The sequence below is a fragment of the Macaca nemestrina genome, chromosome 20 (genome assembly GCF_043159975.1).
Source record: "Macaca nemestrina isolate mMacNem1 chromosome 20, mMacNem.hap1, whole genome shotgun sequence".
NCBI classification, from domain to species: domain Eukaryota; kingdom Metazoa; phylum Chordata; class Mammalia; order Primates; family Cercopithecidae; genus Macaca; species Macaca nemestrina.
Genome location: NC_092144.1, coordinates 6,108,357 through 6,179,011, shown reverse-complemented (window position 1 = coordinate 6,179,011; position 70,655 = coordinate 6,108,357). Strand labels below are relative to the sequence as shown.

The 70,655-nt window shown below is 50.2% G+C and overlaps 2 protein-coding genes, 1 long non-coding RNA gene and 1 pseudogene across 3 annotated transcripts in view; 2 read left to right on the top strand and 2 right to left on the bottom strand.

The window, feature by feature from the left end:
* Window positions 1-19,048: 19,048 nt before the first annotated feature.
* On the top strand, window positions 19,049-22,504 carry LOC105487071 (LON peptidase N-terminal domain and RING finger protein 1 pseudogene; annotated as a pseudogene).
* Window positions 22,505-33,138: 10,634 nt separating this feature from the next.
* Window positions 33,139-38,356, bottom strand: LOC105484635 (TNF superfamily member 9). Its single transcript, XM_011746458.2, has 3 exons — window positions 38,058-38,356; window positions 36,634-36,664; window positions 33,139-34,791 (listed from the first exon to the last, which is right to left on the bottom strand). Exons 1-3 carry the CDS (start codon window positions 38,313-38,315, stop codon window positions 34,325-34,327), a joined length of 756 nt encoding a protein of 251 aa, XP_011744760.2. The 5' UTR covers window positions 38,316-38,356; the 3' UTR covers window positions 33,139-34,324.
* Window positions 38,357-39,767: 1,411 nt separating this feature from the next.
* LOC139360355 (uncharacterized) lies at window positions 39,768-42,895 on the bottom strand. The gene is made up of 3 exons (XR_011617676.1): window positions 42,716-42,895; window positions 42,107-42,173; window positions 39,768-39,981 (listed from the first exon to the last, which is right to left on the bottom strand). It is a non-coding gene; the product is annotated as an uncharacterized lncRNA (long non-coding RNA).
* Window positions 42,896-67,437: 24,542 nt separating this feature from the next.
* Window positions 67,438-70,655, top strand: part of LOC105484639 (tubulin beta 4A class IVa) — a 7,477-nt gene continuing 4,259 nt past the window's right edge. The window contains exons 1-3 of the mRNA XM_011746467.2: window positions 67,438-67,615; window positions 68,148-68,256; window positions 68,374-68,484. Coding sequence (XP_011744769.1) covers window positions 67,559-67,615; window positions 68,148-68,256; window positions 68,374-68,484 — 277 coding nt within the window. The 5' untranslated portion in view covers window positions 67,438-67,558. The remainder of the gene's footprint in view (window positions 67,616-68,147; window positions 68,257-68,373; window positions 68,485-70,655) is intronic.

Below are 70,655 nucleotides of genomic sequence, written 5' to 3'. Positions count from 1 at the left end.
GGGGAGAAAATCAGAAGGAAGAAAGTGATGATGGGTCCCAAGCAAGTTCAAAATCTAGCAAGGCAAATTCCGTTCGATCTTAAGGCTGGAGAATAATCCTCTTTGCTCCCATGCTCTGCCTCCAGGCCCACTGCAGCGGCAGCATCACCATTTTGGGAGAGAGCGCATCAAATCCTAACCACTAGACCACCAGGGAAGCATCATCAATTCAGATCCTCAGGACAGATTCACCCCTCGGCTCAGGATCCCGAGGCTGTCTGTGGTGGTCCCTGATCCTTTGACAGTGAGGAAGAAATCCTGCCCTCTGAAAATGAAGAGGAGCCAGACTCCTTTTGTTGTGAAAGGGACAGCCCTGATGATCTCTGAATTGCCTTTGAAGTCATTCCTCCCTTTTCTTTTTTTTTTTTTTTTTTTTTTGGAGACAGAGTCTCGCTCTGTAGCCCAGGCTGGAGCGCAGTGGCCGGATCTCAGCTCACTGCAAGCTCCACCTCCCGGGTTCACGCCATTCTCCTGCCTCAGCCTCCCGAGTAGCTGGGACTACAGGCGCCCGCCACCTCGCCCGGCTAGTTTTTTTTGTATTTTTTAGTAGAGACGGGGTTTCACCGTGTTAGCCAGGATGGTCTCGATCTCCTGACCTCGTGATCCGCCCGCCTCGGTCTCCCAAAGTGCTGGGATTACAGGCTTCAGCCACTGCACCCGGCCCCCCATTCCTCCCTTTTCTTAAAGGCTAATGCATACTCACAGCCAAATAACTTCATCGCCCCATCCTGTTGAATCCTAGAAGTCTGAAATCCTTCCCTTAGGTTGATCTGTCTCTGTTCCTTTTAGTTTGAACCGGCAGTGTCTCTGCTGGTATAATCCCATCTGTATTCCTAGCTTCTAGGGAGATGGCTGATTAAATCCATGGCTCACATCTATGCTTGCGTTCTCTTCAGAACAAGCCTTGTCATTTTTTGCAATATGCATAGACCAAGAAGTTTCCAAATCTTCAAGTTCTAGTTCCTTTTTGCTTAACAATTCCTTCCACTTACCTTTCTCTTCTTGCATTTTGCTATAAATTATAAGAAGAAACCAAGCCACTCCTTCAACACCTTGCTTAGACATTTCCTCAGCTAAGTATCCAGTTTTGTCACTTCTAAGATCTGCCTTCTGCAAAACACTAGAACACAGTTCAGCCAAGTCCTTTGCTACTTTCTTAAATTTTTTTAGAGACAGGGTCTCATTCTGTTGCCCAGGCTCGAGTGCTGTGGCACAATCATAGCTCATGGCAACCTCAAATTCCTGTGCTCACGTGATCCTCCCACCTAAGCTTCCCTAGTAGCTGGGACTACAGGCACACATCACTATGCGTAGCTATTTTATTTTATTTTATTTTATTTATTATTTTTTTAGATGGAGTCTCGCTCTGTCGCCCAGGCTGGAGTGCAGTGGTGCCATCTCAGCTCACTGCAAGCTCTGCCTCTCAGGTTCACACCATTCTCCTGCCTCAGCCTCCCGAGTAGCTGGGACTACAAGAGCCTGCCACCACGCCCCGCTAATATTTCTTTCTTTTTTTTTTTTTTTTAAGTAGAGATGGGGTTTCACCATGTTAGCCAGGATGGTCTCGATCTCCTGACCTCGTGATCTGCCTGCCTTGGCCTCCCAAAGTGCTGGGACTACAGGCGTGAGCCACTGTACCCAGCAATCTGGTTAATACTCTTTTGTCTTTTTTTTTTTTTAATGGGGTCTCACTCTATCACCCAGGCTTGAGTGCAGTAACACAACTGCAGCTCACTGCAACCTCTGCCTCCCAGGCTCAATTGATCCTCCCACCTCAGCCTCCCAAGTAGCTGGGACTACAGGCACATACCACTACGCCCAGCTAATTTTTTTTTTTTAATATGGAGTCTTGCTCTGTTGCCCAGGCTGGAGTGCAGTGGTGTGATCTCAGCTCACTGCAACTTCTGCCTCCAGGATTCAAGCTATTTTTCTGCCTCAGCCTCCCAAGTAGCTGCGACCACAGGTGCACACCACCACACTCGGCTAGTTTTTGTATTTTTTAGTAGAGACAGAGTTTCACCATATTGGCCAGGCTGTTCTCGAACTCCTGACCTCATGATCCACCCACCTCAGCCTTCCAAAGCGCTGGGATTACAGGTGTCAGCCACCATACCTGGTCATGCCAGGCTGATTTTTATATTTTTTATAGAGATGAAGTTTCGCCATGTTGTCCAGGCTGGTCTCAAATTCCTGAGCTCAAGCAATCCTCCTGCCTTGGCCTCCCAAAGGGCTGGGATTACAGGCATGAGCCACTGCATCCAGCCTGGTCCATGGTTTTTCACTCCATACGTTAATAAAGACGACCAGAAACAGTTAGCATTCATCGGGCAAGGCCAGCAATATACCTTCACGGTCCTGCCATAGGAGAATATCAACACTCCAGCCTTACATCATAATTTACTTTGCAGAGATTTTTTTTTTATAATTTCAACTTTTATTTATTTGTGTATTTATTTAGAGGCAGAGTCTCCCTCTGTCGCCTAGGCTGGAATGCAGTGGTGCAATCTTGGCTCACTGCAACCTCCGCCTGCTGGGTTCAAACGATTCCCCTGTCTCAGCCTCTCTAGTTGCTGGGATTACAGGCATGCTCCACCACTCCCGGCTAATTTTTGTACTTTTAGTGGAGACGGGATTTCACCATGTTGCTCAGGCTGGTCTCAAACTCCTGACCTCAGGGGACCCACCCGCCTCAGCCTCCCAAAGTGCTGGGATTACAGCCACGGTGCCTGGCTTAGGGACTAACATTTAAATTAGTAGACTTTGAGTAAAGTCCCTGGGAGACCCTCCATAATGTGGGTGGGCCTCAACCAATCAGTTGATGGCTTTAAGAGAAGAAGACTGAAATCCACCACAGGAAGAAGGAGTCCTGCCTCTAGTCTCTGACTTCAGAGTCAACAACTCTCCCCAGGGTCTCCAGCCTACCCTGCAGATTTCAGACTTGATAGCCTCATCAATCATGTGAGACAATTTCTTAAAATCTCTCTCTCAACCTACAAAGAACTCAAACAAATTTACAAGAAAAAAACAAACAACCCCATCAAAAAGTGGGCAAAGGATATGAACAGACATTTCTCAAAAGAAGACATTCATACAGCCAACAGACACAGGAAAAAATGCTCATCATCACTGGCCATCAGAGAAATGCAAATCAAAACCACAATGAGATACTATCTCACACCAGTTAGAATGGCAATCATTAAAAAGTCAGGAAACAACAGGTGCTGGAGAGGATGTGGAGAAACAGGAACACTTTTACACTGTTGGTGGGATTGTAAACCAGTTCAACCATTAGGGAAAACAGTATGGCGATTCCTCAAGGATCTAGAACTAGAAGTACCATATGACCCAGCCATCCCATTACTGGGTATATACCCAAAGGATTATAAATCATGCTGCTATAAAGGCACAAGCACACGTATGTTTACTGCGGCACTATTCACAATAGCAAAGACTTGGAATCAACCCAAATGTCCATCAGTGACAGACTGGATTAAGAAAGTGTGGCACATATACACCATGGAATACTATGCAGCCATAAAAAAGGATGAGTTTGTGTCCTTTATAGGGACATGGATGCAGCTGGAAACCATCATTCTCAGCAAACTATCGCAAGAACAGAAAACCAAACACCACATGTTCTCACTCATAGGTGGGAACTGAACAATGAGATCACTTGGACTCGTGAAGGGGAACATCACACACCAGGGCCTATCATGGGGGTGGGGGGGGGAGGGATGGCATTGGGAGTTATACCTGATGTAAATGACGAGTTGATGGGTGCTGACGAGTTGATGGGTGCAGCACACCAGCATGGCACAAGTATACATAAGTAACAAACCTGCACATTATGCACATGTACCCTAGAACTTAAAGTATAATAATAATAAAAAAAATCTCTCTCTCTCTCTCTTCCCTTCTCTAACCCCCCCATATGTGCATATCCACAGAGGTTACACAGTCTCTGTTGCAGCTACTTAACTCTGCTACTGTAGCGTGAAGGCAATTATAGACATTACATAAACAAATGATCATGGCTGCATTCCAATCAAACTTAACTTACAAAAACTGGCAAGGAGGCCGGGAACAGTGGCCCACGCTTGTAATCCCGGCACATTGGGAAACCAAGGCAGGTGGATCACTTGAGCTCAGGAGTTCAAGACCAGCCTGGGCAACATGGCAAGACTCCATCTCTACAAAAAAATCAAAATCTAGCCGGGCGTAGTGACACATGCCTGTAGTCCCAGCTACTTGGGGGGCTCAGACAGGAGGACTGCTTGAGCCTGGGAGGTTGAGGCTGCAGCGAGCCATGATGGTGCCACTGCACTCCAGCCTGGGTGACACAGTGAGAGCATGTCTCAGAAACAAAACAGACCATGGACTAGATTTCACCTGATCTAGATTTGACTCATGATCTAAAATGTAAACTGCTTGAGAGCAGAAACTAGTCTCTCTTTCTTTTTATTCTGTATCATTGCACCTTGAAAAATGTGGGCACAGCTGGGGCAGTGGCTCACACCTGTAATCCCAACATTTTGGGAGGTCAAGGTGGGAGGACTGCTTGACCCCAGGAGTTTGAGACCAGCCTGGGCAACATGGAGAGACCCCTGTCTCTACCAAAAAGTTTAAAACAAAAAAATTACCTGGGCATGGTGGTGTGTGCTTTTAGTCCTGCTATTTGGAAGGCTGAGGTGGGAGGATTGCTTGAACCTAGGAAGGAGGTTGAGGCTGCAGTGAGCCATGATCACGCCACTGCACTCCAACCTGGAAGACACAGTAAGACTCTGTGTTTAAAAAAAAAAAAAAGAAAAGTAATAAAAATGTTAAAACAAAAAAAAAAGAGGACTGCTGATTAGCTGATATTTCATGCCCCCAGGGGCTAATGATATCATTTGATCTGCTTAAAACATGGGCCAAAGGACGGAGCAAAGCTCACCCAACCAGTTCTGTATTTCTTTCTAAGAAATCGCCTTCACAAATGCCCCAGGACTCCCTCCTGTTTTCTCAAATCCTCTCACACTGCATGGGAAATTTCCCAGAACTTCCCTGGCCTCTGAGGCTGTGGTTTCCTCTGGCTTTGATTCTTAACCCCGGTCTTGTCAGATATAGAGAGATCAAGAGATAGATTGAGATAAAGAGACAGATAGAGATAGAGATGGAGATGGAGAGATAGAGATAGAGACAGAGATAGAAAGATAGGTAGAGATACAGAGATAGGTAGAGACAAAAAGACAGAGATGAGATAGAGATGGAAAGAGAGCGATAGGTAGAGATAGAGAGATAGGCAGAGAAAGAGATAGATAGAGGTAGAGAGATAGAGATGGAGAGAGACAAAGACAGAGAGGAAAAGATTGAGAGATTGAGATAGAGAAGTACATGGAGATGAAGAGATAGAGAGATAGGGCCGAGCGCGGTGGCTCAAGCCTATAATCCCAGCACTTTGGGAGGCCGAGACGGGCAGATCACGAGGTCAGGAGATCGAGACCATCCTGGCTAACACAGTGAAACCCCGTCTCTACTAAAAAAAAATACAAAAAACTAGCCGGGCGAGGTGGCAGGCGCCTGTAGTCCCAGCTACTCGGGAGGCTGAGGCAGGAGAATGGTGTAAACCTGGGAGGCGGAGCTTGCAATGAGCTGAGATCTGGCCACTGCACTCCAGCCTGGGAGACAGAGCGAGACTCCGTCTCAAAAAAAAAAAAAAGAGAGATAGAGAGATAGGAAAAAGGAAGAAAAAAATAACAAAAATAGAAAAAATAAAAAACAAAATTTAAGCATATTTTAAAGAGATAGAGATAGAAAGATAGATATAGAGAAACAGAGAGAGACAGAGATGGAGACAGAAAAGGAACGAGACAGAGAGAGCGGAGGAGAGCAAATGATAATGCAAGCGGGCCTGAATATTAACTGGGGAACCTGGGTAAAAGACACGATGGGTGTTCCTTGTACACCTTTCATTCATGTAACTTTCTGTTTTGTTTTGTTTTAAGACCGTCTTTCTCTGTTGCCAGGCTGCAGTGCAAAGTCTCTATCCTGGGCTCACGCAGTCCTCCCACCTCAGCCTTCCAAAGTGCCAGCACTACAGGCAAGCACCACTACGTGTGGCTAATTTCTTCTAATTTTTGTAGAGGCAGGGTCTCACCCAGTTGCCCAGGCTGATCTCAAACTCCCAGGCTCAAGCAATCCGCCCGCCTCGGCCTCCCAAAGTGCTAACATGACAGGCATGCGCCACCATGCCCGGCCTACTTTGCTTTACATTTGAAGTTATTTTCCAAGAATAGTCTTCTAAAAGAAGCTCTTCCTATAGGCAATCTTAAATTCTTCCCTTGTCACTAATTTCTTAAGCCACTCATGCAACTAGAGTCATTCCCATCACTAAAAATTGCCCTTATAAAATCACCTTGTGACTCCAGTTGTTCAAACTCCAGTAAATGTTTTCAGTTATCTTTTAAATTTTTTTTTGAATGTGTGGGAATGTGTGGGTTCCACATGAGACCAAATATTAAGAGTGGAACAAAAACTGAACCACAGGGTCAGCCCAGATTTACCGGGCTGGGTTTACTTTTGTTTCCTTTTGTTTCATTTGAGACAGAGTCTCACTCTGTCATCCAGGCTAGAGTGCAGTGATGAAATCTCAGCTCACTGCAAACTCCACCTCCCAGGTTCAAGTGATTCTCCTGTCTCAGCCTACTGAGTAGCTAGGATTACAGGCACCCACCACCACGCCTGTCTAATTTTCTGTATTTTTAGTAGAAATGAGGTTTCACCATATTGGACAGGCTGGTCTCGAACTCCTGACCTCAAGTGATCTGTCCGCCTCAGCCTCCCAAAGTGCTGGGATTTCAGGCATGAGCCACCTCGCCCAGCCTGGGTTTACTTTAAACTCATAGCTAAGGTAGAAATGGCTAAGCAAAAGCGACTGAAGAGAGAATGAACCTCTCTATGATTCTTTTTTTTACAGAAGTTTATTCTTGAGGGGGAGAAGGAAGAGAAGCTGATTAATGGGTACAAACACACAGTTTGATAAAATAAGACCTAGTGTTTGTTAGCTCAATTGGGTGTCTAAAGTTTACCAGAATCTATTGTCTCACTGGGTGTGGTGGCTCACACCCATAATCCCAGCACTTTGGGAGGCCCAGGTGGGCAGATTACTTGAGGCCAGGAGTTCAAGACCAACCTGGCCAACATGGTGAAACCCCATCTCTACTAAAAATATGAAAGTTAGCCAGGCATGGTGGCAGGCACTTGTAAACCCAGCTACTCGGGAGACTGAGGCAGGAGAATCGCTTGAACCCAGGAGGCGGAGGTTGCAGTAAACCGAGATCGTGTCACTGCACTCCAGCCTGGGCGACAGAGTGAGACTGCCTCAAAAAAAAAAAAAAAAAATGTGTTTAAGATAAAAAATATAAATACATAAACTGGGTGTGTGACCACAATATGTTGCTGCAATCAGGACTATCGCAATAAAATAAAACACTCAACTACTATGAAGCCGTCGCCTGGCCCAGGTCTCATAGAACTAGCAGCTGCCATTGCCTCCTCCATATCTCACTCATGTTGATGATCTGTTTCTGCCACTCACCATCGAGTGCCAAATAAAGAGGACTCTTCATTAGATCATCCTTTTATTTCAGAGGGCACTACGTTAAAAGATTTAATTTACGATACGACATTATCAGGCTCTGGATCAGTTCTACCATTGCTTGTTCAGAGAACAATTGCGAAAACTCTTGTTGTTACAGGAAAGCACTGGCAAAGGTGGATGTGAAGAATTTTGGCGAGGCAAGTGGCGGGGAGAAGTTGCCATTAAGGTATTCCCTTCTTGCCTGGGCACGGTAGCTCACGCCTGTAATCCCAACACTTTGGGAGGCTGAGGCAGGCAGATCACTTGAGTTCAGGAGTTCGAGACCATGGTGGCCAACATGGTGAAATCCCATCTCTACTAAAAATACAAAAATTAGCCGGGCGTGGTGATGCAAGCCTGTAATTCCAGCTGCTTGGGAGGCTGAAACAGGGGAATTGCTTGAACCCAGGAGATGGAGGTTACAGTGAGCTGGGATCATGCCACTGCACTCCAGCCTGGGCAACAGAAGAAGACTCTGTCTCAAAAAAAAATAATAATAACTTTAAGGTCAGGGGTACATGTGCAGATTTGTTATATGGGTAAACCTGTGTCATGGGGGTTTGTTGTACAGATTATTTCACCCAGGTGTAGGGCCCAGCCCCCCAAGGCCGGTGGGTTTTTCTTCCCGTGTGTGGAGTTGAGAGATTGTAGAAATAAAGACACAAGACAAAAAGATAAAAGAAAATACAGCTGGGCCCAGGGGACCTCTACCACCAAGACGCGGAGACCGGTAGTGGCCCCGAATGCCAGGCTGTGCTGTTATTTATTAGATACAAGACAAGGGGGCAGGGTAAGGAGTGTGAGCCATCTCCAATGATAGGTAAGGTCATGTGGGTCACATGTCCACTGGACAGGGGGCCCTTCCCTCCCTGGCAGCCAAGGCAGAGAGAGAGGAGAGAGACCGTTTATGCCATTATTTCTGCATATCAGAGACTTTTGGTACTTTCACTAATTTTGCTACTGCTATCTAGAAGGCAGAGCCAGGTGTACAGGATGGAACATGAAGGCGGACTAGGAGCGTGACCACTGAAGCACAGCATCACATGGAGATGGTTAGGCCTCCGGATAACTGCGGGCAGGCCTGACTGATGTCAGGCCCTCCACAAGAGATGGAGGAGTAGAGTCTTCTCTGAACTCCTCCAGGGAAAGGGGGACTCCCTTTCCTGGTCTGCTAAGTAGTGGGTGCTTTTCCTTGGCACTGACGCTACCGCTAGACCATGGTCTGCTTGGCAACATGCGGCTTCTTCCCAGATGCTGGCATTACCGCTAGACCAAGGAGCCCTCTGGTGGCCCTGCCTGGGCATAACAGAAGGCTCACACTCTTGTCTTCTGATCACTTCTCACTGTGTCCCCTCAGCTCCTATCTCTGTATGGTCTGGTTTTTCTTAGGTTGTGATTATAGAGTGAGGATTATTATAATATTGGAATAAAGAGTGATTGCTACAGACTAATGATTAATGATAGTTATATACAATCATATCTATGATCTATATCTAGTTTAACTATTCTTATTTTATATATTTTATTATACTGGAAGAGCTCGTGCCCTCCAGCTCTTGCCTCAACACCTGGGTGGCTTACTTCCCACACCCAGGTACTAAGCCTAGTACCCATTAGTTATTTTTCCTGATCCTCTTCCTCCCCAAACCCTTCACCATCTGAGGTCTTGCTCTGTCACCCAGGCTGGAGTGCTGTGGCGTGATCTTGGCTCACTGCAACCTCCGTATCCCAGGTTCCAGTGATTCTGCTGCCTCAGCCTCCTGGGTAGCTGAAATTACAGGCACACGCCACCACGCCCAGCTAATTTTTGTATTCTTAGTAGAGACCGGGGTTTCACCATGTTGGCCAGGCTGGTCTCAAACTCCTGACCTCAGGTGATCCATCTGCCTCGGCCTCCCAAGGTGCTGGGATTACAGGCATGAGCCATCGCGCCCAGCCCCAAGTTAAATTTTTTAAAATTTATATGTATGGAATCATGGAGAACTTCTCCCCTAGAGAAGAATGTTTGTGACTCCATGAGGCAGAGATTTATCAAATTGGCAGGTTACATCGTGATAACCTCCTGGGAGGGCAGGGCCCCACCACGCCCGGCCACAAACTAATTTTTTCCACAAGGGAAAGTTTGACCAGCTTCTTGTGAAAACTCGTGTGGTATTGATGGCTGTAGTGGGCTGTCTGGCTGCTGGCATCACACCAGCTGCTGTAGGGAGGGCCCAGGGAGGAGGCTGACGGCTCCCCCACCATGCAGCCTGCAGTCCACAGGCCTCGGCACAGCACTGGAGCAGCACAGTCCGGCAGAGAGGGGCCCGGATGTGGAGCCGGGGCCGCGCTTTGCGGGCAGTGGCAGGAAGAGGGAGCAGCGCCCTCTTTAGGGACTAGCCAGCAGTGCAGCCACTGCACCCACCCCACAGAGGGTTCAGGGATCCTGGGCCTTAGGAGGAGGCTCTGTGCAGGGCCTCCCAGCCCTGTTCCTGAGGTTCATCCCACATCAGGGCAACCGTCAAGCCTGCCACTCCCCATGGCCAGGCCGGGGCCAGGATCTTCCCGAGGCTGCGCCTGAGTGCTGGGGCAACAGGGGCAGTTCCTGGTGATATTGCCCTGCCCTGGACGCCAGCCCAGGCCCAGCAAGGATCAGGAATCCCCACCCCAGTCTGCAAGGGGGAGCACCTGAGGCTGCATCCTGGGCCTCTGCAGCCGCCCAAGTTGTAGCCACAGATTCAAGCCTCCCTGTGCTCTTGGGGGGTCAGGGAGGTGCCCCTGCCCTTGCAGGCTCCAAAGCACCTGCTCCAACTGCCTGGTTTCTCCCTGCTCTCAGCACCTGCTCTGATCTTGGAGCAAAGTCAGGGCCCAACCTGAGGCCACGAACAGCAGCAGGAGTCAGACTGATTCCTGGCAGAAGGGAGCAAGTCCCCGCTAAGACCCCACGTTCAGGTCAGGGAGGGCCTGAAGGCTGAGGGCCGCCAGACCTGTGGACCAGAGTGGGGACTTCTGATGCCTTTTCCAGGCCCACCCACGGCTGTCGATGGACCAGTCGGCACACACTGCATCCCCTCTGCAGTCCAGAAAAGCCCCAGGCTCAGCCAGAGCAGGGCGGAGAAAAAGAGAGACATCGGGACGAGTCAGCTGCAGAGAGAAGCTTCCCTCTGTGCTCATCGCTGGAGATGACCTGATGGCCAGCTGCAGAAAGGCGTTACCCTCTCTGCTGAAAGCTGCAGTGAGGATGGGATGACCTGCTGGGCAAAGAGAAGCTACCCTCTCCAAGGCCTCCTCTCTGCTGAGACCTGCAGAGATCAGGAGGACCAGAGAGGAACTACCCTCTCTGGGGTCTCCGCTCTGCTGAGAGCTGAACACTCAGTGGGATGACCTGCCTACCGAGAGGAGCTGCCCACTGTGAATCTTCTCTGAGCTGCTCAAACACTCAATAAAACTCCTCTTCATCTTGTTCACCCTCTACTTGCCTATGTACCTCATTCTTCCTGGATGCAAGACAAGAACTCCGGCGAAGGCGCCAGGGACCACAGACGTTTCCGACCAGAAAAGTGACACCCTAAAGGTTCTGTAACAGTATTATGTAAGCCTTTTTTTGTTTGTTTGTTTGTTTGTTTGTTTGAGAGGGAGTCTTGCTCTGTTGCCTGGGCTAGAGTGCAGTGGCACAATTTTGGCTCACTGCAACCTCCACCTCCCAGATTCAAGCGATTCTCCTGTCTCAGCCTCCCGAGTAGCTGGGATTACAGGCACACGCGGCCATGCCCGACTTTTCGTATTTTAGCAGAGATGGGGTTCTACTGTGTTGCCCAGGCTGGTCTCAAACTCCTGAGCTCAGGCAATCCACTCACCTTGGCCTCCCAAAGTACTGGGATTACAGTCGTGAGCCACCGTATCTGGTCTGTGTAAGTCATTTTTATCTGTTCAAAGACAGTGGTTTTTAAGAAATGAATTACATTTAAAATTAGAATATGGTTAATGTTCAATAATAGACCTTTTTCTAGAAAGGCAAAGAAAGTTAATGATTTGGATAGATAACAGGTGTGCCAGAGCCACATTTGTAATGCAGAAGTAAATGTTCAGTGCGTCCTCTGTCTTGGTGACTGAGGTTACAGTTAGAGCCGCTGTGAGGTCTCACTACACTTTGAGGAAGGCAGTTTTTCATTTAGCGTTTCCATTTGTTTGTATACCACTGGAACTAATTCACACGTGATTTCTGCCTTGAACTCAGTGCACCCTTGATATTTGAGAGAGAGGTAACTAAAGAACATTCTGAGTATAGTTTCTCCACTTACAGAGCTTTTCAGTCAAATTAAATGCTTTGGTTTTTTGGGGGTTTTTTTGTTGTTTGGTTTTTTTTGTTTTTTGGTTTTTGTTTGAGACAGGGTCTCACTCTGTTGACCAGGCTGGAGCACAGTGGCACAATCATGGCTCATTTCAGCCTCGACCTCCCAGGCTCAAGTGATCCTCCCACTTCAGCCTACACAGTAGCTCAGACTACAGGCGTGCACCACCATGCCTGGTAATTTTTTAGTATTTTGCAGACCTGGGTCCCAGAGGTGGGGCACTATGTTGCCCAGGTTGGTCTTGAACTGAGCTCAAGCAATCCTCCCACCTCAGCCTCTCAAAGAGCGGGGATTATAGGCATGAGCCACAGTACCCAGCCACATCATCTGTAGTTTCTGTTTTCTGTATTGTATTTGTGGGGGCGGGGGGAAAATTGAGACAGAGTCTCGCTCTGTTGCCCAGGCTAGAGTGCAGTGGCACAATCTTAGCTCACTGCAACCTCCGCCTCCTGGATTCAAGTAATTCTCCTACTTCAGCCTCTGAGTAGCTGGGATTACAAGTGTGTACCACCAACGCCTGGCTAATTTTTATATTTTTTGTAGAGACGGGGTTTTGCCATGGTGCCCAGGCTGGTCTCAAACTCCTGACCTTAGGTGATCCACCCACCTCAGCCTCCCAAAGTGTTGGGATAACAGGCATGAGCCACTGCACCCGGCCTTGCACAGTTATTTTGGCTTTATCGGTGTAATCTCTGCCCTTCAAGATACGTACAGAGGTGGGCGCGGTGGCTCACACCTGTAATCCCAGCACTTTGAGAGGCCAAGGCGGGCGAATCACAAGGTCAGGAGATCGAGACCATCCTGGCTAACACATTGAAACCCCTTCTCTACTAAAAATTTTTTAAAAATTTAGCCGGGCGTGGTGGCAGGCACCTGTAGTCCCAGCTACTCAGGAGGCTGAGGCAGGAGAATGGCTTGAACCCGGGAGGTGGAGGTTGCAGTGAGCTGAGATTGCGCCACTGCACTCCAGCCTGGGCGACAGAGCAAGACTCCGTCTCAAAAAAAAAAAAAAAGATATGTACAGAAAATGTCCATATAAATTTTCACTTAAATGGCATGATATTGAGAAGCTGTAAAGAGGGAAAAAATCTATAAAGCTTCATTTCCCTGTTAGTTTGTTTTTTGGATTCTTTTGTTTGTTTTTATTTTGTTTGTTTGTTTGTTTTTTGAGACAGGGTCTGGCTCTGTCACCCAGGCTGGAGTGCAGTGGTGCAATCTCGGCTCACTGCAGCCTCTGCCTCTCAGGTTCAAGCAATTATTGTGCCTTAGCTTCCAGAGTAGCTGGGACTACAGGCGCATACCACCATGCCCAGATAAGTTTTGTATTTTTTAGAGACGGAGTTTCACCATGTTGGCCGGGCTGGTCTCCAACTCCTGACCTCAGGTGATCGCCCACCTCGGCCTCCAGAAGTGCTGGGATTATGGGCCTGAGCCACCACACTGGGCCCCCATTAGTGTTTTCAATTGCATACTATATTTGTAACAATAGACCAAATGAATGTAAGTAGAAAATGGAAGAGTGGTGCCTATATGAAGTGCTAACACTGCAGTAGAAAAATACTGCAGTAGAAGAAAATTAGCAATGCAAATAAATTACTTTTTCCCAAGTGACAGTGGCATACTTTTTAAAAGTGTTATATTGGAAAAATAAAAGTTAAAAATAAAATAAAATATATATAATATAAAATATAAATAGTATATATAAATGTATATAATATTAAATATTACCTTTTACATTGTTATTCTTTCTTTTTGGAGACAGAGTCTGGCTCTATCACCCAGGCTAGAGTGCAGTGGTGCAATCTTGGCTCACTTCAATCTCTACCTCCCAGGTTCAAGCGATTCTCATGCCTTAACCTCCTGAGTAGCTGGGACTACAAGCACATGCCACCATGCCCAGCTCATTTTTCATATTTTTGGTAGAGATAAGATTTCACCATGTTGGCCAGGCTGGTCTCGAACTTCTGGCCTCAAGTGATCCACCCACGTTGGCCTCCCAAAGTGCTGTATTACAGGCACGAGCTACCATGCCCCGCTTTTATTCTTTAAAATTATTTATTTCACTTGCATTTCTATTCATCGTATTCAATCTCAAATATTAAATAGAAATATAAAACAAAAATAAACTTAGCCTGGGTGCAGTGTCTCACAACTGTAATTCCAACTCTTTGGGAGGGCAAGGCGGGCAGATCGCCTGAGCACAGGAGTTCTAAACCAGCCTGGGCAACATAGCAAGACTCTGTCTCTACAAAAAAAAAAAAAAAAAAAATCTGTATTAGTTAGGCATGGTGGTGCACCCCCGTGGTACCAGCCACCTAGAAGGCTAAGATAGGAGGATTCCTTGAGCCTAGCAGGTCAAGGCTGCAGGGAGCCGTGATCACACCTCTGCACTCCAGCCTGGGCAACATAGCAACACCCTATCTCACAAATCAAGTAATTAGTTAATTTTAAATTTAGCCAGCCCCAGTGGCTCGCTCCTGCAGCCTTAGCTACACAGGAGGCTGAGGCAGGAGGATCGCTTGAGCCCAGGAGTTTGAGGCTGCAGTGAGCTATGTGACCACATCACTCCACTCCAGCCTGGGCAACAAAATGAGACTCTGTCTGAAAAAAAAAAAAAAAATGAAATCCTGTCTTTTACAGCAACATAGGTGAAGCTGGAGACCGTTATCTTTAAGTGAAACAACTCATAAATAGAAAGTCAAATACTGCATGTTCCCACTTATAAATGTGTTGGGCACAGGCCCCCCAAAATCTGGCCATAAACTGGCCTCAAAACTGGCCCCAAACAAAATCTCTGCAGCACTGTGACATGTTCACGATGGCCATGACGCCCACACTGGAAGGTTGTGGGTTTACCAGAATGACGGCAAGGAACACCTGCCCACTTTAAGGGCAGAAAACCACTTAAAGGCATTCTTTTTTTTTTTTTTTTTAATACTTTAAGTTCTAGGGTGCATGTATAGATGTGTTAAAGGCGTTCTTAAACCACAAACAATAGCATGAGCGATCTGTGCCTTAAGGACATGCTTCTGCTGCAGATAACTAGCCAAACCCATCCCTTTTTTTCGGCCCATCCCTTTGTTTCCCATAAGGAATACTTTTAGTTAATCTATAATCTATAGGAACAGTGGTTATCACTGGCTTGCTGTTAATAAATACGTGGGTAAATCTCTGTTCGAGGCTCTCAGCTCTGAAGGCTGTGAGACCCCTGATTTCCCACTCCACACCTCTATATTTCTGTGTGTGTGTCTTTAATTCCTCTAGCACCGCTGGGTGTGGGTCTCCCCGACCGAGCTGGTCTTGGTATAAATGGGAGCTAAATACTGTGTAGATGTGGACATCGTTTTTGCCTCAAAGCCCTTTCTTCTTCATTCATCTCCCTGGCCTGTTTCAGGGGATTCTTGCCAACTTCATGGCCGGACATGGTGCCTACCTCCCTTCCTGCCTCAGCTTCTCATCCTAACAGACTCTCAGAAGTTGAATCAGACACCACTGACCACCACTTCCTTCTTGAAACACATTTCTCGAAACTTAATTTTTTTCTTTCCTGTCTGGTCACTCCTCCAAACCTCCAAATATGCTGAACACCTGATTTACAGACACTGGATATATATATATGCACACACGTATATATGTATACGTATATATATACACACACACAGTGAAACCCAATCTCATATACATATACATATATAGGCTTTCTGTTGTATATCTGAGTTTCTTGGCACATGGTGAAACCCCATCTCATATATATATATATATATACACACACATATATATATACACACACACACACACTTTGTTATATATATCGGAGTTTCTTGGCAGTTGAGCTTAGACCCTCCTCTCTTCTACACCTTTGTCTGTGTAAGAGATTCATCCTGCCCCCAAAACTTGCATTATATAAAATATAGCAACAACTCTCAAATGTGCATTCCAGGCAAACAGCTTGCATAGCTATAGAATGGATTCAACACTCCCCCTTGGCCATCCGGGTCAAAGTCCCTCAAAGACATCTAGAAATCCCGCACAACTCAAAGTGACCTGTGGTCAGGTTCCCCAAGTCCATAAATGCCTCCACCGTCTACCCTGCTTGTGGCATTATTATATGTACAGGCTTCCGTCCACGGTTCCTGGCTCAGACTACTAAAATCCTTGGGATCTCCAAAATGCTGTCTTTTGTGTATCGTTTGTCTGATGGGTTCAAGGTGGGGCTGGTCACCAGAAAGGACCAAGGCAGGATTAGAGGGTCAGGACTTTCAGTCCCAGCCCTCAGTCTTCAGGGGGAGGAGAAAGGGGCTGAAGGTCAAGTTGATCCCCAATGGCCAATGGTTTAATCAATCATGCCTATGTAATGAAGTCTCCATGGAAACCCCAAAAGACTGGGTTCAGAGACCTTCCAGTTAACTGAACACGGGAGGATCCCAGAGGGTGGTACATCCAGGGAGGGCATGAAAGATCCATCCCACTTCCCCCATACCTCACCCTATGCATCTCTTCATCTACATCCCTAGGAACATCATTTATAATAAACCAGTGAACATAAGTATTTCCCTGAGTTCTGTAAGCCGCTCCAGCCAATTGATCAAACTCAAAACAAGGGATCGTGGGAACCCCAACTTGAAGCCAATCGATCAAAAGCTCCAGGCCAGGCGTGGTGGCTCATGCCTGCAATCCCAGCACTTTGGGAGGCCAAGGCGGGAGGATCACAAGGTCAACAGATCAAGACCATCCTGGCCAACATGGTGAAACCCCATCTCTACTAAAAACACAAAAATTAGCCAGGCATGGTGGCAGGCACCTGTAGTCCCAGCTACGTGGGAGAGTGAGGCAGGAGAATCGCTTGAAGCCAGGAGGTGGAGGTTGCAGTCAGCCAAGATCGCACCACCACACTCCAACCTGAGCAACAGCACAAGACCCTGTTTCAAATAATAATAATAATAACAGATTTCACATATGAAATCCGATGTCAGCCACTGTACAATTGAAACTGTTAGCTCATTTAAAACTCCCAAGAGCACCGGATGCGGTGGCTCACACCTGTAATCCCAGCACTTTGGGAGGCCAAGGTGGGCGGATCACCTGAGGTCACGAGTTCAAGACCAGCCTGGCAAACATGGAGAAAACCCATCTCTACTAAAAATACAAAAATTAGCCAGCCGTGGTGGCAGGCGCCTGTAATCCCAGCTATTTGGGAGGCTGAGGCAAGAGAATCACTTGAACCTGGCAGGCAGAGGTTGCAGTGACCTGAGATCTTGCCACTGCACTCCAGTCTGGGAGATAAGAGCGAGAATTCGTCTTTGAATAAATAAACAAATAAATAAATCTCCCAAGAGCCTATGAGAATTATTTTCCAGTTTTATAATTGAAGACACCAGCCCAGAGAGGTGAAGACCCTTGCCCGGGGGTGCACAGCCTAGCCAGCACTGGCAGAACCGGGGCTCAAACTCAGCTCTGTCAGCTCCAAAATGCATCCTCTGCAGACCACACTATCCATCTCCACTCCTTCCTGGCCACATAACCCCAACACACACATGTTCACAAGAGTTGCTGGTGGATGGTGCTGGGTTTTCCACTCTGCTTTCCCCACCGAGGTGTCTCACACCCCTGAGATACCGCGACGAGCCCAACTAAGGCCCTCATCTCCATCCGGATCTTGGGCACAGGGGGCTTCCTGTGCAGACCACGCCAGAGATTGCGGGACGGACAAAGCTGAGATGCACCACGGACAAGATGCGACGGTCAGGAAAGTCGACTTGAAAAGTATCCTCTGCTGGGAAACCTCAGAATGGGGATCCCCTGAACAGAAATCCCCCCTGAAAGGGGCGCACCTACCTCAGTGGTGTGGGTGTACCTCCGCTTCCTGACATCTGACCTCTTGTAAACATGCAGTCTTTGTTCCCACCCCATGCCCTCGGACAAATCCACAAATCCGCACTCCCTGATTCCAAACCCTAGAAGCCAGATTTGGAGATCTAGAATTTAGAGGCCAGGCACGGTGGCTCACGCCTGTAATCCCAGCACTTTGGGAGACGGAAGCGGGTGGATCACTTGAGGTCAGGAGTTCGAGACCAGCCTGGCCAACACGGCGAAACCCCATCTCTAGCAAAGATTAAAAAAAAAAAAATTAGCCGGGCGTGGTGGTGGACGCCTATAATCCCAGCTACTTGGAAGACTGAAGCAGGAGAATCTCTTGAACCCGGGAGGCGGAGGTCGCAACGAGCTGAGATTGCACCATTGCACTCCAGCCTGGGTGACAGAGCAAGACTCTGTCTCAAAAAAAAAAAAAAATTAGAATTTGGAAAGGTAGTACGATGTGTGTAGCACGGATTATCCCCTCTGGGGGCTCCTAGGACATCCCTCCATAATCAAGCATACTTGATTGATGTAAACGTCCCTGTTTCATTGCAGGTTATGCAATGAATAAAGACCATCAAAACAATTACATGGGCACAGTCAAGTTCGACTGCCAAAGTAGTTATGACAAAGGCAAGTTTCTTTTTTTTTTTTTTTTTTTGAGACGGAGTCTCACGCTGTTGCCCAGGCTGGAGTGCAGTGGCGCGATCTCGGCTCACTGCAAGCTCCGCCTCCTGGGTTCACGCCATTCTGCCTCAGCCTCCTGAGTAGCTAGGACTACAGGCGCCCGCCACCGCGCCCGGCTAATTTTTTGTATTTTTAGTAGAGACGGGGTTTCACTGTGGTCTCGATCTCCTGACCTTGTGATCCGCCCGCCTCGGCCTCCCAAAGTGCTGGGATTACAGGCTTGAGCCACCGCGCCCGGCCAACAAAGGCAAGTTTCTGCTTGGGAGATTAACATTTTTCCAGCTTTAGGTATATCAATATACCATGTATGTAAATTATATATAAATATAATTTTAAATTATATATGTAAAATGTTTATATATGGTTTACCTTTTTTTTTTTTTTTTTTTTTTTTACATTATTAAGGATTCAGTTCAGTGATAATAAATACCTTTGTAGGGGCCGCGTGCGGAGCCGCGCGCCCGGGAGGCTCCGGGACCGTGGCGGCGGGCGGCGGCAGCTCAGCCCTCCGCGGGCCATGTCCTCTCCGGCTGTGGCGAGGAGTCCCCCGGGAGGGAGTCGGGAGGTGGCCCCGGCGCCGCAGGGCGGAGCCCGGTTCTGGGAAGTGGGCGGCGGCAGCGGCCTTCGGCTGGAGCGCGCGCCCGCGGAGTCGGAGCGCTGGGACCTGCTGCTCCGCCGGGGGGAGCTGCTGGCGCTGGGCGGCCACCTGAAGGGCGCGCCGGAGGCGTTCGCGGCGGCGCTGCGCCGCGGGGCCCCGGCCAGGCCCGAGTGCCTGGGCGCCCTGGTGGGACTGCCTGGTGTTCAACTACCGGCTCCGCCACGGGCTGAGCTGGAGCGCGGCCCCGGCTGCGGGCGCGGACGGCGGCGCCTGCGGGGTCCTCAGATGCCTGGGCTGCCGGGGCTGCCTGGGCTTCCGGGGCTTACTGAGCGAGCCGGTGCCGTGCCCTGTGACCATAGCAACTGCCGCCGCTGCCTGCGGAGGGAACTCCGCGCCCGCTGCCGCCTCTGCCGGACCGGCCGCTGCCCCCCCTCCGCCAGTGCCACTGATGCTGAAGGGACCGCCCCGCGGCCGCCGCCTCTGGCGGCCGCCATTGCCGCCTCAGACTTCAGAACCAGCGTCGTCCTCAACCACCTGGCGGAGAAGTGGTTCCCGGGCCAGCGCGAGCGGCCCCGGGCGGCTGGCAGACTCGGGGAGCTGCTGCACCAGGGGCGCTACCGGGAGGCCTTGGCCGCCGCCTGCGAGGCGCTGCGAGCAGAGCCCAGTGACTTGATTGTAAAAATGTACAGAGCGGAATCATATGCTGGTCTCCAAGAGTTTAAAGCAGCCATAGAAGATTTCAATGCAGTTCTTTTTCAACTTCCAGATTGGCCTGAGGCTTACTTCAGGAAAGGAAAAGTACTCTATGATGCTGGTTTTTTGGGTGATGCCTTACAACTCTGTCTTCAGTGCTTAGCCCTTGATGAAGATGTTGCACCTGCAAAGCTGCAAGTGCAAAAGATTTTATGTGATTTATTATTACCTGAAACCTTAAGAGAAGGCCTGAAGGAATCTTCCTGGAATTCATTACCGTGTACTAAAAACAGACCTTTTGATTTTCCTTCAGTGATGGAAGAGTCTCAGTCTCCCAGTGAGCCTAGCCCAAAGCAGGGTGAAGAAATACCAGAGGTCACTTCAGAGCCCGTCAAAGGAAGCTTAAACCGTGCTCAGTCAGCACAGTCTATACATTCAACAGAAACGCCTGCCAGAGAGGACCGTTTAAAAAGAGTGTCCTCAGAACCTGTTCTGTCTGTTCAAGAAAAAGGTGTTCTGCTGAAAAGAAAGTTGTCTCTTTTAGAACAGGATGTGATTGTAAATGAAGGTGGAAGAAATAAGCTTAAAAAACAAGGAGAAACTCCCAATGAAGTCTGTATGTTTTCCTTAGCTTATGGTGATATTCCAGAAGAATGAATCGATGTCTCGGATTTCGAATGTTCTGTCTGCGTAGGGTGGTTTTTTGAGCCAGTAACAACCCCTTGCGGACATTTATGCTGTAAGAATTGTCTTGAGCGTTGTTTAGATCATGCACCACATTGTCCTCTTTGCAAAGAAAGCTTAAAAGAGTATCTAGCAGATAGGAGGTACTGTGTCACACAGCTGTTGCAAGAATTAATAGTGAAGTATCTGCCTGATGAACTGTCTGAGAGAAAAAAAATATATGATGAAGAAAGTGCTGAACTCTCACACGTGACCAAGAATGTTCCAATATTTGTTTGTACTATGGCCTACCCCACTGTGCCTTGCCCTCTCCGTGTATTTGAGCCAAGATACAGATTGATGATTCGAAGAAGTATACAGACTGGAACCAAACGGTTTGGCATTGTGTGTCAGTGATACACAAAATAGTTTTGCAGATTATGGTTGTATGTTGCAAATGAGAAACGTGCATTTCTTACCTGACGGAAGGTCTGTGGTTGATACAGTTGGAGGAAAGCGGTTTAGGGTTTTAAAAAGAGGAATGAAAGATGGATATTGCACTGCCGACATTGAATATCTGGAAGATGTTAAGGTTGAGAATGAAGATGAGAGTAAGAATCTCAGAGAGCTTCATGATTTGGTTTACTCTCAAGCCTGCAGCTGGTTTCAGAATTTAAGAGACAGATTTCGAAGCCAAATTCTTCAGCACTTTGGATCAATGCCCGAGAGGGAGAAAAACCTTCAGGCAATCCCTAATGGACCCACATGGTGTTGGTGGCTTCTTGCAGTTCTCCCTGTAGATCCACGATACCAGCTGTCAGTTTTGTCAATGAAGTCTTTGAAAGAACGGTTGACAAAGATACTATACTGACCTATTTTTCTAGAGACCAATCTAAGTAACTGCTTGGATCTCCCTTTAAAATTACCCTAATCTGGCTGCGTCGATGGCCAGATTGTCCGCTGCCTTTGCACATCTAGTGCTGCTTTCAGAAATGTAATGAAACTTTTCTTTTTCCTGCAACCTCCTGAATCTTGTGGTTCTGCAAATGAATACCTTCAACTAGGATTTAGACCACTAAGAACTTGCGCAGAAAAACACGCGCTGAATGTGTGTTAAACCTCTACATTGTGAAGTTGCACTATGTACTTTACTCTAAAATGAAATAAGAACTCAGTGAGAGAGTGTGTGCGTGTGTGTGCGCGTGCATGCATGCGTGCTTGTGGGGGTTGGGTAGTGTGTGTGCATTTTCTCTGGCTTTAAAATTTTAAAACAAACAAAAAAGCCGTAGAGAGCAGAACTTGCTGAGGGTCATTTGTTGCCCAAGTTTACAAGAGTAGCGATACAAGTTTTTGGAAATTGAATTTGCCTCAGATATATCTGTCCTAATGCTTATATTTGCACAAGTATGTAAAATATCGTGTTGAGGATCATTCTTTGTTGGAAATACTGCTCTTGCTGAACTGTCTTGACCATTGACTATGACACAGTTTCTTATTTATGTAAATACTTGCATCACAGTGGCCGACAGGCATTGGATGCAGAACCTACAGCCAGTTTTCAGGAACAACTGTAAACCTGACATGGTACTGTGCATCTATTCATAAAACACTCAAAACTGTGAAAATATGGTTTACATTTAATTGTACATAAAGGTAAAAGGAGAACTCAATTCAGTACCAGTTAGTTTGTACATTTTAGGAGGCTATTCACATTAACTGCCCATTTATGTAATTTATAGTTTGACATGATGTGTTTAAAAAAAAAAATACATAGTATAAACCCATTAAGGATCTGGGAGAAGAGAAGAAGTTTAATATAGAACTAAGCTTTTAAAGTTTGTTTTTGTTTTTAATTCTGGTCTCGGAGCAAATGCTAGTTATGCCTTATTCATATCACAGTTAGATGACCATGCTGTGACATGGTTTATATTCATGCTGCCCTAGAAACTTTTGTAATTATCTGTTGCAAATTTGTGACTATCCTTATTAACTTTCTTTTATGTAAGTAATTTGTAAAAATTTCTTAAAATTTTTGCTTTTCCTTATTTAATTTTGAATAAAAGCTAAATTCCTAAAAAAATAAATAAATACTTTTGTATTCTTATTTTTTCCTCATCCCCCTCTCCCCTCTTCCTAGCCTCTGATACATATATCCGATGAGAGAGAGAGAGAGAGAAAGAGAAAGAGAGAGTCTGGTTCTGTCACCCAGACTGGAGTACAGTAGTGCAATCATGGCTTACTGCAGCCTCGAACTCCTGGCCTCAAGCGATCCTCCAGCCTCAGCCTCCCAAGTAGCTGGGACTACAGGTGCACGCCATTGCACCCAGCTAATTTTTTGCAGAGACAGGGTCTCCCTATGTAGCACAGGCCAGTCCTGAACTCCTGCACTCAAGTGACCCTTCTGCCTCAGCCTCCCAAAGTGCTGGGATTGCAGGCATGAGCCACCACACCCAATCATATTTATATATATATATACATATATTTAGTCCCTGGACTAAAGATGTGAGTGAAGGCTCAAATCCAGCCGATAATCTGCCTCCTAGTCTGTGCATTTTGGCTTCTGTCTGGTAGAAGGGGGTCCTTGGCCGGGCACGGTGGCTCACACCTGTAATCCCAGCACTATGAGAGGCCAAGGTGAGTGGATCACTTGAGGTCAGGAGTTCCAGACCAGCATGGCCAACATGGTGAAACTCCATCTCTACCAAAAACTACAAAAATTAGCCTGACTTGGTGGTGAGCGCCTGTAGTCCCAGCTACTAGAGAGGCTGAGGTAAGAGAATCACTTGAACTTGGGAGGTAGAGGTTGCAGTGAGCTGAGATCACCCCACTGCACTCCAGCCTGAATGACAGAGAGAGACCCTGTCTCAAAAATAAAAAATTAAAAAAAAAAAAAAAAAGAGGAAGAAGAAGGAGGGAGTTCCTTATCAATCCAACAAAGACACCTTTTTTTTTTTTTTTTTTGAGACAGAGTCACTTTCTGTCTCCCAGGCTGGAGTGCTATAATCTCAACCCACTGCAACCTCCACCTGTAAGGTTCAAGCAACTCTCCTACCTCAGCCTCCTGAGTAGCTGGGATTATAGGCACCCGCCACCACAGCTGGCTCATTTTTGTATTTTTAGTAGGGATGGGGTCTCACTATGTTAGCCAAGCTGGTCTTGAACTCCTGACTTCAAATGATCCACCCACCTCGGCCTCCCAAAGTGCTGGGATTACAAGCGTGAGCCATCTTTCCTTCTTCTTTCTTTTTTTTTTTTTTTTTTGACAGAGTTTTGCTCTTGGTTCCCAGGCTGGTGTGCAATGATGTGATCTCCGCTCACTGCAACCTCCGCCTCCTGAGTTCAAGTGATTCTCCTGCCTCAGCCTCCCGAGTAGGTGAGATTACAAGCGTGCAGCACCACGCCCGGCTAATTTTCTATTTTTAGGACAGATGGGGTTTCTCCATGTCGGTCAGGCTGGTCTCAAACTCCCGATCTCAGGTGATCCATTCAGCCTCCCAAAGTGCTGGGATTACAGGCGTGAGCCACCGCGCCCGGCCTCGTCTTTCTTAACTGAATGTTTGTATCCTTTGACCAACAGCTTTCATTTTACCCACCCACAGCCCCTGGCAACCACCACTCTATTCTCTGCTTCTATGTGTTTGATTATTTTAGATCCCACATATAAGTGAGATCATACAGTATTTGTCTTCCTGTTTGGCAACGTTAGAGTAATGGCTATGATATTATAAAGCTGTGGTTGGTTTACAATATCCCATCCTTGCATAATTGCTTTTATGACATTATGACTTTGTAACTCCCTTGTTGGCAAGAGGGTTCTTTTTTTTTTTTTTTTTTTTTGAGACGGAGTCTCGCTTTGTTGCCCAGGCTGGAGTGCAGTGGCCGGATCTCAGCTCACTGCAAGCTCCGCCTCCCAGGTTTACGCCATTCTCCTGCCTCAGCCTCCCGAGTAGCTGGGACTACAGGCACCCGCCACCTCGCCCGGCTAGTTTTTTGTTTTTTTTTTTAGTAGAGACGGGGTTTCACCATGTTAGCCAGGATGGTCTCGATCTCCTGACCTTGTGATCCACCCGTCTCGGCCTCCCAAAGTGCTGGGATTACAGGCTTGAGCCACCGCGCCCGGCCGACGGTTCTTTTTTTAAAGACAGGGTGTCTCTCTGTCGCCCAGGCTAGAGTGCAATGGTGTGATCACAGCTCACTGCAGCCTCGACCTCCTGGGCTCAAGAGATCCTCCCGCCTCGGCCTTCCAAGTAGCTGGAGCCACAGGTATGTACCACCATGCCCAGCTTGAGGATATCTCTGTAACATCACAGCTGTGTCACGGCAAGGCTCTTCTGTGAGCTGTTGCTTCTTTCTAATACCCACATCTGTCGTTGTATGATGTCATCTGTAAACCTGTGTGTCACTGCTTGAGAAATGTGCCTTTGTGTTGTCTTAGTCATATCTCTCAACGCGTCCTGTTCAACGTACAGTATTTTCACTATCTTATTTCACTATCTCTCATGGTATTTTCACTATCTCTTATTTCACTATCTCTCATAGTATTTTTACTCTCTCTATTATTGGCCTTGCTTGCCAGTTTTGAATCAAACCTTTTTTGTTTATTTGTTTGTTTTGAGACAGAGTCTCGCTGTTTCACCCAGGCTGGAGGGCAGTGGCGCGATCTCAGCTCATTGCAAGCTCCGCCTCCCAGGTTCAAGCAATTCTCCTGTCTCAGCCTCTAGGTAGCTGGGATTACAGGTGCCCACCACCACGCCCAGCTAATTTTTGTATTTTTAGTAGAGGCGGGGTTTCACCATGTTGGCCAGGCTGGTCTCAAACTCCTGACCTCGTGATCCACCCGCCTCAGCCTCCCAAAGTGCTGGGATTACAGGCATGAGCCACTGTGCCTGGCCGCAACCCCTCTATTGTACCACTGTGTTTCTGTAACATCGTTTCTGTCCATTTGAGTGTCCTTAATAATTGCTAACCAGGAGCCAGACACTGTGCATTGAAAGTGTATTAAATTATCAACTCCTGGCTGGGTGCGGTGGCTCACGCCTGTAATCCCTGCACTTTGGGAGGCCGAGGCGGGTGGGTCACTTGAGGTCAGCAGTTTGAGACCAGCCTGGCCACCATGGCAAAACCCCATCTCTGCTAAAAATACAAAAATCAGCTGGACATGCTAGCATGTGCCCGTAGCTCCAGCTACTCGAGAGGCTAAGGCAGGAGAATCACTTGGGCCTGGGAGGCGGAGGTTGCAGTGAGCTGAGATGGTGCCATTGTACTCCACTTGGGTGACAGAGCGAGACTCCATCTCAAAAAAAAAAAAAAAAAATTATCAACTCCTTTAATTCTCTTTTTTAATTGATATGGCTGTTATAACAAAGTAGCTCATACTGGGGGCTTCAACAGCAGAAATTTATTGTCTAACAGTTCTGGAGGCTGGAAGTCCAAAATCAAGGCATTGGCAGATAAGGTTCCGTCTGAGGGCTGTAAGGGAAGGCTCTGTTCCAGGCCTCTCTCCTTGGCTTATAGATGACATTTTCTTCTTTTTTATTTTTGGTTTTTGTTTTTTGTTTTTTTGAGATGGAGTAGCCAGGATGACAGGTGCACGCCTCCACACCCGGTTAACGTTTGTATTTTTAGTAGAGACGAGGTTTCACTATATGGGCCAGACTGATCTCAAACTCCTGATCTCAAGTGATCCACCAAAGTGCTGGGATTACAGGCATCAGCTACTGGGGCCTGGCCACAGATGCCATTTTCTTCTGTACATGCTGCTCTCCCTGTGTGTGTCGGCGTCCAAATTCCACCCCTCATCCCCACTTTTTTTGGAGACAGGATCTTGTTGTGTCACACAGGGTGGATTGCAGTGGTAATCATAGCTCACTGCAGCCTTGACCTCAAGGTTCAAGTGATCTCCCACCTCAGCCTCCCTAGCAGCTGGGACTACAGGTGTACACCACCACACCCAGCTAATTTTTGTATTTTTTGTAGAGACAGGGTCTTGCTATGTTGCCCATGACTGGTCTCAAGCCCCTGGGCTCAAGCAATCCACGTGACTCGGCCTCCCAAAGTGCTGGAATTACAGGCATGAGCCACCCTACCACATCTAGCCAAAGCCCCCATTTTATAAGAACATCAGTCATATTAGATCAGGGATTACCCTAATGACCTCATTTTAACGTGATCACCCCTGTAAGACCCTATCTCTAAATAGATGCAGTCAGGCTGAAAAGGCTGAAACTTAGGTACTTTCCCCATTTGGGACTAAACTTACTCATCAGAGAATGGGCCTCAGAAGCAAGGTTCCCGAATTTGTGGTTGGGTCATTGTAGATTCAGGGTGTGGAAAAGAAACCTCAAACAAGAAAAACAGTTCCAATAAGAAATACTGGGGAGGGCGGACTTGGTGGCTCATGCCTGTAATCCCAGCACTTTGGGAGGCTGAAGTGGGTGGATCACTTGAGCCCAGAAGTTGGAGACCAGCCTGACCAACAAACCCTGTCTCTGCTAAAAATGCAAAAATTAGCTGGGTGTAGTGGTGTGTGTCTGTAACCCCAGCCACTCAAGAGGCTGAGGCAGGAGAATTGTTTGTGAACCAGGGAGGTGGAGGTCGCAGTGAACTGAGATCGCACCACTGCACTCCAACCTGGGTGACAGAGCGAGACTCCGTCTCAAAACAAACAAAAAACAGAAATATAATTTTCCTTTTTTCCCTTAACAATTATACAATACAATCAACAGACTGTAATAGAAAACTGTCCCTGCTTCCAAATCAACAGAGGACCATTGTATGCATTGTCAGGTCTTTACATAAGAGTTAAACTTTATTTATAATTGTTTGTGGGCCAGGTGCGGTGACTCATGTCTGTAATCCCAGCACTTTGGGAGGCCACGGCTGACAGAGTCAGAGCATCGTCATCTCAGACAAATCCCGCCACTTCAAGTTCCAGCTCCCTTTCTTTCTTTCTTTTTTTTTTTTTTTTGAGACAGGATTTCACTCTTGTCGCCCAGGCTGGAGTGCAATGGTGTGATCTTGGCTCACTGCAACCTCCACCTCCCGGATTCAAACGATTCTCCTGCATCAGCCTCCTGAGTAGCTGGGATTACAGGTGCATGCCAGTGCGTCCAGCTAACTTTTGTGTTTTTAGTAGAGACAGCATTTTGCCATGTTGGCCAGGCTGGTCTCAAACGCCTGACCTCAAGTGATTCACCTGCCTCAGCCTCCCAAAGTGCTGGGATTACAGGCGTGAGCCACTGCACCTGACCTCCAGCTCCCTTTCTAGCCTCATGCATTTCAAGAAAATCACTTCTCTTCTAACTACAAGCAGCCAGAAAGATCAGACAGTAAAACACAGATAAGGCAGCTCAGACACAGCGGGAGGCGAGGAGGAAGTCTCTTGGGTAACTGCCAAACTTCACCCTCAATCAATGGGCCCCAGTAAAACAGTGGGGTCTTACTTAATAAACACATTCCTTTCCCTTCAGATGTACTAACATGGGGAAGCTAAAGGCAGACTCGGCGGGCAATGCCTGCAGCTGCAGGAAGGTGCATGGGGACAGACATGCAACTCTCCCTCCTAGATAAGCACAACAAAGAAACACAGGGCTGGGCACAGTGGCTCACACCTATCATCCCAGCACTTTGGGAGGCCAAGGCGGGCAGATCATCTGAGGTCAGGAGTTTGAGACCAGCCTGGCCAACATGGCAAACCCCATCTCTATTAAAAACACAAAAATTAGCTGGGTGTGTTGGTGCACACCTGTAGTCCCAGCTACTCTGTAGGCTGAGGCAGGAGAATTGCTTGAACCGGGGAGGTAGAGGTTCCAGTGATCCGAGATTGTGCCACCACACTCCAGCCTGGGCAACAGAGCGAGACTTCAACTAAGAAAAAAAGAAGAAAGAAAGAAACACAGAAGCAGTCCAAGCTTCTGATAAATCTCTAAAAACTCCTAGTCTGTAAGAGAGTGTGCCTCTGACCTAACTCAGCCAGAAGCCCCTCTCAGGTTTATTTTCTCTGAAAATAAGAGAGAAAGGTGGCTTGACTGTTAAGCCACCTTTCCTGTTTCTTTCCTCTTTCTTTAATTCTTATAGAGTCGGGAGGATAACTCAAGCCCGGGAGTTTGAGACCAGCCTAGGCAACATAGCAAGACCTCGTCTCTACAAAAAAAACAAATAAAATTGCCAGGCACAGTGGCTCACACCTGTAATCGCAACACTTTGGGAGGCTGAGGTGGGCAGATCATGAGGTCAAGAGTTGGAGACCATACTGCCAACATCGTGAAACCCCATCTGTACTAAAAATACAAAAATTAGCCGGGTTTGGTGGCGGGCACCTGTAATCCCAGCTACTCAGGAGGCTGAGGCAGGAGAATTGCTTGAACCCAGGAGGCTGAGGTTGCAGTGAGCGGAGATCGTGCCACCGCACTCCAGCCTGGTGACAGACCAAGACTCCATCTCGAAAAACAATAATAATAATAACGATAAATTTAAAAATAATAATAAAAATAAAAATAAACAAAATTAGCCAGGCTTGGTAGTGCACACCAGTAGCGCCAGCTACTCAGAGGCTTAGGTGGGAGGATCACTTGAGCCTGGGAGGTTGAGGGTGCAGTGAACTGTGATCATACCACTGCTCTCCAGCCTGGGTGACAGAGCAAGACCCTGTCTCAAAAACAAAACAAAACAAAACACAGATCATGTTAGAACAAAAAATAAAAAAATAAATAATTTTATTTATTCTGCAGTTCTGGGGGTTAAGACTTCAACATGTGAATTTGAGGGTGGAAGGAGCATAATTCAAACACGCTACCCTCTTGCATATTCCATGGGGTTACTTGGAAAAGATCCAGGGTTCCAGGAAGTCCATCTCTAGAACTCACATTGTCAACCACTCTGCCTGTTACTGGGACTGTGTGGTGTTAAGCCCACTTCCCTGGGCTTCAGTTTCCTTGTCTATAAAATGGGAATAATTATAGAATAGCAGCTTCACACAGGGGTCGTCATAAGGTAATTAGTGCCTGGGACGAGTAAACATTAATAAATGCATCTGGGCTGGGCGCAGTGGCTCACACCTGTAATCCCAGGACTTTGGGAGGCCAAGGCGGGAGGATCACTTGAGGTCAGGAGTTCAAGACCAGCCTGGCCAACATGGCATAATCCCTCCTCTACTAAATATACAAAAATTAGCTGGGCGTGGTGGTGGGCACCTGTAATCCCAGCTACTAAGGAGGCTAAGGCAGAAGAATCGCTTGAACCCAGGAGGTGGAGGTTGCAGTGAGCCAAGATCGTGCCACTGTACTCCAGCCTGGGTGACAGAGGGAAATTCTGTCTCAAAAACAAAAAAATAAAGTAAATGCACCTGGGTTGAATAGTGAGTTGAAGAGTGTCCCCACAAAATTCATGTCCTTCCTAAAATTTCAGAATATGACCTTATTTGGAAATAGCATCTTTGCAGATGCAATAAATGCATAATGCCTGGGACTAGTAAACATCAATAAATGCATCTGTGGTTATTGCTACTACTGTAGAATTTCAGCTGCATGCATAGTCTTGGGTCTTGGGAACATCCTAGAACATTATGGGGTCCAAGCATCCCTGCTGTGAGGCACACCCAGGCCCCACATAACCCCAAAAGCAGGGCAATCATTTGAATGCCAAAGCCACCCAAGGGGACAGTGAGGGACCTGGAGGCCTGCATGCTTAGGGGTTCTTGTCTTAGAGGTTATTTGGCTACAAATTTGGAACAAAATCTACCCCAGAAGAAAATTCATGGGAACACACCAGACATTCCATGGTCCTCAACACTTGATACTAGGCTGAGTTGAACAGTGGCCCCTCACTATTTTTGCCCTTCCTGGGTATGACTGTATTAGTCTGTTTTCACACTGCTATAAAGAACTACCTGAGACTGGGTAATTTATAAAGAAAAGAGGTTTGACTGGGCGCAGTCACTCATGCCTGTCCAGCACTTTGGCAGGCCGAGGCAGGCAGATCTCAAGGTCAGGAGATCAAGACCATCCTGGCTAACACAGTGAAACCCCGTCTGTACTAAAAATACAAAAATTAGCCAGGCGTGGTGGCAGGCACCTGTAGTCCCAGCTACTCGGGAGGCTGAGGCAGGAGAATGGTGTGAACTCGGGAGGCGGAGCTTGTAGTGAGCCAAGATAGTGCCTCTCCACTCCAGCCTGGGTGACAGAGTGAGACTCTGTCTCAAAAAAAAAAGAAAAAGAAAAGAGGTTTAATGGACTCACAGTTCCATATGGCTGGGGAGGCCTCAGGAAACTTACAATCACGGAGGAAAATGAAGGGGAGGCAAGGCACATCTTACAAGGCAGCAAGAAGGAAAGAGCAAGCAGGGAAGTGCCACACTTTAAAACCATCAGCTTCCAGGTGTGGTGGCTTACGCCTGTAATCCCAGCACTTTGGGAGGCCAAGACAGGAGGATCCCTTGAGGTCAGGAGTCCAAGACCAGCCTGGGCAACATGAGGAGACCCCTGTCTCTACAAAATAGAATTAAATTAAATTAAAAACAAAGCCTCTAGACGCCGGGAAAACAAGGAAAGCAATTCTCCTCTAGAGCCTCCAGAAGAAATGCAAACCTTCAGTCACCTTGATTTTAGCTTAGGGGAGCTCAGAACCCCAAGGGGGCTGGGTAAGGTGACTCACGCTTGTAATCCCAGCACTTTGGGAGGCCAAGGCGGGCGGATCACTTGAAGTCAGGAGTACGAGGCCAGCCTGGCCAACATGGCAAAACCCTCCACAAAAAATACAAAAAAAATAGCCAGGAGTGGTGGCCTGCTCCTGTAATCCCAGCTACTCAGGAGGCTGAGGCAGGAGAATCACTTAAACCCAAGAGGCAGAGGTTGCAGTGAGCCAAGACTGCACCACTACACACCAGCCTGGGCGACAGATGAGACTCTATCCAAAAAAAAGAGCCAGGCGCGGTGGCTCAAGCCTGTAATCCCAGCACTTTGGGAGGCCGAGACAGGTGGATCATGAGGTCAGGAGATCAAGGTCAGGAGATGCTAACACGGTGAAACCCCGTCTCTACTAAAAAATACAAAAAACTAGCTGGGCAAGGTGGCGGGCACCTGTAGTCCCAGCTACTTGGGAGGCTGAGGCAGGAGCATGGCGTAAACCCGGGAGGCGGAGCTTGCAGTGAGCTGAGATCCGGCCACCGCACTCCAGCCTGGGCTACAGAGCGAGACTCCGCCTCAAAAAAAAAAAAAAAAAAAAGGGGGTGGGTACACAGAGCCAAACTATATTAATGACCTTCTTTGGAAATAGGGTCTTTGCAGATGTAATTATTTAAATTAAGATGAGGTCATATTGGAAGAGGGTGGGCCCTGAATCCAGTATGACTAGTGTCCTTATAAAAAGGGGAGAGTTCAGGCCTTGTGCCTTACACCTGTAATCCCGGCACTTTGGGAGTCTGAGGCAGGAGGGTTGCTCCGAGTTCAAGATGAGCCTAGGCAACATAGCAAGACCCTGTCTCTACAGAAAGAAAAAAAAAATACATAAAGAAGAAGAAGGCAGGCACAGAGGCTTATGCTTGTAACCCCAGCACTTTGGTAGGCCAAGGCGGGCGGATCGCTTGAGGTCAAGACTTCAAGACCAGCCTGGCCAACATGGTGAAACCCTGTCTCTACTAAGAATACAAAAATTAGTTGGGTGTGGTGGCCCGCGCCTGTAATCCCAGCTACTCTGGAGACTGAGGCAGAAGAATCGCTTGAACCCAGGAGGTGGAGGTTGCAGTGAGCCGAGATGGCGCCACCGCACTCTGGCCTGGGTGACAGAGTGAGACTCCTTCCATCTCAAAGAAAAAAAGAGGAAGAAGAGAGAGAGATGGAGTCACACAGAAAGAACACAGCCATGTGACCAACAGAGGCAGAGATTAGAGGATTGCTGGTAACCACCAGAACCTAGGAGGAGGCAAGGAAGTCCTCTCCCCTGGAGTCTTTAGAATGAGCATGGCCCTGTCAACACCTTGACTTTGGACTCTGGCTTCCAGAACCGAGCGATAACAACTCTCGTTTGCTTTAAGCCACCCATTTTACGGTACCTTCTTATGGCAGCCCTAGAAAACTATTAGGTTGATGCAAAAGTAATTGCAGTTTTGCCATTAAAATGGCAACCCATGTCACCAGCAAGAGGCAAGAAGGAAATCAAAGTAGCTCCTGTAACTCTGTGGTCGCATCTGAGTCTTTGCACAACTTCCTTCTCTCCACTATCTAGTCTCTGTGGCCCAGACCACCCACATTCCTGGGGAGGAGATCCGATTGGCCCAGCTTGAGTCACAGGTCCAACCTGACCCAATCAACTGGGACGAAGGAATTGAGTCACCTGTTGCCAGGAGTGTTATTCAAAACAGGCAAACCACCCTGTAGCCAGACAGACGGTGACCAATCAGGTTTGACCAATCAGATTTGGCACTGGCTCCCGGACCAGAGTTGGGGGGACCATCCTTCTCTCCCCACAAATCCCATGTTAAGGCCTGGGTTGCAGGGTCACAGGGCTATCCTAGCAGGCCAGAGGATGCGTCTAGTTATAGGGGTGGTCGTGAAAGATCTGTACGGTGGGGAAATTATGGGGCTGAAGAAACTGGCCAGCTCTGTAGAGCAGAGAGGGACAGGATGTGCTGGTAAATGGTTAACAACCAACTCTCCAGAGGGAGGAAAAATGAGTGTTTATTATAAATTGTATTGGCATGTAAACAACCTTGGAGACATAGCGATACCCTCCCTGTCTCTGCAAAAAAATTAAAAAGTTAGCCAAGTGTGGTGGTGCACACCTGTGATCCCAGCTACTCGAGAGGCTGAGATGGGAGGATCACCCGAACCTGGGGAGGTCGAGGCTGGAGGCTGCATTGACTCATGATTGCACCGCTGCATTCCAGTCTGGTCAACAGAACAAGACCATCTCAAAAAAAAAAAGAAAGGGCCGGGCGCGGTGGCTCAAGCCTGTAATCCCAGCACTTTGGGAGGCCGAGGCGGGTGGATCACGAGGTCAGGAGATCGAGACTATCCTGGCTAACATGGTGAAACCCCGTCTCTACTAAAAATATAAAAAACTAGCCGGGCGTGGTGGCGGGCGCCTGTAGTCTCAGCTACTTGGGAGGCTGAGGCGGGAGAATGGCGTGAACCCGGGAGGCGGAGCTTGCAGTGAGCCGAGATCACGCCACTGCACTCCAGCCTGGGAGACACAGCGAGACTCCGTCTCAAAAAAAAAAAAAAAAAAAAAAAAAAAGAAAGAAAAAAGCTAGTCCCCAAGTATCACACAGGAGGTGGAGGCTGGAGATGAGTCTTTAAATTCCTCACACATTACCATAACTCAGATTTTCTTTCAGTCTGTTTCTGGATGTTTCTCTAGCCCCCTAGCCCTGGCACAATGCTGGCACATTACAGATGCTCAATACACACAAATAAGCAAATAAGTACAATGAATTAATAGAAAGGATGAATCCCAGTTGCTTGGGAGGCTGAGGCAGGAGGATCGTCTAAGTCCAGGAGTTCAAGACTAGCTTCGGCAGGGTCGAAGACCCACCCCCCCAAACAACTCCCCTAAAAAAGCCCATTCCACAAACTCAGGAACCTCTTTAAATAGATATATAGATATATATATAGATATATAGATAATATATATAATACATTATCTGAGCTCAGGCTCAGAATAAATATCAAGGTCCAACTTGAGGAAGGAGTGGGTGAGGAGAGTCCTCAAGGGGAGGTCAGCAGCAGGGGTCCCTGCCAAGCCCCTTGAGGTAGAGAAATTACCAGGGACCCAGCACCAGGGGTCTCCATGAAGGATGGAGTAGGGTTCAGTCTCTGTCCAGGTGGGCTGCACCCAGGCTGGGAGTTATTCAGACCTCGGTGAGGGGAGTCCGGCTGGGACTTCGGGGGTCACCCGGAAGAGCCCCAAGACTGTGGCGCCCTGGGTAAGCTGCCAGGCATGGCATGCCCTGGCCTCAGTGTGCAGATGGACACCCAGGCGCTGGCCAGCACCCAGGTGCAGCAGGCGGCCCTGGAAACCGAAGGCCGAGTTCCGAGCCTCGGAGGAGGCGGATGGCAGGTCCACAGTCAAAGCCAGGGCGGCAGCCCCAGCAGCAGAGCGCAGTGGCTGCAGGTGCAGCGCAAGCGAAACGGAGCCTGAGCCCTCGCCGGCCACCACGCGCTGCAGCATTAGTTGCAGGAAGACGTAGTAGACGCCAGCCTTGGCCACCACCAGCTCCTTTGTGTCCTCCTTGTAGCTCAGGCCCTCCGCCAGAGACACGCCTGCCAGGCCTGGGTCGCTGTACCAGCTCAGGGGCCCATCGGTCAGCAGAACTGTGGGAGGATAGGATGCACTTAGTTTCGCTGAGCTTGTCCCAACACAGCTGGGCGTGGCCACGGAGCAGGACAGCGCAGCTCTGGGAGAAATGAAAGGGTGAGGGGGGTCGAGGGGAGGCGGGGTGGGGGGGGACGGGGGAGGGAAACGGGGAATTGTGGGGTGGGGAGTGGGGCAGGGGAGCGTGGGGGGAGGAGCTGAGGGTGGGGGGCGGCTGATTGAAGGAGACTGAGGTCGTAGGGGACTGGACTTTGAGCGGGGGTAGGGCTGGGGAAGGGAAAGAAGGGGATAGAACAGAGGAAGGGAATCCAGGGGGAAGGCCAAGAGTCAGGACAGGGCAGAACTCCAGGAGGCTGGGTGGGGAAGGAGCGATGCGGCTGCGGGGGGAGACTTTCAGGAAGAGGAGGACGGGGTGAAAAGCAAAAGGCCGGGCGAGTCTGGCTGGAAGAGGCCTCGGGGAGGGGTAAGGGGACTCCTGGAGAGGGCAGTGAGGGGGTTGGAGGGAGCAGCAGATTCCAGACAGAATGGAGATGGGGGAGAAGGGAGAGAAGGCAGGAAAGGGGAGAGGAGAGGTGGAGAGGGAGGCTGGGAGGGAGCTGGGAGGGAGAGGGAAGGTCGTTAGGAAAGGGGGAAGTTTTAGAGGAAGGATCCATCAGGGAATCAAGGGAACTTTGAGACGGGTGGACAGAGGACCTAGTAAGAGAGGACTTCAAAGAAAGGAAAAGGGAGGAGGAAGGGGCGGAGGAGGGGTTAGGGAGAAGGAAGCACCAAGGAGAGAAGATGGCAGGGAGGGGGTCTCTCGACTGCGAGGGGAAGGGGTAGGGAGGAGTATTGGGCAGGGGGAGGGAAAGAGGGGAAGGGAACTCTGGAGTGGGGAGGGAACGGGGATGGGGTCTCTGGAGGGAAGGGGGAAGAGGTCTCTGGAGGGGGAGGGATGGGGTCTCTGCAGGGGGGAAAGAAGGGGGGTGGGGTCTCTGGAGAGGGAGAAGGGGGAAGGGGTCTCTGGAGAGGGAGGGAAGGGGGAAGGGGTCTCTGGAGGGGAGGAGAAAGGGGAGGGGTCTCTGGAGGGAGAGGGGAAGGGAGAAGGGGGTCTCTAGAATGGGAGGGGAAGGGAGAAGGGGGTCTCTAGAATGGGAGGGGAAGGGAGAAGGGGGTCTCTAGAATGGGAGGGGAAGGGAGAAGGGGGTCTCTAGAATGGGAGGGGAAGGGGGAAGAGGTCTCCAACGGGAAGGGAAGGGAGTCTCTCGACGGAGAGCGAAGGTGTGGGGAGGAGGGTCTTGGAAACAGGGAGAGGATGGCATTGGGGAGGAGGGTTTGGGGAAGGGGTAGGGTAAGAGACAGGGAGGAGGGTCTAGGGGAGGGGAAGGGGAGAGGAGGAGGGCCTGGGGATGGGGGAGAGAACGGGAGTAGGGAGGAGGCTCTGGGGGAGGAGAAGAGGTGGGGAAGAGAGGCTGGAGGAGTGGGGAAGGGGCAGGAAAGAGGGAAGAAAAGCAACAGGGAGGAAGATTTCAAAAAGAAGGAGGCCAGAGACACAAAACCAGGCTGGGGGTTGGGGATGTCAAGCCCCAACTCTGAGAGGGCAGGGGTCCCAGGTGGGCCCAGATGGGGGTCTGATGGGGAGGCCATGGTATCCAGAGAGTCAGGGCAAGTCAGAAAGAGGGACGAAAGAGGGATCGGTGGCGTTCAAAGAGGTGAAGTGGCAGCTTTCAGAGAAGGCAGCGGTCCAGGGTCAGAGTGGGTGGGCCAGAGCGGGTGGGCGGCAGAGCCCCACTCTCCAGGTGTTCCCCCTTCTTAGTATCCCCAGGAGGGGCCAGGGACCGGAAGTGGCGCAGGACACTCACCATTTTGGGCCACCAGCTGCGCAAACATGCCCTGTTAAAAGTGGAAAGAACGAAGGTGGATGGGGGTTCCCCGAGAAAATGGAGGTTCTGTCTCCACTCACTTCAGTTGTCAGGGTCCCCAGGGTCTGTGCAGACCTGAAGCCTACGCTTCCCTTCACTTCCAACTAAAGAACACTGAGAACACACACACGAATACACACACAAACACACACAAACACACCACAAACACACGAACACACACACACAAACACACACGAACACACACAAACACACCACAAACACACACACGAACACACACAAACACGAACACACACAAACACACCACAAACACAAACACACAAACATACCACAAACACAAACACACGAACACACACACCACACACACACAGGAACACACACACACGAACACACACAAACACACACACAAACACACACACACACACACAAGAAACTGGTGGCTCAACCTGCCCCAAGGACAGACCTCCGAGAATTCAGGAGGGAAAATAGATCCCTCTTCTTTCCAGCCCCCTTGCGGGGATTCCCCTGGGGGTCTTGCAAGGGAGAGGGGGATACCTCAACGGTTGGGGATAAGGCTCTTTGGGAGTTAGCAAAGGAACTGGGGGTCTCCCTGGTGGTCCCAGATAAAGAGGAAGTGCCCCCCTCGGATAGCGGATGGAAAAGTTTCCCCCGCAGGGATGCGGATCTTGTGAGGTTGCCGCGTAAAAAGAGGTGCCCTCTCCGTCCTAAGTCCTACATAGAGAAAGGAGGCTATCGAGGGTTGGAGAACCGCGGAGGGTCTCCCTTCCAGGGTGCAGATGGGGTGCCTTGGGAATGCGGAATGAAGAGGGGTGCCCCCACCCAGTGCCACATGGAGGAGAGAAGCCAGCCTTTCTCCGACCCGGGGTGCAGAAGACGTGTCCTTGGGGGGTTGAGGACGGTGGGGGTCTCCTCCTCTTGGCCTGGGGTGCTGATGGGGTCTCGTGGGGATGTGGAATGAAAGGGGTGCTCTCCCGTGCAAGACGGAGAAGGAGAGCCCTTAGAGGTCCAAAAAGAACTTGTCGGGGTCCCCTCTCCCCCGTGCGGGATACAGATAGGGTCTCCTAGCGGGCGCAGGATAAAAGGGGCGCCCCCCGGGCTAGAAGAAGAAGGAGACCCTTGGGGGGTCCAAAAAGAACTGTTGGGCAGTCTCCTCCCCGCCCCCGGCCTGGGATACTGATGAGGTCTCGTAGGGGTGAGCGATGAAAGGTGTGCCCCCTCGCCCCGCCTCGGTGCTAGATGGAGAAAGGGAGCCCCCGTGAGTCTCCTCTCCCAGGCCGGGAGTGTAGAACAGGTGTCCCTGGGGGTGCGGGAGGGAGAAGGGAGTCCCACAGGGACGGTAGGGGTCTCCCGCGAGACCAGCTACCGAGGGTCGGGGCACGTCTCACCTGCCGCAGGTCCAAGAGGCCGGCGGGATTGTCGGGCGAAAGCTCGGGACCCTCGCGGAGTCTCGGGCTAGCCGCGGAGCCAGGCGAGGCGTGAGCCCCGGACACGGCCCAGGGGCGGGCGAGGAAGACGGTGCAGGCGGCAACGAGCAGCAGCAGCACGGCCACCAGAGCCCAAGGCAGCAGGCGGCAGGCGCGGGCGCGGGGCGCGGGAGGCCACGGGGCCTCGGGGTCCAGGGCAGCGTCAGAGGCGCATTCCATGACCGGCGACCGGAGACTGCCGGCAGACACAGCGCGCAGCCTTTTATAGACTTCAAAAAGGGTACCGCTGTCACGTCCCTCCGCCCGCGGCCACGCCCCTTCCCAGCCCAGAGCCTTTCCCCTTGCCCCCGTGACTCTGCGAAATTTTCTCCACTCGGATCTCTCTCCGCCTTTCGCTCTCCTTTGCGTTTCCGGCCTTCCAAGCTCGGCCCCAGGTTCTTTTCTGCCTGCTGTGTCTCCACTGCCCTGGTTCTCCCTCTCTGCCGCTTTCCCGGTATCTCTGTGGGTCTCTTGCTGACTCAGTCTCCTTTGCTCTGTGTGTCTCCCCGTTAACGTCTTTCTCTCTCTCTCTCCCTGTCTCTGGCTCTTTTATCTATCTCTGTCTCTCTGTCTCTGACTCTCTCTGTCTCTGACTCTCCCTATCTCTGGCTCTGTTATCTCTGTCTCTGTCTCTCTGCCTCTGGCTCTGTTATCTCTCTCTGTCTCTGCCTCTGGCTCCCTCTCTTTATGCGTCTCTGTGTCTCTCCCTGTCTCTGTATGTCTCTGGCTCTCACTCTTTCTGTCTCTCTGCCTGTTTCTCTCTGTCTCTGATTCCCTCTGTCTCTGACTCTCTATCTCTCCCTGTCTCTCTCCTTTTCCTTGTTAGTCTCCGTCTCCTTCCCCTCCTCTCAGCACCCCCTAGCCTCCCATCACTAGGACTCCCCCAGGTTCCCCCACATCCAGCACTTCCTAAGAAGGGTCAGGCTTCAGCCAGGCCTCAACCACCCCCACTCCTGGAGCACCTGCCCCCAAGCCCCAACCCCCCCCAATGGAACCCTGAGTGTCATGCTCAGCCCTCCTGCCCACCTTCCCCAGGATCCCTGGGCCTTCCCTGGCCTGCCCCCACCCACCCACTGGATGCTTCCCGGCAGGAGCCCCTCGGGACCCTATAAGCAGAAGCTCGGAGAGTCCAGGTGGAGAAATTCCCCTTGCGAGAAAGAGACAGTGTGGAGCCAGTTGGAGGAAACTCACATTTCCCATCTGCTCTGGCCTGCTGGAGGCGGCCAATCCGGGGCTGGGAGGATGGGCCAAAAAGCAGTGAAAACTTAGCCCCAAAAGAGGAAGTACTCCTAGATGGAGAGGGAGGTGACCCGGGGAAAGCCCTTGGCTGGTGTTGAAGTCCTGGTCTGCCCAGACCAGTGTGGGTCCACACTAGCCAACTCCCTTCCCATCTCCCAGCCCCACGGGAGATGGGAGGTAGACCACACCTTTTATCCCTCTGCTAGCAGGAGTCAACAGCCCATGAAATAAAGGGACTTGTTTTGTTTTCAGATACCAGCTCTGTTGCCCAGGCTGGAGTGCAGTGGCACGATCATAGCTCACTGCAGCCTCCAATCCTGGGTTCAAGCCATCCTCCTGTCTTAGCCTCCTGAATAGCTGGAACTACAGGCACATACCACCATGCCTACCAATTTTTTTTAATTTTTTACTTTTTTATAGAGACAGGATCTTGCTATGTTGCTCAGCCGGTCTCAAACTCCCGGACTCAAGCGTTGCTCCTCTCTTGGCCTCTCAGCGCTGTGAGTGCAGGCATGCATTCCATGCCCAGTCATAAGGGAGACTTCTCATGCAACAGAACAAGTATCTTCCGATGTCAGCACTGTGTCTGATCCTGTATTGGGCCTCCCTGGGGGATTACAGAGAAAACAATAATGATACTGGCTAGTGTTGAAGGAACATTACCAAATGCTAAACACTTCCTATATACGGTTTGGGTTCTCCACGTGTGAGGCCCAACCCAGCAACAGGGCCACTATCAATTAGCTATGCAAATTCTAGCACCTGGAAACTCTCTGGAGGGGGCGTCCTCCAGAAGATTCTCACAACCCGGCCCGTAAGTTTGAGAATGCCACTTGTGCCCACGTTTTTCCTTCGCAGCTGCTGTTCCTGGGCCTGGAACATTCTTTCCCCAGACCTGCAACTGCCAGACACCTTCTTACCACTCATGTCTCCCTATATACCATCCCTTCCGGGTCAAGGTGACAAACTGAACCAGCCTCTGCTTTCACTGTCTCCTAAAACTTCACTGTAGTGACACTTAAGCAATTGTTCGTAAACCAAAAAAAATTACAAGCCAGCAGAATGGAAAGGTGAGTTTCCTTAGATTTCCACCACCCCCAAGACTTACTTGTTGGTGAATCCCCTCAACCATGAACAACGTGGTGGATGGCGGCTAAAATACAGAAGTTTGCCATAGATAAATTTGCGGAAGAAGGCAGGGCACGGTGGTTCACGCCTGTAATCCCAGCACTTTGGGAGGCTGAGGCAGGTGGATCACCTGAGGTCAGGAGTTCAAGACCAGCCTGACCAACATGGTGAAACCCCATCTCTACTAAAAATACTAAAATTAGCCAGGCGTGATGGCAGGTGCCTGTAATCCCAGCTACTCAGGAGGCTGAGGCAAGAGAATCGCTTGAACCCGGGAGGCGGAGATTGCAGTGAGCCGAGATGGAGATCGTGCCACTGCGCTCCAGCCTGGGTGACAAAGTGAGACTCTTATCTCAAAAAGAAAAAAAAAAAAAATGCGGAAGGGACATGAGCTCCTCTCCACTTTCCATAAGACAGAATCAGAGAAGGAATTTTTTGTTTTAAGATAGGTTCTCGGCCCAACCTGGTGGCTCACGCCTGTAATCCCAGCACTTTGGGAGGCTGAGGCGGGTGGATCCCTTAAGTTCAGGAGTTCAAAACTAGCCTGGGCAACATGGTGAAGCCCTGTCTCTACTAAAAAAAAAAAAAAAAAAAAAAACTACAAAAATTAGCTGGGTGTGGTGGCGCATGCTTGTAGTTCCAACTACTTGGGAGGCTGAGGCGGGAGAATCACTTGAACCCGGGAGGTGGAGGTCGCAGTGAGCCGAGATTGCACCACTGCACTCCAGCCTCGGTGACAGAGCAAGACTCTGTCTCAAAAATAATAGCATCTCACTCTGTTGTCCAGGCTGGAGTGCAGTGCTGTCATCACGGCTCATTGTAGCCTCAAACTCCTCGGCTTAAGTGACCCTCCCGCCACAGACTCCCAAAGTGCTGGGACTACAGGAAACAGCCACCTCACCTGGCCCTTTCTAAATCATTTTTATTGTTTTGAGACAGGGTTTCACACTGTCACCCAGGCAGTGGGTAATCACAGCTCACAGCAACCTCAACCGCCAGGCTAAAGCAATCCTCCCACCTCAGCCTCCCAAGTAGCTAGGACTATAGGCACGCACCACGATGCTCAGCTAATTTAGTATTATTTGAAGAGATGAGATTTCACCATATTGCTCAGTCCACCTCCTTGGCTCAACTGATCCGCTCATCTCGACCTCACAAAGTGCTGGGATCATAGGCGTGAGCTACCTTGGTGGGCTGCTGGGCCGCCAGGCCCTTTTTTATTCTTTTTTATTTTTTATTTTATTTTATTGCATTTTTTCCTAAGTGAATGCACACAGGATATTTTATTTTATATTTTAATTGAGACAGAGTCTCTCCATGTTGCCCAGGCTGATCTCTAACTCCTGGGCTGAATGGATCCTCCTGCCCTGACCTCCCAAAGTACTGGGATTACAGGTGTGAGCCACTGCGTCCAGTTTTTTTTGTTGTTGTTGTTTTTGTTTTTTTTTTTCCTTAAGAGAAAGGAAAGGCCGGGGGCAGTGGCTCACGACTGTAATCCCAGCACTTTGGGAGGCCAAGGCGGGTGGGTCACAAGGTCAAGAGATTGAGACCATCCTGGCTAACACGGTGAAACCCCATCTCTACTAAAAAATACAAAAAATTACCTGAGCATGGTGGCACACGCTGTAGTCCCAGCTACTCGGGAGCCTGAAGCAAGACAATTGCTGGAACCTGGGAGGCGGAGATTGCAGTAAGCCAAGATCGCACCACTGCACTCCAGCCTGGCGACAAAGCAAGACTCCGTTTAAAAAAAAAAAAAAAAACAGACAGGAAAATGGGCTGGGCACCGTGGCTCATGCCTGTAATCCCAACACTTTGGGAGGCCTAGGTGAGTGAATCACCTGAGGTCAGGAGTTCAAGACCAAGCTGGTCAACATGGTGAAACCCCGCCTCTACTAAAAATACAAAAAAAAATCAGCCAGGCATGGTGGCACACACCTGTAATCCCAGCTACTTGGGAGGCTGAGACAGGAGAATTGCTTGAACCCGGGAGACGGAGGTTGCAGTGAGCAGAGATCACGCCTTTGCACTCCAGCCTGGGTGACAAGAGTGAAACTCTGTCTCAAAAAAAAAAAAAAAAGAGAGAGAGAGAAAGGGAAATGGCAGAGTTTCTGGAAAGAGAAAAAAAGTTGCGGGTAGTGGGAAACAGGAGTGTTCATTGAACCTGGAATGTGAATGTGAAATTAAGACGCACACATGCCCTCAGCGCTTACCTCTACTCCCTCCGCATCCAGGATCCAGAAGATGGAGAGGCAGAAGGTTCCTCTCCAAGGAAACTGACCAACCAGGAATAAAGACTTTTTTTTTCCTTTTTTTGAGACAGTCTTGCTCTGTCATCTAGGCTACAGTGTAGTGGCACCATCTCGGCTCACTGCAACCTCTGCCTCCTTTTAGTAGAGACAAGGTTTCTCCATGTTGGCCAGGTTGGTCTTGAACCCCTGACCTCAAGTGATCCGCTCGCCCCAGCCTCCCAAAGTGGTGGGATTACACACATGAGCCACCGCGCCAGGCCAGGAATAAAGATTAAAAGATACTGATGCTGCTGGGCATGGTGCCTCATGCCTGTAGTCCCAGCTACTCAGGAGGCTGAGGTGGGAGGACTGCTTGAGTCCAGGAGGTGAAGGCTGCAGTGAGCTATGATTGCACCACTACACTCCAGGCTGGGCAACAGAGCGAGACCCTATCTTTAAAAAAATAAATAAAATAAATAAATAAGGAAAAGAGAAAGAAATATAACATAAAGGTTAAGCGCACTCTAGGCCGGGCGCGATGGCTCACGCCTGTAATCCCCACATATTGGGAGGCTGAGGCAAGCGGATCACTTGAGGCCAGGAGTTTGAGACCAGCCTGGCCAACATGGTGAAACCCCACCTTTACTAAAAATACAAAAATTAGATGGAAGTGGTGGTGCGAGCCTGTAATCTCAGCTACTCTGGAGGCTGAGGCAGGAGAATCACTTGAACCTGGGAGGCAGAGGCTGCAATGAGCCACGATCACGCCACTGCTCCCCAGCCTGGGCAACAGAGAAAGACTCTGTCTCAAAAAAAAAAATAAAATTTAATAAATTTTAAAAAGATTTAAAGATACTGGTGCCACAGGACATGGTGGCTCACGCCTGTAGTCCTAGCTACTCAGGAGGCTGAGTTGGAAGATCACTTGAACCCAGAAGGCTGAGGCTGCAGTGAGCTAGGATCGCACCACTGCACTCCAGCCTGGGTGACAGAGTGAGACGCTACCTCTAAAAACAAAAACAAAAACAAAACAAAAGGAAACGAGAAATAATTGTAGCATAAAGGTTAAGAGCACTCTAGAGCCAGGATCAGCAAACTTCCAGCCAAAAGCTGAATATGGCCCACTGCCAGTTTTTGTGCAGCCTTGCAAATGAAGATTCTTTCACTTAATTGTTTTTGTTTTTGAATGTCTGGAAAAATATCAAAAGAAAAATAACATTTCTTGCCGGGCGTGGTGGCTCAAGCCTGTAATCCCAGCACTTTGGGAGGCCAAGATGGGCGGATCACGAGGTCAGGAGATCGAGACCATCCTGGCTAACACGGTGAAACCCCGTCTCTACTAAGAAATACAAAAAATAGCTGGGCGAGGTGGCAGCGCCTGTAGTCCCAGCTACTCAGGAGGCTGAGGCCGGAGAATGGCGTAAACCCGGGAGGCGGAGCTTGCAGTGAGCTGAGATCCGGCCACTGCACTCCAGCCTGGGCTACAGAGCGAGACTCCGTCTCAAAAAAAAAAAAAAAAAAAAAAAAGAAAAATAACATTTCCTGACACGTGCAAATGATATGAATTTCCCATTTACTGTCCATAAATAAAGTGTGCCTGGCACACAGCCACACTCATTCATTCCGTATTGTCTTTTTTTTTTTTGAGATGGATGGAGTCTTACCCTGTCGCCCAGGCTGGAGTGCAGTGGCATGATCTCGGCTCACTGAAAACTCTGCCTCCCAGGTTCAAGCAATTCTCTGCCTTAGCCTCCCGAGTGGCTGGAATTACAGGCACCCGCATCCACGCCTGACTAATTTTTATATTTTTAGTAGAGACAGGGTTTCACCGTCTTGGCCAGGCTGGTTTTGCACTCCTGATTTCCTGATCCACCCTCTTTGGCCTCCCAAAGTGCTGGGATTACAGGCCTGAGCCACTGCACCCGGCCTTCATTCATTCGAACTCCCAGGCTCAAGTGATCCTCCCTTCATTCCTCATTGTCTATGGTGGCTTTGCTGACACTATGGTGGAGTTGAAGAGTTGTGACGAGGGACTGACTAGCTCACAAAGCCCAAAATAGTTACTGTCTGGTCCTTCTCAGAACAATGTTTGCTGTCTCTGGAGTCTTCAATTCCAGCTCTTCAGAGTTCTTGCTGTGTGGGATGGGCGCAGTGGCTCGTGACTGTAATCCCAACACTTTAGGAATCCAAGGTGGGAGGATCACTTGAACCCAGGAGTTCAAGACCAGCCTGGGCAATATAGCAAGACCCCCATCTCTAAAAAAACAAACAAACCAACAAAAAACAAGGCCAGGCCAACATCCTGAAACACCGTCTCTACCAAAAATACAAAAGGCCGGGTGCGGCGGCTCATGCCTGTAATCCCAGCACTTTGGGAGGACAAGGCGGGCAGACCACGAGGTCAGGAAATCGAGACCATCCTGGCTAACACGGTAAAACTCCGTCCGCACTAAAAATACAAAAAATTCTCCAGGCGTGGTGGCGGGCACCTGTAGTCCCAGTTACTCTGGAGGCTGAGGCAGGAGAATGGTGTGAGCCCAGGAGGCGGAGCTCGCAGTGAGCCGAGATCGTGCCACTGCACGCCAGCCTGGGCGACAGAAAGAGACTCCGTCTCAAAAAAAAAAAAAAAAAATCAGCCAGGCATGATGGCACACGCCTGTAGTCCCAGCTACTTGGGGGACTGAGGCAGGCGAATCACCTGAACCCGGGAGGCGGAGGTTGTGGTGAGCCAAGATCGAGCCACTGCACTTCAGCCTGGGCAACAGAGTGAGACTCCATCTCAAAAAAAAAAAAAAAAAAGAATTAACCAGGTGTCATGGCACACACCTGTGGTCCCAGCTACTCAGGGAGGCTGAGGTGGGAGGATCGCTTGACCTGGGGAGGCACAGGTTGCGGTGAGCTATGGTTACACCACTGCACTTCAGCCTGGGCAAAAAAGAGCAAGACCTTGTCTTTCAAATAAAAACAAAAATAAAAAAAGAAAGACAGGCTGGGCATGGTGGCTAATGCCTATAATCCCAGTACTTTGGGAGGCCAAGGCAGGTGGATCACCTGAGGTCGGGAGATTGAGACCAGCCTGATTAACATGGTGAAATCCCGTCTCTACTAAAAATACAAAAAATTAGTTGGGCATGGTGGCACATGCCTGTAATCCCAGCTACTCAGGGGACTGAGGTAGGAGAATCGCTTGAATGTGCGAGGCGGAGTATGCAGTGAGCAGAGATTGTGCTGCTGCACTCCAGCCTGGACAACAGAGCAAGACTCTGTCTCAAAAAAAGAAAAAGAGGGCCGGGCGCGGTGGCTCAAGCCTGTAATCCCAGCACTTTGGGAGGCCGAGACGGGCGGATCACAAGGTCAGGAGATCGAGACCATCCTGGCTAACACGGTGAAACCCTGTCTCTACTAAAAAATACAAAAAAACCTAGCTGGGCGAGGTGGCGGGCGTCTGTAGTCCCAGCTACTAGGGAGGCTGAGGCAGGAGAATGGCGTGAACCCGGGAGGCGGAGCTTGCAGTGAGCTGAGATCCGGCCACTGCACTCCAGTCTGGGCGACAAAGCGAGACTCTGTCTCAACAAAAAAAAAAAAAAAAAAAGAAAAAGAAAAAGAAAAAAAGAGAGAGAGAGTGTGGGAGTTTTTGCTGTGTGATCTTGGGCAAACTGCTTCACTTCTCTGATTCAGCTCATTGTTCAGATGTGTTAAATGGAAATCATAGTGGATCTCAAAGAATGGTGGAAAGCTTGCTCTGAGCGCTGTGCCGAGCACATAGTAAATGTTCAATAAAGGCAACCTGTCATTGTGATGGTCACTGAATTTTCTCTACAGTTCTGTGGTACACCATCGTCCCTAAAACGTGGGCACAGAAATTGAAACTCCAGAAAGTGAGGTCTCTTGGCCAAAGTCTCACTGTGACTGGTCTGAACTCCTATCTGTGCTGGGGGGCTTGGCGGAGTTCTGAAGGTGCACCCCAGGGAAGGGAAACAAGACCTCAACGCCTGGGGAAGGCTCAGGCCGCAGTCAGGGAGCGCCGTGACGTGCTGTGGTTGGGACATCTGAGCCAGGCGGCCCCGCCCACCATGGAGACTCAACGTCACCCTCTTAGCACCTCACGTTTACTGGAGTCACACCTCTGTGCTCAGCTGTCTCCTCGAAGTAAGCGTGGGCTCTGGTTTTCCTCACCCACTGGGGAAGGGCCCCACTCTCCACCCTCACCATCACAGGCCTTGAGGGAGGGATTGCACAGGAAGTAGTTGGAAGGGACAGCACCCCAGGCTGTGCCAGGGGGCCCCTCCTTCTTCTGCCTCTGAGGTTGAGTGAACAGACGCCTCCCCCATAAAGTCCACCTTGATTGTTTCCTAGCAAAAATCCTCTCCTCTCAGGGTCTCTGTAGTGTGTCTCCCATCATGTTGCCAGTGACCTCTTTGAGTGTTAACTTTTACCTGGCCTGGGTCCTCTGTCTACCCCGGGGCAGAGGTGAAGCCTCACAGAGCATTACTGGTGTGAGCAGAGCAATTTGCATGAGTCAGACAGTTACAGAGTAAGCTAGGGACCAGATGGAACTGAAGAAAAAAGGGAAGGAAAGTATGAAGTGAAGTGGATCTTATTTTTTTTAAAGACAGGGTCTCGCTCTGTTGGCCAGGCTGGAGTGCAGTGGCATAATCATGGCTCACTGCAACCTTGAACTCCCAGATCCTCCCACCTCAGCCTCCTGAGTAGCTGGGATTAGAGGCACATGCCACCACACCCAGCTCTTTTATTATTATTATTATTTCTTGTACAGATGGGGTCTCACTATGTTGTCCAGGCTGATCTGGAACTCCTGGGCTCAAGCGATCCTCCTGCCTCAGCCTCCCATGTATTAATAGCTGGGTCTACAGGTACACACTACCATACCGTGCTTTATTTATTTATTTATTTATTTATTTATTTATTGAGATGGAGTCATGCACTGTAACCCGGGCTGGAGTACAGTGGCTCGATCTCAACTCACTGCAACCTCTGCCTCCCGGCTTCAAGCGATTCTCCCGCCTCAGCCTCCCAAGCAGCTGGGATTACAGGCGCCTGCCACCAAGCCCAGCTAATTTTTTGTATTTTTAGTAGAGATGGGGTTCCACTATGTTGGCCAGGCTGGTCTCAAACTCCTGACCTCATGATCCTCCTACCTCAGCCTCCCAAAGTGCTGGGATTACACTCCGCCCGGACCTTTTTTTTTTTTTTTTTTTTTAGAGACGGCATCTCGCTATATTCCCCAGGCTGGTCTCAAACTCCTGAGCTCAAGTGATCCTCCTGCCTTGGCCTCCCAAAATGCTGGGATTACGGGCATGAGCACCCAGCCTGAGATTGATCTTGAGTCATGAAGGAGTGTTTACACATGTTGAAGGAGGAAAGAGACACGGAGAGGGGAATTACATAGTTCAAATGAGTTCCAGTTGCTGGAAAAGCTACATCCAGGTCTCTGGAAAACACGGATTGGCACCCGAGTGTGTGCACCTGGGGTTTTGTGTAAGAGTTGCAAGGTACAGGCCAGGCATGGTGGCTCACGCCTGTAATCCCAGCACTTTGGGAGGTCTAGGCAGGCCGATCACCTGAGGTCAGGAGTTGGAGACCATCCTGGCCAACATGGTGAAACCCCCGTCTCTACTAAAAATACAAAAAATTAGCCGGGCGCGGTGGCGGGTGCCTGTCATCCCAGCTACTTGGGAGGCTGAGGCAGGAGAATCGCTTGAACCCGCGAGGCAGAGGTTGCAGTGAGCCGAGATTGTGCCACTACACTCCAGCCTCGGCATCAGAGCAAGACTCCATCTCAAAAAAAAAAAAAAAGAGTCACAAGGTATATTCTCACTACGTCGCTCAGACTGGTCTGGAACTCCTGAAGTTGAAGAAATGACCAAAACATTTCCTCAAGAGATCCTCCTGTCTCAGCCTCCCAGAGTGCTGGGATTAGGGGCAAGAACCACCACTCCCAGCTTGCAAGGTATGATTGTGCAAAGCAGTTGAGCTTTGTGAAGTTGGGGCACACACCCTGCTACTCTGGGACCGAGTGTCTCCGACATGATACACAGTGTCTCCGCTGTGTGCTCAGGAGGATGCATGCCGGCATGGGTGTGTTTCCAGTGGAACAGCACCATAGCGTAGGATTTAACTCACTTGGCTTCAAATCCCAGCTCTGCCTCTGCTGGCTACATGACCTTGAAATCTCTCCATCTCTTTGTGCCTCAGTTTCCCCATATATGAAATGGGACTAACACCAGTCACCACCTTGTGGGACTGTTGTCCAGAATCAGGGAGCCAGAATAGTGCCTGGCATACAGCAGTTGCCCAATAGGACCCGTCATCATTGCTGCCAGTGGGCTGAGAGTGCGGTGCCTCCACATGACTGTGTACAAGGGTTGATCTTGTCTGGGCAAAAAAGCAGGCAGGGCTGGGCGTGCTGGCTCACGCCTGTAATCCCAGCACTTTGGGAGGCTGAGGGGGGCGGATCACCTGAGCTCAGGAGTACAAAACCAGCCTGGGTAGTATAGCGAGACCCTGTCTCTACTGAAAATACAAAAATTAGCCAGCTGTGGTGGCAGGTACCTGTAGTCCCAGCTATTAAGGAAGCTGAGGTAAAAGAATCGCTTGAACCTGGGAAGCGAGGTTGCAGTGAGCCAAGATTATATCACTGCACTCCAGCCTAGAGATTCTGTCTCAAAAAAAAAAAAAAAAAAGAAAAAACAAATAAACAAAAAAACTGGGCGCAGTCGCTTACGCCTGTAATCCCAGCACTTTGGGAGGCCGAGGCGGGCAGATCACAAGGTCAGGAGTTCGAGACCAGCCTGGCCAACATGGTGAAAGCCTGTCTCTACTAAAAATACGAAAATTAGCTAGGCGTGGTGGTCCACACCTGTAATGCTAGCTACTCGGGAGTCTGAGGCAGGAGAATCACTTAAACCCGGAAGGTAAAGGTTGCAGTGAGCCAAGATGACGCCATTGCACTCCAGCCTGGGTGACAGGGCAAGACTCCATCTTAAAAAAAAAAAAAAAAAAAAAAAGTCCAGGCGCGGTAGCTTATGCCAGCCTGGCCAACATGGTGAAACCTTGTCTCTACTAAAAATGCAAAAATTATCTGGGCGTGGTAGTGGGCACCTGTAATCCCAGCTACTCGGGAGGCTGAGGCACGAGAATCGCTTGAACCCAGGAGGCGGAGGTTGCAGTGAACCGAGATCATGCCACTGCACTCCAACCTGGGCAATAGAGAGAGACTCAGTCTCAAAACAAAACAAAACAAAAACAAAATAGAAACAACGGGCAGGCAGGAACATATGGTGCAAAACTGTTGAGGATGGAAATAACTGCAATGGTCATCAGAAGGAAAACTGCCAGATTATTACTCACAGAATCAGTTAAAAATTAAGCGGTAAACATGTCTGAGTCATCTCTTGATAGAGATCTCCAAGGGCTAAGAGAACAAGGCACTCAGACTTGGCCTCCTCTACGCTTTCAAAGATTAAGGTTTTTAGTGTGAAATGGGCCTTAACCATCAGGTTGAGTCTCTGTCCTGTTTGAACTTTAGGTTGAACATTTGGCTTGATTATTTTATGTAATTGCTTTTTTGGACAGATCGCTTACAAAACCTTTAAAGGAGCCTGGGCGGCCGGGCATGGTGGTTCACACGTGTAATCCCAGCACTTTGGGAGGCCAAGCTGGGCAGATCACGAAGTCAAGAGATCGAGACCATCCTGGCCAACGTAATGAAACCCCGTCTCCACTAAAAATACAAAAATTAGCTGGGCGTGGTGTCGGGTGCCTGTAGTCCCAGCTACTCAGGAGGTTGCGGCAGGAGAATCGCTTGAACCTGGGAGGCGGAGGTTGCAGTGAGCCGAGATCATGCCACTGCCCTCCAGCCTGACTACAGAGTGAGACTCCATCTCAAAAAAAAAAAGAAGCTGGGCACGGTGGCTCACACCTGTAATCCCTGCACTTTGGGAGGTTGAGGCAGGTGGATCACTTGAGGTCAGGAGTTCGAGACCAGCCTGGCCAACATGGGGAAACCCCGTCTCTACTAAAAATAAAAAAATTAGCCAGGCATGGTGGTGCATGCCTGTAATCCCAGCTACTCGGGAGGCTGAGGCAGGAGAATCACTTGAACCCAGGAGGTGGAAGTTGCAGTAAGTCGAGATCATCATGCCACTGCACTCCAGCCTAGGCGACAGAATGAGACTCTGTCTCAGAAACAAAACAAAACAAAACAAAACTTTAAAAGAATAAGTAAGTGAGGAAAAAAAAGAAACGAAAGCAAGGTGCAGGCTGCTATGTACCGAATGCACGCTTTGGGTTTCAGAGCAGAAATAGGTTCGTATAAAACATTTCGGCCAGGGGCGGTGGCTCACGCCTGTAATCCCAGCACTTTGGGAGGCCAAGGCAGGCAGATCATGAGGTCAGGAGATCAAGACCATCCTGGCTAACATGGTGAAACCCCGTCTCTACTAAAAATACAAAAAATTAGCTGGGCATGGTGGCAGGCGCCTGTAATCCCAGCTACTCGGGAGGCTGAGGCAGGAGAATGGCGTGAACCTGGGAGGCGGAGCTTGCAGTAAGCCAAGATCATGCCACTGCACTCCAGCCTGGGCGACAGAGCAAGAAAAAAAAATTTTTTTTCAGAAAGATATGCAAAAATTGAGGGTATTAGGGGTGAGAAGATGTGGACGTTTCATGGTATATGATTTTGCATGCTTGCATTTTCCATGGGTTAGTTTTGTTTGCTTTGTTTTATTCTTTTTGTTTTAACTTTAAGCACAGAATCGTGGCCAGCTTTCACACACGCAGAAAGAAACCAGTGGCCAGAGCCATTTGGAGGAAGGAAACTTTTAGCACTTGGTGACATCAAAGGCAGGAAATGGTGTTTCCCTGCTAAGGGCAGTGGAAGGGGGAGTCAGGGATGGGGAAGACCCAGGCAGACTTGGGGCAGACCCAGGGACCCCTTCAAAGAGTGTGAAGAGGCAGCTCACGGTGCTGGGAAGTCAACTAACTTCAGAAAGGGAATCCCAGCAGGGTAACCACCTGGAAAGGACTTTCCAACTCCCCTCGGGGAGGGGCACAATTAGACACACACAGACACCAAAACACAAAGGGCACCCCCATTCTGGACATATACAATCACACAAACCGAGACAGACACACAGACACACCATGCAGACATACACACAATCTCACACACACACACACACACCTGGACACACAATCATAGATACACAACAACCATCAAAGCTAGCCACAGACCGGGTGCAGTGGCTCACGCCTGTAATCCCAGCACCTTGGGATGACAAGGCAGGCGGGTCACTTGAGGTCAGGAGTCCGAGACCAACCTGGGCGACATGGTGAAACCCCGTCAAAAATACAAAAAAAAAAAGAAAGAAAATTAGCTGGGCGTGGTGGTGAGCGCCTGTAGTCCCAGCTACTAAGGAGGCTAAGATGGGAGAATCACTTGAACCCCGGAGGTAGGGGTTGCAGTGAGCCAAGATCGTGCTGCTACACTCCAGCCTGAATGACAGAGGAAAGATACATATATTCAGGGCATATAACCAAACACAGCAAGACTAGAACACACCAACACAGACACACCATCACACGCATACCAAAACAGACATGAAGAAACACAACACACACATATACACAGTTACACACTGAGACAGACCCCCAAAGACACAATCATAGATACACATGGCAGGCACCATGGCTAGCCATAGACATAACGCAAGAACACACGTTATGGGCATACACAACCACACACACAGAGGTCCAGGTCCAACCCTAAGACCATCCAAGGTCTGCCCCCCTCCCAGAGGAGTCCCCAGGGACGACTCCTCAGAACACCCAAGCTCCACCCTCTACCCACAGAGGACCACCCAAGATCCACCTCCGCCAGGGAACCCAGGACTCACCCCTCAGATCACCTAAGATCCATCCTCCCAGAGGAAACCCAGGCCCTTCCGTCTGGGGGCCGCCCCCTCCCTCCCCCGAGGAACCACTCTGGGCCCCTTTTCTCCGCAGCGGTACCCAGCTTGGGCGGCGGGCGCCCCCTGGTGGACCTGGAGCCCCAGTCCAGGGCTGCACGGAGCCGGGGCCCAGAGCCAAGGCGCGCGGGGGGTTTCGGACTGGGTGTATTCACTGCAGAGTCTGGGAAGGAAAGAGCGTGGAGAAGCGGGAGCAGGGAGAGGGGCGGCCAGAACTGGATCGGGCAGGGCATTGAGCGCGGGAACGGAACCTGGGAAGCAGGAATGGGTTGGAGGCCGTGGAACCGAAGACCTCTCACACCCGCACCCCAGCCAGCCCTGCGTCTCCACCCGGCAGGTGCGGCTCCCGGACCGCGGAAGACCCCGGAGGCGCATTCCCAACTAGGTACAGCGAGAGCAGGGTCGGGGCGGCTGGAGTGCTGAGGGCGAGAGGTCTTCAGTCCCACGGCCGTCTCCTAGTCATGGCTCTCAGCCTGGAAGTGACCGCCAAGAAATCGCCCGAGACCGGGAATGCCCAGCTCTCAGCCTGGATGATCACCAGCACCAACGTGGCTTTGGCTCGCGGGTCCAAGAGAAAGATGTGCCCGCCCCTTCCACGACTGACCCCTGTCAGTCTCCCGAAACCCCACTCCGCTGTCATCCTCCTCCCACCTCCTTAGCTTCTCCCTAGACCCCGCCCGCGTACCCATCCTTTCGCCTCTCAGGCTCTGCCCCCTCCTCAGTCCTTCCCACTTTCTCTCGAGGACCGCCCACTTCCCCAGCAATCAGACTCCCAGGCCCAGCCCACCCCTCACTTCCTCTACCCTACTGTCATTCTCCCTAGACTCCGCCCACTTCATCTGTCATTTGTCTCCCAGCCCTTACTCACTCCTTAGTCCCTCCCACATACCTGTCATTCTCCCCAGGCCCCGCCCACTTCCCCCTGCCGTCTGCTCCAGGCCTTCCCCAAGCCACAGTTTCTCCCAACATTATCTCCAGGCCCCGCCCACTTCCCTTGTCATCAGCCTCCTAGGCCCTGCCCACTCCTCAGTCTCTCACACCTCCCTGTCATTCTCCCAGGCCCCGCCCATTTTCCAATCATTAGTGGCCCGGGAATAGGGCCTGGAGACTCTTCTTGCCCCATTCCGTTTCTTGCTTTTTTGTTTGTTTGTTTGTTTTTCGGAGATGGAGTTTCGCTCTTGTCGTCCAGGCTGCAGTGCAATGGCGCGATCTCGGCTCACTGCAACCTCTGACTCCCGGGTTCAAGTGAGTCTCCTGCCTCAGCCTCTCAAGTTGCTGGGATTACAGGCATGCGCCACCACGCCGATCTAAATTTTTTTTGTATTATGAATAAGTAGAGAGGGGGTTCACCATGTTGGTCAGGCTGGTCTCGAACTCCTGACCTCAGGTGATTCACTCACCTCGGCCTCCTAAAATTCTGGGATTACAGGCGTGAGGCGCCGCGCCTGGCACTTTTCTGCTTTTCTTAGTCCATACCACCCTCTCCTCAGGCTCGGCCCCTCTACCCCTTTGAGAGTTTGTCCTGTCTCAGACTCTCGCCCCTTTTCTGGGTACCGCCTTTCCGGAGCCCTGCACCCTCTTCCCTTTCCAGGTTTTCAAGCCATGCTCATCCCTCGCCAATTTCGCTGAGACCTGCAGCCTCCTGCGGGTCTCTGCCCCTTGATTCCTTTAGGCTTCACCCCTTTCGTTCTGCCCTCCAAACATGCAGGCTCTGCCCTCACCCATAATCCCCATGTACATCCACCAAGACCCCACCCCAGACCTGCCACGCCCCTGGTGTGGGGTGGTGGCTGTATCCTAAATCACTAACAGGAGCTATGGAGACCTCAGTTTCTCCGCCCCACCCTTCCTCCATGAGGCCTAGTCTGAGTGGGCCAACCCATCCCAACGCCCTCTGCTCCCCCGAAGTGGATAAGGTCACCACATGGGATCATGGCCCCACCCCAGCAGGAATCCTTTCTCAGCGCCTGAGACCTGGGGACTCGAACAGGACGCCCCCCCAGCCACTCCACTGGAGCTCCTGCATCACCAAGATATTGGATGCGACTGGACACAGTGACTCACGCCTGTAATCCCAGCACTTTGGAAGTCCGAGGTGTGTGGATCACCTGAGGTCAGGAGTTCCAGATCAGCCTGGCCAATGTGGTGAAACCTGTCTCTACTAAAATTACAAAAGAGTTAGCCGGGAATGGTGGCACATGCCTGTAATCCCAGCTCTCAGGAGGCTGAGGTGGAGGATGCAGTGAGCCAAGATTGCGCCATTGCACTCCAGCCTGGGCAACAAAAGTGAAACTCCATCTCAGAAAAAAAAAAAAAAAAAGGCCGGGCGATGTTGGATGCTTCTGACTTTTTCTGTCTGATGCTTGGGGGAAGGCAGTCTTCCCTGGCTTGCGGACTGCAGTCGTGTGTATGTCCATCTGTGTGTGTCCCTGTGTGGGGGGCGTCTGGGTCAATGTGTGTTTGAGTGAATGACAGAAAAAACTCCCTACAGTGTGGCTTTTGTGTCCAAAGCACCCCTGTGTGTTGCCAGCTCCCTGGGTCTGTGTATTGGCTCTGTTTTTTGTTTTTTTTTTTTTTGAGTTGCATATCCAGGTCTGTCTGTAGGGCTGTGCGGGTGCATTGCATATCTCTGTGTTATGTTTGATTGCATGTATGTAGTATGTGTGTACCCGAGTCTGTACTGTGTTTTTTGTTTTTTGGGGTTTTTTATGGAGATGGAGTCTTGCTCTGTCGCCCAGGCTGGAGTGCAATGGCACAATCTTGGCTCACTACAACCTCCGCTTCCTGGGTTTAAGTGATTCTCCTGCCTCAGTCTCCCAAGTAGCTGGGATTACAGGTGCACACAACCACCCCTGGCTAATTTTTGTATTTTTAGTAGAGACAGGGTTTCACCATGTTGGCCAGGCAGGTCTAGAACTCCTGACCTCAGGTGATCCACTCACCTCAGCCTCCCAAAGTGCTGGGATTACAGTCGTGAGCCACCGCGCCTGTCGTGTATTGTGTTTCTAACCATGTATGATAGTCTGGCTATGTCTGTCCTAGGATCTGAATCTAGGCCTATGCATCTGTGTGTATCTCATTGTGTTTGTGTGTGTGTGCGTGTGTGTGTGTCTTTTTTTTTTTTTTTTGAGATGGAGTCTCGCTCTGTCACCCAGGCTGGAGTGCAGTGCGATGTCGGCTCACTGCAAGCTCCGCCCCCCGGGTTCACGCCATTCTCCTGCCTCAGCCTCCCCAGCAGCTGGGACTACAGGCACATGCTGCCACACCCAGCTAATTTTTTTTTTTTTTTTTTTTTGTATTTTTAGTGGAGATGGGGTTTCACCATGTTAGCCAGGATGGTCTCGATCTCCTGACCTTGTGATCTGCTCGCCTCGGCCTCGCAAAGTGCTGGGATTACAGGCATGAGCCATGGTGCCAACCCTCTTTTTTTTTTTTTTTTTTTTGAGACATAGTTTCATTCTGTTGCCCAGGCTGGAGTGCAGTGGTGCAATCTCAGCTCACTGCAACCTCTGCCTACCGGGTTCAAGCAATTCTAGTGCCTCAGCCTCCCAAGTAGCTGGCATTACAGGCGCTCGCCACCATGCCTGGCTAAGTGTTTTGTATTATTAGTAGAGATGGAGTTTCACCTTGTTGGCCAGGCTGGTCGTGAACTCCTGAGCTCAAGTGATTCACCTGCCTTGGCCTCCCAAAGTGCTGGGATTACAGGCATAAGCCACTGCACCCAGTTGCTCTCTCTTTAAAAAAAAAAAAAAAAAAAAAAAATTTTAATGGAGTCTCATTCAGACTGGAGTGCAGTGGCAACATCTCGACTCGCTGCAACCTCCGCCTCCTGAGTTTGAGTGATTCTCATGCCCCAGCCTCCCGAGTAGCGAGACCACAGACATGAGGCACACATGCTATCTAGGAGACTGAGGTGGGAGGATCACTTGAGCCGGGGAGTTGGAGTCTGCAGTAACCTATGATCCTGCCACTGCACTCCAGCCTGGGCAACAGAGCAAGAACTTAACTCAAGATAGATAGATAAATGCATTAATTAATTAATTCAAATAAAACTCCAGCCTGTTCATCCAGCTTGGCATGAATTAAACTCTTGTTGCAATGTTCCTGTCTTGATACATTCGTTCTATCTGGGCAGAGGACAAAGTGAACCCACTGGGCAGTTAGAGAACCCCTGCGCATCAGCCTGGGAGAGATAATTCATGTCCATGTGAACCCCAAATATCAGAGGCAGGTCTCAGTTAATTTAGTTTTTTATTTTTACTTTTTTTTTTTTTTTTTTTTTTGAGACAGAGTCTCACTCTGTTGCCGAGGCTGGAGTGCAGTGGTGCGATCTCAGCTCACTGCAACCTCCACCTCTTGGATTCAAGCGATTCTCCTGCCTCAGCCTCCGGAGTAGCTGAGATTACAGGCATGTGCCACCACGCCTAGTTCATTTTTGTATTTTTAGTAGAGATGAGGTTTCTCCATGTTGGCCAGGATGGTCTCGAACTCCTGACCTCAGGTGATCCACCCGACTCGGCCTCCCAAAGTGCTGGGATTACAGGCGTGACCTACCACACCCAGCCATCAGTTAATTTAGGAAGTTTATGTATGTGGCGCAGCCTCAGGAGGTCCTGACCACATGTGCCCAAGGTAGTCAGAGCACAGTTTGGTTTTACACGTTTTAGGGAGACATGAGACATCAATCAACATATGCAAGATGAACATTGGTTGGGTCTGGAAAGGCGGGACAACTCAAAGCCGGGAGGGGACTCTTCCAGGTCATAGGTAGATAAGAGACGAAAGGTTGCATTCTTTTGAGTTTCTGATGAGCCTCTCCAAAGGAGGCAATCAGATATGCATGTATCTCAGTGAGCAGAGTGGGGACTTTGTTCTTGTTGTTTTTTGTTTTTTGTGGTTTTTTGTTCTTGATTTTTTTGAGACAGAGTCTCGCTCTGTCGCCCAGGCTGTAGTGCAGTGGCCGGATCTCGGCTCACTGCAAGCTCCGCCTCCCGGGTTCATGCCATTCTCCTGCCTCAGCCTCCCGAGTAGCTGGGACTACAGGCGCCCGCCACCTTGCCCGGCTAGTTTTTTGTATTTTTTAGTAGAGACGGGGTTTCACCGTGTTAGCCAGGATGGTCTCGATCTCCTGACCTTGTGATCCGCCCGTCTCGGCCTCCCAAAGTGCTGGGATTACAGGCGTGAGCCACCGCGCCCAGCTATTTTTTTTTCTTTTGAGATGGAGTCTTGCTCTGTCTCTCAGGCTGGAGTGCAGTGGCACAATCTTGGCTCACTGCAACTTCCCCTGCCCGGGTTCAGACTACTCTCCCACCTCAGCCTCCTGAGTAGCTGGGACTACAGGTGCCTGCCACCATGCCCAGCTAATTTTTTGCATTTTTAGTAGAGACGGGGTTTCACTGTGTTGGCCAAGCTGGCCTCGAACTCCTGACCTCAGATGATCCACCCACCTCGCCCTCCCAAAGTGCTGGGATTACAGACATGAGCCACCACGCCTGGCTCGGGAAATCCTTCTAGTTTATTTATTTAATTATTTTAAATTAGAGACAGAGTCTAACTTTGTTGCCCAGGCTGGTCTTGAACTCCTGGTCTCAAGCGATCTTCCCTGCTTGGCCTCTTAAAGTGCTGGGATTACCAGCGTGAGCCACTAGGAAATCCTTATATTCTGAACACGCCTTCTTTGGGATGTACTCCATTGTGTATCTGGTGGCGGGAGGCCCAGCAAGGCCGGAGAATGCTCCATTGTCCCCTTCCCCACCCCTTCCACCACCCCCCACCCCTTCCACCACCCCCCATCCCATAACTGGTCCCGACAGTGCCAGGCACGGCTTTCACAGAGCTTGTGTGTGCCCCTGGAGTTGGAAGGGCTTCTCTTAAGACTCATTCAGCATCCCTGTCTCAGAACAGTAACCGCTCCAACCCTCTGTCTTCTGCTGCCTCTAGCTGGAGAGGGTCCGTGCTGGCTGTGTCTACGTCCAGGGCTGGGCTCCACCTGGGCAGAGGAAAAGGAGATCAGACTCTACCGTCTGGGTGGGAAGGTGGAAGGAGGCGCCGGGGAGAGGGGGCAGCAAGGACCTTGGGAAAAGGGCCAGTGACCCACAGGCCAAGTACACAAAGACAGCACAGATTCCGATGCTGGAAGCTGACAGCACACATCGGAGCCAGCCGGGAACACCGGGCACCGTGGTGGGCAGACACATGACACGGAGAGGCCCAGGCCACGGAGCACGTGACAGTCACACGGCTGCCTCAACACCAGCGACATTTTCCTCCTGAAAGACAGCTCACTGGACTGCCAGGCTTTTTTTTTTTTTTTTGACACAGACTCTCGCTCTGACACCCAGACTGGAGTGCAGTGGTGCAATCTCAGCTCACTGCAACCTCCGCCTCACAGGTTCAAGCAATTCTCCTGCCTCAGCCTTCCTAGGAGCTGAGATTACAGGCACCTGCCACCACACCCGGCTAATTCTTGTATTTTTAGTACAGACGGGATTTCACCATGTTGGTGAGGCTGGTCTCGAACTCCTGAGCTCAAGCAATCCACCTACCTTGGCCTCCCAAAGTGCTTGGATTACAGGCATAAGCCACTGTACCCCGCCCCAATTTTTTTTTTTTTTTTTTTAAGATCAAATAACAGGCCAGGCACGGTAGCTCATGCCTGTAATCCCAGTAATTTGGGAGGCCAAGGTGGGTGGATCTCCTGAGGTCAGGAGTTTGAGACCAGCCTGGCCAACACAGCGAAACCCCATCTCTACTAAAAATACAAAAATGAGCTGGATGTGGTGGTGTGCGCCTGTAATCCCAGCTACTCGGGAGGCTGAGGCAGGAGAATCACTTGAACCCAGAGGCAAAGGTTGCAGTGAGCCGAGATCGCACCACTGCACTCCAGCCTGGGCCACAGAGCAAGACCCTGCCTCAAAAAAAAAAAAAAAAAATCAAATAACAAAGTAACTCCAACATCCTGTGGCAATAAAGAGCAGGGTCGGCCGGGCGCGTGGCTCAGGCCTGTAATCCCAGCACTTTGGGAGGCCGAGGCAGGCAGATCACGAGGTCAGGAGATCGAGACCATCCTGGCTAACACAGTGAAACCCCGACTCTACTAAAAACACATAAAAATTAGCCAGGCGTGGTGGCGGGCGCCTGTAGTCCCAGCTACTCAGGAGGCTGAGGCAGGAGAATGGCGTGAACCCGGAAGGCAGAGCTTTCAGTGAGCTCAGATTGCACCACTGCACTCCGGCCTGGGCAACAGAGCGAGACTCCGTCTCAAATAAATAAATAAATAAATAAATAAATAAAAGCAGGGTCTTTGGACCTGGAATGCGGGGGTTTTTTTGACTCTATTCCCAGCCTCAACAGTATGGGACACTCGGATGAGATACTCAACTTCCTTGGGCCTCCATTTTCTCATCTGTAGAATGGGCACACAAACAGCAACTACCTCCCTAGGTTGTGGTTTCATCAGCTAAAAATATAAACAAGCTGGCTGGGTGCCACGGCTCATGCTTGTAATCCCAGCACATTGGGAGACCAGCCTGGCCAACGTGGCAAAGCCCCATCTCTACTAAAAATATAAAAATTAGCGGGGCGTGGTGGTGGGTGCCTGTAGTTCCAGCTACTCAGGAGGCTGAGGCAGGAGAACCACTTGAACCCAGGAGGTGGAGGTTGTGATGAGCTGAGATCAGGCCACTGCACTCCAGCCTGGGCGACACAGTGAGACTCTGTCTCAAAAAGTTAATAAATAAGTAAAATATAAACAAGGCCAGGTGCAATGGCTCATGCCTGTAATCCCAGCACAGGGAGGCCGAGGCGGAGGTTGCGATGAGCTGAGATCGGGGCACTGCACTGCAGCCTGGGAGACAGAGTGAGACTCTACCTAAAAAAAAATTATACACACACACACACACACACACACACACACACACACACACACACACAAGCTGATACACAGCAAGCACTTGAAAACAAGATCTGCCGGGCGCGGTGGCTCAAGCCTGTAATCCCAGCACTTTGGGAGGCCGAGGCGGGTGGATCACGAGGACAGGAGATCGAGACTATCCTGGCTAACATGGTGAAACCCCATCTCTACTAAAAATACAAAAAACTAGCCGGGCGTGGTGGCGGGCGCCTGTAGTCTCAGCTACTTGGGAGGCTGAGGCGGGAGAATGGCGTGAACCCGGGAGGCGGAGCTTGCAGTGAGCCGAGATCACGCCACTGCACTCCAGCCTGGGAGACACAGCGAGACTCCGTCTCAAAAAAAAAAAAAAAAAAAAAAAAAAAAAAAAAGAAAACAAGATCTGGCCATAGATCTGGTCTGCACAACACTATTATTTTTTTATTTTTTATTTTTTTGAGATGGAGTCTTGCTCTGTTGCCCAGGCTGTAGTGCAGTGGCCGGATCTCGGCTCACTGCAAGCTCCGCCTCCCGGGTTCACGCCATTCTCCTGCCTCAGCCTCCTGAGTAGCTGGGACTACAGGCGCCCGCCACCTTGCCCTGCTAGTTTTTTGTATTTTTTAGTAGAGACGGGGTTTCACCGTGTTAGCCACGATGGTCTCGATCTCCTGACCTTGTGATCCACCCGTCTCGGCCTCCCAAAGTGCTGGGATTACAGGCTTGAGCCACCGCGCCTGGCCCTATTATTATTAATAATAGGCAGAGTGGGCTCTCTCTGTCCCCTCAGGGTGTATGAGGAGCTGGGGTGTATGTCAACAATGTCTCGATGTGGACACATTGAGGGTGGAAACATTCTCCCAGCCCCAGATGACAGGCAGAGCACAGCAACTAGGAAGCAGGCCTTTTCCTGGTTTTGTGGACCTCAGAAAAAGAGATCAATTTTTTTTTTTTTCTTTTTAGAGAGAGGGTCTCTCTGTCACCCAGGCTGGAGTGCAGTGGTGCAATCTTGGCTCACTGTAACCTCTGCCCTCTGGGTTCAAGTGATTCTCGTGCCTCAGCCTCCTGAGTAGCTGGGACTACAAGTGTGCGCACCATCACGCCCAGCTAATGTTTGTATTTTTAGTAAAGACAGGAGTTTCGCCATGTGGGCCAGGGCAGCCTTAAACTCCTGGTCTCCAGTGATCCACCCGCCTCAGTCTCCCAAAGTGCTGGGATTACAGGCATGAGCCACCACGCCCAGCCCACATCACTGCTTTTAAAGCTGGAAGAATCTTCAAACTTTCAGATATTCATGAGCAAGATAAGAAGCATAGGGGCCACGGCCGAGCGCGGTGGCTCACACCTGTAATCCCAGCACTTTGGGAGGCTGAGGCTAGTGGATCACCTGAGGTTGGGAGTTTGAAACCACCCTGACCAACATGGAGAAACCCCGTCTCTACTAAAAATACAAAATTAGCCAGGTGTGGTAGCACAAGCCTATAATCCCAGCTACTCAGGAGGTTGAGGCAGGAGAATCGCTTGAGCCTGGGAGGCAGAGGTTGCGGTGAGCTGGAGATCGCACCATTGCACTCCAGCCTGGGCAACAAGAGCGAAACTCCGTTTCAAAAAAATAAAAAATTAAAAAATTAAGTAGCACAGGGGCCAGGCGCGGTGGCTGACGCCTGTAATCCCAACACTTTGGGAGGCCGAGGCGAGTGGATCACCTGAGGTCAGGAGCTTGAGATCAGCCTGGCCAACATGGTGAAACCCTGTCCCCATTAATCATACAAAAACTTGCCGAGGTTGGTGGCGCACACCTGTAATCTCAGCTATTCGGGAGGCTGAGGCAGGAGAATCGCTTGAACCCGGGAGGCAGAGGTTCCTGTGAGCTGAGATCATGCCACTGCACTCCAGCCTGGGCGACAAGAGCAAAACTCCATCTCCAAAAAAAAGAAGTATAGGTGGGGAGGGGTTTTGGAGGGTTTTTTAAAGGCACTGTTAGGTGTGGGTCAGTGAAACCTTAGGATGCCTTCAAGATTGTACTGGAGTTGTAAAGAGTGCTAAGCCAAATTACTTTCCTATTGGAGCTATAATATGCAAGTAAATAAAAAATCATTTGCTGGTCAGGCGCAGTGGCTCACACCTATAACCCCAGCACTTTGGAAGCCAAGGCAGTGTCTCACGTGTCCGTGTGAAGAGACCACCAAACAGGCTTTGTGTGAGCAACAAGGCTGTTTATTTCACCTGGGTGCAGGCGGGCTGAGTCCGAAAAAGGAGTCAGCAAAGGATAGTGGATTATCATTGGTTCTTATAGGTTTGGGATAGGTGGTGGAGTTAAGAGCAATGTTTTGGGGGCAGGGGGTGGATCTCACAAAGTACATTCTCAAGGGTGGGGAGATTTACAAAGAACCTTCTTAAGGGTGGGGGAGATGACAAAGTACATGGATCAGTTAGGGTGGGGCAGAAACAAATTACAATGGTGGAATGTCATCAGTTAAGGCTATTTTCACTTTTTTTGTGGATCTTCAGTTGCTTCAGGCCATCTAGATGGATAAGTGCAGGTCCCTGGGGATATGATGGCTTAGCTTGGGCTTAGAGGCCTGACAGGCAGGAGGATCACTTGAGCCCAGGAGTTTGAGACCAGCCTGGGCAACTCAGCAAGACCCCATCTCTACAAAAAATGCAAAAATCAGCCGGGCATGGTGGTGCCCACCTGTAGTGCCAGCTACTCGGGAGGCTGAGGTGGGAGGATCACCAGAGCCTGGGAGGTCAAGGCTGCAGTGAGATATGATCACACCATTGTACTCCAGCCTGTGCAACAAGGTGAAACTGTCTCAAAAAAAAAAAAAAAAAAATGGCGACCGAGTGTGGTGGCTCATGCCTGTAATCTCAGCACTTTGGGAGACAGAGGCAGGGGGATCACCTGAGGTCGGGAGTTCAAGACCAGCCTGACCAACATGGAGAAACCCTGTCTCTACTAAAAATACAAAATTAGCCGGGCATGGTGATGCATGCCTGTAATCCCAGCTACTCGGGAGGATTGCTTGAACCCAGGAGGCGAAGTTTGCGGTAAGCAGAGATCGCACCACTGCGCTCCAGCCTGGGCAATAAGAGCGAAACTCCATCTCAAAAAAAAAAAAAAAAATGGCCTTGCTAAAGAAATAAAAACAAGGCCGGGCGCGGTGGCTCAAGCCTGTAATCCCAGCACTTTGGGAGGCCGAGGCGGGTGGATCACGAGATCAGGAGATCGAGACCATCCTGGCTAACATGGTGAAACCCTGTCTCTACTAAAAATACAAAAAACTAGCCGGGCGCGGTGGCGGGCGCCTGTAGTCCCAGCTACTCGGAGGCTGAGGCGGGAGAATGGCGTGAACCCGGGAGGCGGAGCTTGCAGTGAGCCGAGATCGCGCCACTGCACTCCAGCCTGGGTGACAGAGTGAGACTCCGTCTCAAAAAAAAAAAAAAAAAAAAAAAAGAAATAAAAACATACATACACACACACTAACTGAGTTGGGGGAGAGAGAGTATGTAAGTCACAGAAGCTAAGAGATCACCCCATCAAACCCATATAAGGTCTAGCCCCCCTGGAATTTATTCTGGCATCTAGTGTGAGCGAAGGGGCTAACACAAATTTCCCCCGAAATCATTAACATAGGATTTCTCAGCCTCAACCCTGTTGACATTGGCCCCGCGTCATTCTCTGGGGTGGGGCCATCCTGTGCACTGAAGGGCTTTCAGCAGCACCTCTGGCCTCCACCCACTAGATGCCAGTAGTGCACACAGTCTCACACACACACACACCGGCCCCCATCTGGGTACAGCAACCAAAAACATCTTCAGATATTGCCAAGTGTCCCCTGGGAGGGCAACCTCACCGCCCCCCCCACGCCCCCTCACACACACACTGTTGAGAACCACTAGTCAAATTTAGTGGTCATTGGGCAGGGCACAATGGCTCACATGTGTAACCCCAGCACTTTGGGAGGCTGAGGTGGGAGGATCGCTTGAGCTCAGGCGTTGGAGACCAGCCTGGGCAACACAGCAAGACACCATCTCTACGAAAAAATACAAAAATTAGCCAGGCATGGTGGTGCATGCCTGTAGTCCCAGCTACTTGGGAGGCTGAGGTGGGAGAACCACTTGAGTCCAGGAGTTTGAAGCTGCAGTGAGCCATGACTATGCCACTGCACTCCAGCCTGGATGACAGGGCAAGACCCTGTCTCAGAAAAAAAAAAAAAAATTTGCCAGGTGCAGTGGCTCACACCTGTAATCCCGGCACTTTGGGAGGCCAAGGTGGGCAGATCACGAGGTCAGGAGTTCGAGACCAGCCTGGCCAACGTGGTGAAACCCCATCTCTACTAAAAATACAAAAATTAGCTGGGCATGGTGGTGTGCGCCTGTAATCCCAGCTACTGGGGCAGCTGAGCCAGGAGAATGGCTTGAACCCAGGAGGCTGAGGTTGCAGTGAGCCGAGATGGCGCCACTGCACTCCAGCCTGGGTGACAGAACAAGACTCTGTCTCAAAAAAAATAAAAAAAAATTAGTGGCCATGGCAAATGTGACATCCCAACCACATGGCCAGGATGGCTTACCCCACCCCCCACCAGCAATACACCAAAGTCCTTGAGTGCGGAAGTCAAGGACGGGAGGTGAGGAGGAGACTTCCTGGGAGGGTGGGACTGGAGGCTGTCCAAGGAAGCAGCCCCAGGAGGCCTGACCTTCACATGAGAGGCAGCACAGGAAGTCCAGTCCAGCCTCTGATAATAGTTAGACTCGTGAAAGATACAATTTATTGTTGACTCTGCGGAAGGGGAGACTAGCACCATGTTCTTAACTGGGTCTCGCATCATCAGACCCTGGAGGGTGGGCCTTCTTCACCACCCCAGCTTGCAAATGTGAAATTCAGACACAGAGAGGAGCACGAGGGCAAGGTCATATACCTAACGTTACAGGAAATGCAGAGGCAGGATATATGGTGTGTAATAAATTATAATACTGAACACTGGAATAAAATACAATTCCAGGCTCACGCCTGGAATCCCAGCACTTTGGGAGGCCAAGGTGGGAGGATCCCTTGAGCTCAGGAGTCGGAGACCAGCCTGGACAACATAGCAAGACCCCATCTCTACAAAAAGTCTTGAAAATTAGCCAGGCGTGATGGCGCGCACCTGCAGTCCCAGCTACTTGGGAGGCTGAGGTGAGGGGATTGCTTGAGTCCAGGACATTGAGGCTGCAGTGAGCTCTAAGCATGCCACTACACCACAGCCTAGGGGACAGAGCAAGACCCTGTCTCAAAAAAAAATAAAATATATATATATATATATATATATATATATATATATATATATGGGTGCAGTGGCTCACACCTGTAATCCCAGCACTCTGGGAGGCAGAGGTGGCAGATGGCCTGAGGTCAGGAGTTTGAGATCAGCCTGACCAACATGGAGAAACCTTGCCTCTACTAAAAATACAAAAAAATGAGCAGGGCGTGGTGGCACACACCTGTAATCCCAGCTACTCGGGAGACTGAGGCAGGAGAATCACTTGAACCTGGGAGGCAGAGGTTGCAGAGAGCCGAGATCACGCCATCGCACTCCAGCCTGGGCACCAAGAGTGAAACTCCGTCTCAAAGAAAAAAAACGGCAAAAGGATATGGATATAGACATAGATTTAGATATAGATATAGATATAGATATAGATATAGATATAGACACAGATACAGACATAGATATAGATATAGATATAGATACAGATATAGATACAGATACAGATACAGATATATAGATATAGATATAGATATAGATATAGATACAGATAGATACATAGATATAGATATATAGATACAGATATAGATATAGATATAGATATATAGATACAGATATAAATATAGATATAGATAGATACAGATATAGATATGGATATAGATATATAGATACAGATATAGATATAGATATATAGATACAGATACAGATATAGATATAGATACAGATATATAGATACAGATATAGATATATAGATACAGATATAGATATAGATATATAGATACAGATACAGATACAGATATATAGATACAGATATAGATATAGATATATAGATATAGATACAGATATAGATATATTGTAATACTGGAGAGGAGTGGCATTATTTTGGGAGAGCGAGGCAGCCCTGGCGACTCACTATCCCCTCCCAATATGTAACCCAGCTGTCTTACTCCTCCACTCTCCTCCTTGGGCCAGGCTGGGGCTGACCCACCTGGGACGAGCTCAATGCCCAGTAGAGGTGTACCAGGGGAGCCCACCAGCATCTGCACCCAGTCATGGGAGGAAAATCGTGGTTTTACTATGCAGCTTCAGGACAAGCCCTCCGGGACCCAACCTGCAAACCATATCTCCGCTCCGGAGCCCCCAGCCCAGCCCCACTGGGAGGGCTCGCGGTTAATGCAAGGATTCTGGCGAATGCAGTCTAAGTAGAATGAGAAGAGGGGCTGCGGACCGAGAAACTGAGGCAAAGCCTGGGACAGGAGGGTGGAGGCTAAGGGGGAGGGGCAGGACTTCTCAGATGCCTGTTTACCAGGCGCTCCCCTCCCTTCCTCCGCCCAATTTCTGCGGGTGGTCAAGCCTGGCTGGGGGCTGGGACGGTGGAGAAGGCACTGGTGGAGCCCTAAGGGGCCTCACCCACAAGGCAGGGGTCGGAGTACGTGGGGTCCCGGACACCTCCAGGAGGCCGCTGGGGAGGGAGGTCCCTGCACCACCTCCCCCCACCCCAGCCCCCTCTATCATCCCGGGGCGGGACCAAGGGGCGGAGCGGGAGGGTGACCGGCCGTGACGCGTGCCCCGCCCGCTCATATAGCGGCTCCCGGGGGCGCAGGGACCGTGCTCCGCCGTCTCCGCCGCATCTTCCACCCGCGCCGCCGCCGCAGCTCCCCGCGCTCGCGCCACCGCCGCCGCGTCCACCCTCAGCGCCACCGCCATGCGGGAGATCGTGCACCTGCAGGCCGGCCAGTGCGGCAACCAGATCGGGGCCAAGGTTCGAGAGGGACGGGGCCCGGGGAGGAAGCAGCGACCCCGAGGAGCGGCGCGGGGTCGGTCCCCGGAGCACCCCCCAACCTGGGAGCCTTTGGAGAGGAATGAGGTCCCCAGGAGGCCAGCGCGTCCCAGGGCCCGTGGGGGAAGGGTCGCGGGGTGGGGGTGGCAGGGCCAGGCTGGGAACAAAGAGGCTGCGGAGAGTGGGAGCCAGCCTTCTGTCCGCCTGTCACAGCTGGGCCCACAGCTGGGCCACTGTCCCATCCTCACGCACAAAGAACCCCCATGCCTCCTCCGGGCTGCAGCCTGGGTGCGCTGGCACCAGCCGGCCCCGCTGGGTGCTGACTCGGCTGCACCCCGCCCCCACCGTTCCTTCTTGCTGCCTCATCCTCGCCCCGACACCATGCCTCTAGGTCCCCCGTTCACCTTGTTGGGGGAGAGGTGGCAGCTGGGGAGGTAGTTGGGGGCTGGCGGTACTCTTCCGCCTGGCCACCGGCTTCCCCTCTCTCAACTCTTCCGACCACCTCTCTCTCTAGTTTTGGGAGGTTATCAGTGACGAACATGGCATCGACCCCACAGGCACATACCATGGGGACAGTGACCTGCAACTGGAGAGGATCAACGTGTACTACAACGAGGCCACAGGTAGGGCGAAGGAGGCCCCTTCCAGGTGGGGAGGGGCAGCTGGGAGGGAACAGGATGCTACCGGGCGCCTGTGGTTCCTGGCACGCACCAAACTGCCCTCCATCTGTTTCCCTGCAGGAGGGAATTATGTCCCCAGAGCGGTGCTGGTGGACCTGGAACCCGGCACCATGGACTCTGTCCGTTCCGGCCCCTTCGGTCAGATCTTTCGGCCCGACAACTTTGTGTTTGGTGAGTCCCCCAGCAGGGAGCAGAGGCTGGAAAACCTCCTTATTCTTGCTAACACCACTGAGTCAACAGCCACCACCGGAGCCCACAGACCAGAGAGAGGTTGGACAGGGCATCAGCCACCAGCCCTGCATCCAGGGCTGTGATGGGGGGGTCGCTTGGGCCACTGTGAGAGCCTTGGGGAGGGTGGATACAGAGAGAGGGGTTCAGGGAAGGCTTCCTGGAGGAGGTGGCATTTTAATTCAACAGTCTGAACCGGAACCAGACTGCCTGGGTGCACATCCCAATTCTGCCACTTCATGCATTCAACAAATGGTGAGCACTTACTGCATACCAGGCCCTGTTCTAGAAGTTGGAGATACAGGGAAGAATCAAATAGACAGAGCTCCCTGTCTGCCCCAGTGCAGCTCACATTCTGGTGGATATGTGAGCTGATAGGCCACAAAGGAGATAAATAAGTAAAGCTCAGCCAGGGGTTGATTCAGACGGATAACTTAGGTTGGGCTCCTCAGCCTTTCTGGGCCTCAAAATCCTCTTTTTTTTTTTTTCAGACAAGGTCTGTCTGTCCTGCTGTCACCCAGGCTAGAGTGCAGTCACATGATCGCGGCTCACTGTCGCCTCCACCTCCGGGCACACGTGGTCCTCTTGCCTCAGTCTCCCAAGTAACTGGGACTACAGTGCACGACCACATCCAGCTAATTTTTTAGTCTTTGTAGAGAGGTGGGTCTCTGTGTTGCCCAGGCTAGTCTCAAACTCCTGGACTCAAATGATCCACTCAACTCAGCTGTGCTGGGATTACAAGCATGAGCCACTTTGCCCGGCCTCCTCGTCTTTAAAACAGGGATTTCACTGGGCATGGTGGCTCATGCCTGTAAACCCAGGACTTTGGGCTAAGTCAGGAGGAGAGCTTGAGGCCAGGAGTTCGAGACCAGCCTGGGCACCATGGCGAGACCCCGTCTCTACAAAAAGAAAAAAAATTCTAATTAGCTGAGTGAGGTGGTATGCACCTGCAACCACAGCTACTCGTGAGGCTAAGGTAGGAAGAGCACTTGAGCCTGGGAGGTCGAGGCTGCCGTGACCTATGATGGTGCCACTGCACTCCAGCCTGAACAATGGCGTGAGACCCTACCTCTTAAAAAGATCAAATAAAACAAGGATTCTAAAATGCTAACTATTAGAATAGTGAGGCTTAGGGTGGGCACAGTGGCTCACACCTATAATCCCAGCACTTTGGGAGGCCGAGATGGGTGGATCACCTGAGGTCAGGAGTTTGAGACCAGCCTGACCAACATGGAGAAACCCCGTCTCTACTAAAAATACAAAATTAGCCAGGCATGGTGGCGGATGCCTGTAATCGCAGCTACTCGGGAGGCTGAGGTAGGAGAATTGCTTGAACCCAGGAGGCAGAGGTTGTGGTGAGCCAAGATCACGACACTGCACTCCAGCCTGGGCGAGAGTGAAACTCCGTCTCCAAAAAAAAAAAAAAAAAAAAAAAAAAAGTGAGGCCTAAAGCCATTAATATATGTAAAGAATTTAGAACAATGCCTGACACAGAGAAAGAGGTAAATAAGCATTTGTCATTGTTTTCATTACTATCTGCAGTCTAGAATGTGTGTAGGATTTGGACTAGCCAAAGGGCATTGAAGGGAGGAAAGATGTTTAAGACGGAGGGAACAGCATATGTGAAGATAGTGAGGCGTCCACACCCTGGGACCATCCTTCCGGGGAAGCTTTTCTGGCTCCAGCTGGCTGCATGTCCCCACCCTGGCCTCAGGCCCTGGCTCCACCCGCCTCCAATACTCCCAGCATCTAAGATGTGCTAAATGCAGGACCTGTCCTATCTCTCTGAATCTTTTCCTCCCCTTCGCCTCTTGCTTCCATTTTACAGGTGAGAAAACAGGCACAGAGACAGTAGGTGACATGCAGAAAGTCACACCGCAAGCCGGTGAGGCTGCCAGGAGCCAGAGGGTCTGACTACTAGGTCCACATTTTGTTTTGTTTTGTTTTTTGAGACAGAGTCTCCGTTGCCCAGGCTGGAGTGCAGTGATGCAACCTCCACCTTCCCAATTCAAGCGATTCTCCTGCCTCCCGAGTAGCTGGGACTACAGGCACGTGCCACCACACCTAGCTAATTTTTTGTATTTTTAATAGAGACGGGGTTTCACCATATTGGC

Bases quoted from the DNA above. Each gene is read 5' to 3' on its own strand.
- LOC105484635 (XM_011746458.2), bottom strand. From the start codon at position 38,315: ATGGAATGCGCCTCTGACGCTGCCCTGGACCCCGAGGCCCCGTGGCCT. The intron at 36,665-38,057 runs GTGAGACGTGCC...CACTTTTAACAG, and splicing joins GCCTCTTGGACCTGCGGCAG to GGCATGTTTGCGCAGCTGGT. The intron at 34,792-36,633 runs GTGAGTGTCCTG...ATCCTCCCACAG, and splicing joins GCAGCTGGTGGCCCAAAATG to TTCTGCTGACCGATGGGCCC.